The sequence below is a fragment of the Petaurus breviceps genome, unplaced genomic scaffold (genome assembly GCF_028583685.1).
Source record: "Petaurus breviceps papuanus isolate PSGF00001 unplaced genomic scaffold, PetGlider_PUasm1.0 101, whole genome shotgun sequence".
Taxonomy (NCBI): domain Eukaryota; kingdom Metazoa; phylum Chordata; class Mammalia; order Diprotodontia; family Petauridae; genus Petaurus; species Petaurus breviceps.
The window spans coordinates 763,978-826,162 of NW_027185575.1; the positions used below are offsets into that span (position 1 = coordinate 763,978).

The following is a 62,185-nucleotide window of genomic DNA, read 5'->3' on the forward strand; positions in this document are numbered from 1 at the left end:
ACCCCAAAGCCTTGAATCAAGTCTGTGTCTTCTCGAGCACAGCATCTGATACCCCAATACTAGGTCTAGCTATCTCCTCCAGGTAAAAAAAGTCCATGTGGCTTTAAGGGCATGTGAGAAATCAGCCAGACTTCCTGTCATCAGCGCAGAACGAAGAGGTTTTCTCTTTCTAATGCCCTGGTGGCCTGAGGACCTACTTATCCACGAGCTATCCACTTAAGGGAAGCCCAGACTGCTTTGATGTCTCTGGGACAGGTGCAGAGGGCAGCTATCGGCTGGCAGACCAGGGGCGCCTCTCTGTATATTAAGTATTAATGCCTGCTGCATTAGTGCTCGGCATGGTGGCGCCAGGACACTGGGGCGCTCTTCAGTCAGCATCCTGCTTAGTGGAAGTCCCCAGTCACTGACCCCCACCAGCACGATGGGATCCAGAAAGTCTGGTCCTTAGTGGGGAGGGAAAACTAACTTCCCAAGGGCCCGGCTTCCATGCAAGGGATGTTCACTGACCTGTTCCAAAAGGGAACAGGCTCAGAAATGCTTTAGAAACATTTCAATCTGATTTTCATTACAAACTCAAAATCATAACCACACCTAGGAAATGTGGCTTCCAGGGCAAATCTGGGCAGACGATTGGGAAAGGGGCCAGTCCAGGGTTACAGATGGGAGCAGGGGCAGAACATGCAGAGGCTGTGCGAGTACTCATCCCCACCCCCACCAAGCAGGATGTAAGCTCCTTGAAAACAAGGGCAGCTTCAGGTGTGTCTCTGAATTTCTGGTACCTAACGCAAGAGGAACTGGAGACCCAAAGGCCATGTAGGCCAACCTACTCTCACTTTACAGATGAGGAAACTGAGGCCCACAAAGGTGAAGCGATTTGAACACAGTCACAAAGGTATTAAGTGTTAGAGGCGAGAGCTGAACCCTCTGCATACAGTCTGAGGTTTTTCTCCTGGCCCATGCTGTTTGGTGAAATGAACTGAATTGGGGGGCGGAGCCAAGATGGCAGAGTAGAAGCAGGACCTCTGCTGCTCCAGCTTCTACCTTCCCCAATCCATGTAAAAGGGGACTCTGAACAAACTCTGGAGCTGCAGAACCCACAAAATGACACAGAAAAGCTAACCTCCCACTGAGGACAGCCCGGCAGGAATCAGCCAGTGCAGTGCTCTGGGAGCCAAGCCCAGCCCCACGCTGAGGCTTTAGCCCCAGGGCGGGCCTGACCAGCCCAGGCCAGAGGGGCTCCAGATCGGCAGCAGCTGTGGCCATTTCCAGATTTATCAACACATAGACGCGAAGGACAAAGTGAGAGGTCAGTGCAGTCTGGACTTTGGGACTCAGTAAGTGGGAGTGCTGAGAGCCTTGACTCAGTTGGCGCCATGGTGAAGCTTCAGCTCCTGGACTGCAGAGTGTAGGGGGACCAAGAGACCAGTCTGAGGGGTAATCGTTCTTGCTTTAACCTTCTTGGATCTGGATTGCAGTCTAGGGTGGAGGTAGGTCCTGCGGTGTGTGTCCAGCTTGCCAGAGCATGTGGAGACCTCAGAGAGGGCACCCATCTAATACCTCCGGCAGCTGAGAAAACCCCAGCATTTGGGACGAAAGCTCCCCTGTCTGGTGGCAGAGTTCTACTGTGGCAAAAAGCCCAGGGGTCAAGTGACTGAGGGGCGACATGACCAGGCAAAGGAAACAAAGCAGACAGAAGAGTCCAATATTAGACTCCTATTTTGGTGATAAAAAGGAGCAAAGCACGGAACAGGAGGAAGACAGTGAAGTCAGAACTCCTGCACCAAAAATTTCAAAGGAAAATACAAGCTGGTTACAGGCCATAGAGGACCTTAAGAGGCAGATAAGAGAAGTGGAGGGAAAATTGGGAAGAGAAATGAGAACGATGCAAGAAAATTACGAAATGAGAGTCAACAGCCTGACTGAGGAAAATCATACCTTAAAAAATAGACTAACTCAAATGGCAAAAGAGGCTCAAAAAGGCAATGAAGAGAATAATGCCTTAAAAAGCCAAATTTGCCAGATGGAAAAAGAATCTCAAAAGCTCAATGAGGAGAATCATTGCTTCAGAATTAGATTGGAGCAAATGGAAGCTAATGACTTTATGAGAAATCAAGATGCTGTTAAACAGATCGAAACAAATGAAAGAGTAGAAGGCAATGTGAAATATTTCATGGGAAAAACCACTAACCTGGAAAACAGATCCAGGAGACATAATTTAAAAATTATTGGACTACCTGAAAACCATGATCAAAGTAAGAACCTAGAAATCATCCTCCAGGAAGTTCTCAAAGAAAACTGCCCTGATGTTTTAGAACCAGAGGGCAAAATCGAGGTTGAAAGAATTCACCAATTACCTCCTGTAAAAGATCCCAAAAAGAAAACTCCTAGGAATATTATAGCAGGTTCCGGAATTCCCAGATTAAGGAGAGAATATTACAAGTAGCCAGGAAGAAACAATTTGAATATTGTGGAAACACAATCAGGATAACCCAGGATCTGGCAGCTTCTACACTGAGGGATCGAAGGGCTTGGAATATGATATTCTGGAGGTCTAAGGAGCTGGGATTAAAACCAAGAGTCACCTACCCAGCAAAACTGAATATCATGTTTCAGGGGAAAATATGCTCATTCAGTGGAATAGAGGACTTTCTAGCATTCTTAATGAAAAAACCAGAGTTGAATAGAAAATCTGACATTCAGATACAAGAAACAAGAGAAGCTTGAGAAGGTAAACAGGGAAAAGAAATCATAAGCCACTTATCAAAGTTGAAGTATTAACATTCCTACATGGAAAAACAATAATTGCAACTGATGAAACTTTTCTCAGTATGAAAATAGTTGAAGGGAATAGAAATATATATATATATACACACACACACACATATATATGTCTATATATGAGGGTATATGGGCATATGAATACATATATGAATGTGCGTATATATGATTACAGGTATACATAGATAGAGGGCACAGGACCAATTTAATAGGAAGGGATGATACTTAAAAGGTGAAATTAAGAGGTGAGAGAGGAATATAATGAGAGGAGATGGGGAGAGACAGAATGGGGTTAACTATCTCATATAGAAGAGGCAAGGGGAAATGGTTACAATGGAGGGGAAGAATAGGAAGGCAAAAGGAAATGAGTCAACCTTATTCCCATTGAATCTGACTTGGGGAGGGAATGACATACACACTAAATAGGGTATCAGCCTACAGGAGAGTAGGGGGGAAGGGGATAAGAAGGGGGATGATGGAAGGGAGGGGAGGATAGTGGGGAAGAAAGTTGGAAGCATCCACTTTTGAAAAGGGACGGGATCAAAGTAGAGAATAGAACAAGTGGGAGGTGGGATAGGAGGTAGGGAAATATAGTCAGTTTTTTACAATATATCTACTATGTTATTGTTTTGCATTAGCTACACATGTACAACCTATACTGAAGTGCTTATCTTCCCAGTAAGGGTAGGTGACAAGGGAGGAAGGGAATGAATCTGGAATTCAAAGTTTTAAAATCAAATGTTTAAATATATATATACACACACACACACACACACATATATACTATTATTAATATCATTTTACATGTAACTGGGTAATAAGATATACAGGCACTGGGGTATAGAGATCCACCATGCCCTACTGGAAAAGTCGAAAGGGGTATGGGAGAAGATATGGGAGAGAGCAGACTGGAGGAAGGGATATCCTCTGGGATGGCTATTTTGGGGTAGTGGGTAAGGGAAAAACGGGGAGAAAATTTGCAACTCAAAATCTGGCGGAAATGATGTAAATCAGAAATTAATAAAGCATTTGAAAAATGAAAAAAAAAAAAAAGAAATGAACTGAATTGAATGAAGCTGAGGAAGGGACCCATGCAAAAGACTGTGAGCAGCACGAGGAAAGAGCCAGACCAAGTGATTTGGCTTCTGTGGGAGCCCCAGGCTGAGTGTTGGCAAAGGGGCCCAGGGTTACATTTCTCCATTAGGTCTAGGCCAAGGACAGGCCAAAGGCTCCTGCCTCAGGCTGAGCAGAAAGTCTCAGGGCAGGTCTTGGTTTCTATGCTGGTGAAAGGGCTTCCCCCCAAGGCTGCACGGGCAGGCTGAAGGCAAAGAGAAGGAGGCCCAGGCCAGGTCCCACCCTGACTACCTCCAGAGCTGCCAACATACCACAGGGGCCTTCTTGCCTCGTGACTTCTTGAATTTTCTCATTTCTTCAACAGAATCCTCTTTTTCTTCTGTTTCTTTAAAAAAAAAAAAGTGAGGCCAAGCTTGATTCCTTACCATGCTTTTCAAAGACCTAGGCAGCCTTCCACACCCATCCCCTGCCCCCTGTCTAGCCTTGGATGTGGTACCCTCAGAGGCACAGGCTGGGAACAAATGCCCTCACCAGTGCCCACTGCGGCCTGCACTGATGCCCCACTAGTGTCTGAGGAGAGCTGTCCTCTCCTCCCTGTGCCCCTCTGTCCCAGTGGCTGGCCTACCTCTGGTGCTGCCTCTATGGCAGGGGAAGGCCCTTCGGAGTCTTCGGCAGAGAGAGTGCACCTCGGCCTGCCCCGTCAGGAACACCAGAATACCTCCTGAGAGAAAGAAGACCAGGAACTGATGATGTCAGAGTCTCAAGGCCACAAGACCTGAGCTCAGCTGGCACCAAACAAAGGTGCCAGACATCCAGCTGGATGCGGTGCTCTGGCCTTTCCAAAGCACTTTTACCCCTACAGTTTCATGGCTGGAGAGAACATTCAGGGGGCGGGGGGAAAACGACAGCTCATGTGAAAGGCCTCACCCTGAAGGGGAATTACATGGACTCTGCTAGGCCAAAGAGGACATAACCAGGAGCCAAGGAGGGAAGAGTATGACAGCAGCACTGCCCCAAAGCAGAGCAACTCCCCTTCACTAGGGCTCTTTTTTCTTTTTTGAGGCAACTGGGGTTAAGTGACTTGCCCAGGGTCACATAACTAGTAAGTGTCAAGTGTCTGAGGCTGGCTTTGACTCAGGCCCTTCTGACTCCTAGGCCAGTGCTCTATTCATTGTGCCACCTAGCCTCCCTTGAGGCCTTCCAGAAGGGGATTCTTATTCAGGTACAGACTGGTCAAGAAAACCCTTCAGGTTCTCTCCTGGCTCTGAGGTCCTGTGAAATCATCTAGTGAAGCATGCAGGGTATGCACCATCACCCCCATTTTACAGAGGAGAAAAGGGACATGCCTGTAATCCCAAGGCTACCTGGCAACAAAATCAGCCTCCCGGGCCCTCTACAGCAATAGCTGCAAAAGACACACGGCGGCTGTCCAGGCTGACCCCTCACCTGGAGGCAGCATTCGGTGGATCTTACAGACTTTTCGGAAGCACTCGCCACTGTAGTCATGGAGCGGTGTCCTCTTGTTAAAGTGGACAGTCACAGGGAACTGCCTGGAGTCCACCTAACAACAACAACAACCAGCCAGTGTCAGGGAGGCACAGACCAGTGCGGCTGCATGGCATCAGGAGCCAGTGAATCCCCCAGCACGGGAGCTCTCCAAGCACTTGGTGGGGTTCCTTGCACAGGGCAGAGCAGCCAAATTCTGAGGTCCCTGCCCTCTCCAAGGCAACAACATGGGTAGCAATGCATGCTTCTCTGGCCTTTCAGTTTATTACCAAGGAAAGGTCATAGGAACACAGATTTATGAACTGAGAGGGCCTTAAAGGTCATCAAGGTAAACTCATCATTTTATAGATGGAGAAACTGAGGCCCAGACAGGGTGGGCCTAAGCATCTTGCCCAGGATGGGCCACATTCCTAAATTCAATCCCAGTGACCAAATGCAAACAAGCCCCCATTTTTCATGGGTGGTCAGAATGGAACATTCCTAGGGGCTCCAGCCCAAGGCCCTCCCCTGCTTCCTTCCCATCCAGGCCAGGAGCTGCCCCCCCCCACCCCGACCCCTCCCAGCAGGGTCTACCAAGAATACTGGCACAACAATGAGGGAGCTTACCTTTACCACAGGGGGAGGTGCTGAGAAGAGCCGGGAGTTCTGGGTAAAGTCCTCCACTCGCAGAGTAGCTGACATGATGAAGAGTTTCAGGGGCTGCTGCTTCTGCAGAGACACAGACCCACCACCATCATGCTGGGTCTAGCACTGGGGCACTCAACTGAGAGGGAGGAGGGCCCTGGTCAGGCCTCAGGAAGCTGCTCCTCAATGCACAGCTCAGCCCACGGGCAGCTCAATAGCTGCTTTTCAGTTCACTCATTTAGAAATGACTTAACAAATCCAGATGTTCCCAAATCCTGACAGGGTCCCACCCACTGCTGCAGCTGCAGAGGAAGCAGCTAGAATACAGTGCTCTCCCTTTCTGATGACATTTATAAAGGAAGAAAGCAGCGGGTCTATAAAGGTCTTTCCTCCACTGCCCGGTGGCCCTTGCCTTCTCAGGCTTCCATGGAAAGCAGTCAACAGGGGAGCAAAAGGGAATCCTGCCAGGCCAGAGATGGGGCACTTAATTCCACAGCGACTGCTAAGCTCCATCGGTTCAGGACTAGGTATCTCTGCCCACTGCTGGCATCAGAAACTCAAACCCCAAAAAAGGACCCTGAATGTGTCGGGAGGAACCCATTGCCTGCCTTCAGCTAACCATCTTGGTCATGTAATAAAAGACCATCACCACAGAGGGCCCAATGCAGGGCTCCGCCCACAAGGGCCCCTGAGAAAGGCTGGCTGAATCCAAGGGACGCGAGACAGGAGTCAAGAGAAAGCGGGGCAACAGAGACCCAACATGGAGACAGAGACTGAAGAATACATGAGGTGTTTTCTGTGTGGAAGCCATCATCCCCAGGAAACAGGAAAACCAGGGAAAGGCTACGTGTCACCCCCTGGTGCCAAGTGCAGAGTTCAGTGATGATTTTGTGAGGGACTATGCTTCTGATTTTCTCTATTTGTACATTTTCTGTTGATAATTATTAGGTTTTTAATAAACATGGATCTTAACTGAAATACTTCCATCCTCTTGGGTGGAGGCAGGGGGTCTACTGGAAAAGAAGGCTGCAGACACTGTTGGCTGGTTTTGTTTAAGCTCTTTCTTTGTCACAAAGAAAGATTCAAATGGGGGAAGGGGGCAGGGGGAGGAGAGATACCTGAAACCAGACAATGACGGCTGTGAAAGACCAAAGGGACTGATAATTCTTTTAAAACTTTGTTCTGGGGAGGGTAGGTGGTGCAGTGAATAGAGCACCGGCCTTGAAGTCAGGAGGACCCGAGTTCAAATCTGGTCTCAGACACTTAACACTTACTAGCCGTGTGACCTTGGGCAAGTCACTTAATCCCAATTGCTCTACCCTCCCCACTCCAAAAAGCAAAAAAAAAAAAAAAAAAAATGTTCTGGAGTCGGCAGACCTGGGTTCTAATTCTGCCTCAAATATTCCTTGGGCTTCAGTTTTCTCCTCTGTAAAACAAGGTCCCTCCCAGCTTCTGGAGCTAGAAAGGTGGCCCAGCAAAATAAACACAGCAGTGCTGGACATGGAGTCAAGAAAATCTGGGTTCAAATCTTGCCTCAGACACCAGGCAAGTCACTTAAACCACTGGGCCTGTTTCCTCCATGAAAGGAGGGAGGGGGCCTTATAGCCTTCAAGGTTTCCCAGCTCCACACTGAAGATGCTAGGCCTGCGACTGAAGGTTAAGTGGCCTGTCCAGGGTCACCCAGATGCAGCATGTAAACTTCCTCAGTCTGAGGCCTCCTCTCTATTCACCATGCAATGCTGCTCATCACATGAAATACTGCATTAACAAGCCAAACCAAACCTGGCTGCTCCGAGTAAAGTGCTGGGTGAGCTCTGAAGCACCGTGTGAACGTCCGTCATCGCCACTGCGCTCCTTACTGTAGAAAGGAAGCCCTAGAAAGCCCCGGGAGAAGAGCCAGTAGGACCAGCACCTTCTCCTCCCCTGCCCTGGCGCTCACACCTTTGCCCGAAGAGACACGATTCGAGACAAGAGGCCAATCAGAATATCCGTGTAGACGCTTCTCTCGTGGGCCTCATCAATGATGATTACTTTGTACTTGGAGAGTAAGAAATCCTGGAGAGGAAAGAGAAAACAAAATACTCAGGGGAGTATGAGATCTGTGGGTGGCTGGCCCTGACAACATCTTCTTAGCTCAGTGACAGCCCATGGTGACATACTTGGCTGATCACTAACCAAGCAATCCATCTACAAGCATTCTGCCCTGGGTTCCAACAAGAGCTGTGTGACGCTGGGCAAGGAACCTCTCTGTGCCTCAGCTTCTCCTCCATAATGAGGACACTGGACATGAAGGCCTCTGCGGTCCCTTCCCACGATTCCATGAACTGCCTGTGGAACAGAAGGGATCTTCCCATTTTGTAGAGAAAAATGGAGACGCATGAGGGAAGGTGAAGCCTTGTACTGACACCATTCTAGCAGGTGGGCAGGCCTGGAGATGGGGCTCAAACCCAAGCCTCCAGGCTGGCTGCTTCACCTGAAATCCATCCCACTTTTCCACTTGGGTGAAATGCCCATGGGGCAAAGCCCAAGTGTCCTGGTCTGCTGATCTATCTCAGGAGGACCAAGAGAACAGGTGGCCTGCCTGCCCCCATGCTCCTGCACCTGAGATTAAATAACAGTACTGATTTTAAAACATGGCCATTTCTTTATCACTCAAGGTTTTGAAGAGCTTTATATCCAATGCGTCATGTGAGCTTCACAACCTAGGAAGGTCGGCCATACTGGTCTTAGTATCTCCATTTCATAGGTGAGGAAACTGGGACTCAAGAGAGAGGTCAAGTGGTTTGCTCAGCATCACACAGCTAGTGTTGTAAGGGCCGGAGGTGGAGTTTGATCCCTAGTGTTCCTGATCTCCCTGCTACGTCCTTGGTGGTCCAGGCTAAGGTTAAGAGAACACCTTCTCTCAGAAAGAAAGAATTCCCACGGGCAGCGACCAAGAGGTAGTTTCTCAGGTACAACACCCACCCCCCACCCCCAAGCAATTCCTCCTCCCCATGGGTAGCTCTCTTCTTAGAATTTCAACAATTCAATTTAACAAGCAATTATTAAATGCCTAAAGTGTGCTGAGCACTGCTTTTGGCAGATAGCACAAAGACAAAAATCCCAACATTCCCTGCCCTCTGAAAGCTTACGCTCTACTGGGAGGAGACAACATGTCCACTAGTAAAGAACTGTGAACCTCAAAGCACTGTGGAAATAGGAATGCCAGCCACACCAGGAGATGGAAGGAATGGTAAGCAGCCTACCTTCTGGATCTCTCGGAGTAAGACTCCGTCTGTCATGAACTTGATTTGGGTGTCCTCTGTCACGTTCCCTTCATATCGGATCTGGTAGGAAACCACCCTGTGCAGGAAACATCCGTACTCACTATCCAGCAGGTGCTTTGGGGCAATCACATCTCCCAAAGAACAGCCAGAGTCCAGGGGGCAGGTGCAGCCTGAGCCCCTCAGACTCTGAAGCCAGAGAGGCTCTTCAGCTCACAGCCAGCTGGATAGCCCAGGAGGGCCGCTCAGCTCCCCAAGCCTCACTCACAAATTTCCAAGAAGCCCAAGGTCACCCCCTAACAAATCCAGCTTCTTTTCTCACTTCCATGTTGCTTTCATTTTCTCTAGCTTTGGGCCATGTCTCCCCCAGTAAACTGTCCACCCTTTGAGGGCAGGTGCTGCCCAAAAGTATGACGGCAGGCTCCCTCCTGGCTGGGCATCTTCAGGAAAAGGCTGAAGCACCTGTGGACGTGTTGTGATGGGGCTTCTTATTCAAGTCTCCACCTGGATAGATGGGCTCTCAGAACCCAGCCAATTCTGAAATTCAAGGAAGTGGCTCCTGTTTGAAATCTTCCAATAAGGAAGAACCCACTGCCTTGAATGGCTAGGAAGCTTTTTTCTTGTATCAAGCCTAACACTTGGATCCCTCTGCCCTCGTTCTGGCCTCATGGCTCACACAGTCTGTCACAGAACAGCCCTCAGCACCTCGTCCCCCATCCTGCCTCCTTCCCTTCTCTTGGCCCAACACCCCCCTTGCCTTCACTCAGTCATGTGTGGCCCTTTACCATTGGGCTCCTCTTCTCCAGAGACACGACAGCTCAACAACACTTCTTCTAAACTGTGATCCCCGATCTGGATACCATCCTCGTGCCGTGGCTGGGAGGTCTGATGAGACTATCGTCTCTTTGTTCTAAGCTGTTATACCTCCGTAAGACAGCCTGACATACCAGTAGCTTTTCTAGTCACTGGGGCATCTTTACATGCTACAGGATGGACTATGGAATTCTGTGACTCCTGCCAGGAACCAGCCTAGTGCTGAGCCCAGAGAAGTGTGGGATCACTGCTCAAATGAATGTGTTGATGCCATGTGCACTTGGTTAGGTCGTGAACTATAGACAGCTTCCTAATTTTCTCATGATAGAAAAAGAATACAAAAGAACCACATTCTGACCTCCTTCCACCCACCTCCCAGCCCCCACCTCAATGGTCCTGCAGGGCAAGGAAGGATGTGAGCTTTCACTCTCACCTTTGGGAAAGGTTCATCTCCTTGGCCACCCGCTGGGACATGGCCACAGCAGCCACTCGGCGAGGCTCAGTAATCCCGATGAGGCCGTCGCTGCCCAGTGAAAGGGAAAGAATTAGCTCTAAGCTGGTGACTCCTCTTCAGCCAATACAGGAGCTACAACAAACGAGAAACCCCAGGGGGGCTCTCTGCCTCCCAATCAACCAAGAAGTAAGCACTTACGAAGTGCCAACTACGTGGCAGGCACTGGAGATAAGGGAACAAAAATGACACAGTCTCTATCCTCAAAGAGCTTACATACTCACGCAGCCCGCCCCTCCCAGACTGGCACATGACCACAGAACGGAGACCTAGTCTATCATTAGCCCAACCAAGCACGACAAAATTAAGGGACAAGTGGTTGCATTAAAGAAGGATGTATTCTAGAGTCAAAAAAGTTATACGTGGATGATCTAGGCCCTATTCTTTTTTGTTAATGTAGATAACCTAGAGAAAATTATATGAAACTCAGGGCCTAAGTGATCCACCGGAAAAAAGAACACAAAAGTATCTGCTCCGTTCAATTTGTTCCAGGGTGCAATTATTAAGTGCCTGCTGTGTGCCAAGCACGGAGCTAGGAATACAAAGACAAAAAACAAAACATCTCCTTGCCCTCTTTTCACGAAGCTCGTGTTCTGCCAGAAGACAGTATTCCATGAAGACCAGAGAGAAAACAGACCATCTAGACTCAGTGTATGGAAACCAGGGGCTCACCTGTCTCAAAACCACATACCCTTATTCCTCAACTAGATGCAGACGTCCTCAGGGAAGGATGTTACAACCCGGCACCAACCCAGAGCCCGTGAGCAAGTGAGCAGGAAGCTCTGGGTGGAAATCAATAACCAAATGCTTTCCTAAGAAGCTATTCCCAGCACCTCATGTAGGCAAGCTCTCGGTCTGAGGAGGCCAACTCAGCAGAAGCCACCATGGCTTAAGTAATGAGAAGCTAAGTTCCTTGAGGCCAGGGGCTGTTCCCCGATAGCTTTTGTAGCCCCGGAATGCCCTATGGTGCCTCCTAGATAGATACTTAAATGTTCACCGAACAGAATAGAACATGAAGGGTTTGTCTCCTGGGCAGACGACTGGGGCATGTAAATGCCAACACATCTCAAGTCGCTGTTACATGGGATCATATATTTAGAGCCTCTAATATACTATGTTTATATAATATAAATCATATATTTCTATCGAGGAACCTTAGAAGTGACTGAATTCAGCCTCCTTCATTCCCAAGATGAGGACAGTGAGGCCCAGAGGGGTTGGCTGGTGCCCAAGGTCACACAGGTAAGTAAGTGGGTGGCAGAGCCAGGATTCCAATGCAGGATCTGTGATGTGAAATTCAGCATTCTTTCCACTAGGCTGTGCTAGAACCAGCTTGAAGCAATTACACAAATTCCTCAGTGGAAACACAGAGGCTTCTTGAAATCCTTATTTTGGCACCCAGCTGAGACTCACGAAGCAGCTGACGTCCTAAACACAGGAAGGGACATGGCTTCTTTCAAGCCCCTCACAGCCTGGTTCCAGCCTGCTTTCAGAACATGTCCTGTCAAGAATGTAGTCTCCTCTCACCTCTGCCTCTCAGAAGGCTGCCTTTAAGCTCAGCTAGGGTAACACCTGCTCTGGGAAGCCTCCACCTACACCCCAGCAGTTAACACCTCAACTTTCACAAATTGATAAGAATTTACTTATCTGGTACTTATATTAGAATGTAAGCTCCCAGAGGGCAGGGTCTGTTTCCTTTCTGTCCCAGAATCCCCAGCACCTAGAATGGTGCTCTAAACTTAGCAGACATTTAATACCTGTTGTTTGGTCCCAAAGGAATATGAGAAGATGCCTGCCTCCTTCTTTGCAGAAGTGAGGGACCATGGGTATGGAGCACTGCATATAATGTCAGATTTTTTGATATATTGGACTTGTTCTGCAGAACTATTTTCCCTTCCCCTTTAAAAAACAACCACAACACAATTATAAAGGACTTTAAGACATAAGAGAGAGGGAAGGGAGGGGAGGGGAGAGAGGGAAATGTGAAAACAAAGAACAAAAAAGTGTTTGTTGTATCAGATTCTTTCATTCTGTCAAACTGGGCTACAACATTCATGAGTCATAGAGATACAAAGAAAAGTCAAAGTCCCTGTCTGCAAGGAGCTCACCTTCTGAGGGAGCGGAGCTGCAGCCACCCCTCCTTATACAGCAGCTCAATCCTAGCTAAGGCAGCTGCTGGCACCACTGTGCAGAGAACACTAGAGTCAGGAAGACCCGAGTTCAAATTCAGCCTTAGACACTTACTAATTGGGTGACCCTGGGAAAGTCACTTTGCTTCTGCCTGCCTCAGTTTGCCATCTTTAAAATAGGGATATAATAACTGCACCTCCCTCTCAGGGTTGCTGTGAGGATCAAATGGGATAATACTTGTAAAGTGCTAATCTCCCCTCTCCCCAAAGCGAGATCATTTGTGAGCCAGGGCACACATTTTGTAGAAGTTCTAACAGTGGAACCTCCAGTGATCTCTGATTTGTACACAGGAGCTGTCCTTGCACAGACATGGATCATCCTAACTCTCCTATGCCTTGGTAAAGGGTGTTCATCAGCTTGGGTGGCCAGAAGACTCCATCCCGGGGAAGCCCCCATGGAGATGAGCCTCTCTGAACTTGGCTGAGTAACCTTTAGATACAACTGGAGGGCTAGCTGGTCCTCTAAGCCTTTCCAGCTGGGTAGGACCTACCAGAACCAACCATCCACTGAACCACTCCTTGAGAACCCAGTGGCCCTCCATACCAGAATGCATGGGAAGACAGTGCCAGGTGCAGATGCTGAGGCTGCCCAGATCCAACTTTCTCTGGAGTGGGTGAAAGCAGCCACAATTCCCTTATCTCCACTCCTTAAGCCTTACCCACTAAACCATCCCTAGCAAGGACCCAGAAAGCTGGGATCTATGGGTCCCACATGAGAGCAAATCCTCTTTGTGCAAATGTGTCTATGATGAAATCAAGACTTCAATACAGAATCTAGCTCTGGCAACAGCTTCTAATGGTCATGTTGGAGCCTGAGAAGCCATGGTGGGGGATGTCCTGTGAGAGTCATTTGGCATATACCTGCTATATCCAGCTTCATACAGAAACTGCGGCACCTGAGTGGTCTTCCCGCTCCCTGTCTCCCCACATATGATGACAATGGGGTTCTCAGCAACAGCCTCCATGATCACTTGCTCTTCTGAAAGAATGGGGAGCTTGAGTCGGGCTTCCTGCCAAAGAAACAACAGCATTACGATTTAGAGACTAACGGGGCTCAGGAATCACCCATCTGGAGCTGGAAGGATTCACAGAGGTCTAGTCCCCCACCCTGTAGTTTGAAGATGAAACCAAGGCACATAAATGTCACAGGATCATGTATCTATACCAGGGAGAACTCTAGAAGTCAATGGGTCAACCCCCTCATCTGAGACAAGGAAACTAAGGCCAGAGAAGTTAAGCGACGTTGCTGGGGTCACACAGCCCTTCAGCATCTCCGGTTCTTCTGACTCCACGTTCACTTGCCTGCCCACTATGCCAAGCTGTCTCCTACTATTCTTTTGATTCCTCTAGGCTTTTCTCCTGTGCAAGGGCTAGAAAGACCTTTACTCTGATCATAATATGCCAGCATCCACCCAACAGAAGTGGGGTGACATTTGCTTCCCCTCTCTGAGGACCAATTTCCTCATATATAAAATGAGGGTGTTGGCATGGATACCTCTACCTTCCTTGACCTTAGGGATAAAGTATCAGAAGCTATAGGTCAATCAGAAACCAAGAGAGAGCTGTTCAGAAATTACAGATGTAAATGAGAAAATAAGAACTATTTTGAAAAAATGTTGCTTATTTTCTTTCTTTACTTATTTTTCAGAATATCACAATTTTTCCCCCTCAAAATAAAGCGCGACTACTACCTGCCCACTCTAGGAATTCCACAACACAGGCCTTAGTATTTATATGACTGGTCACCTCAGTGACTAGTTGGAAAAAATAACAGAATTTCAGAATTGGAATGAACCTGGTCATTTATCTAATTCAAACTCAACCCATTTCTGGGTTTGGACATAAAGGTGATTTGGTGATTTTGTCTGATTTGGACATAAAGGGTGATTTTTTTTTTTTTGCTTTTTGGAGGGCAATTGGGGTTAAGTGACTTGCCCAAAGTCACACAGCTAGTTTTGTGTTAAGTGTCTGAGGCTGGATTTGAACTCAGGTCCTCCTGACTCCAGGGCCAGTGCTCTATTCATTGTGCCACCTAGCCACCCAAGGGGGATTTCTTAAGTAAATTAGGGGAGCAGGGAAAAATTTACCTGTCAAATTTTTGGAGAAGAGTTTATGACTAGGCAAGAGACTGAGAGGATCATGTAAAGTAAAATGGACAACTCTGATTACATAAAATCAAACAGGTTTTGCACAAACAAAACCAATGCAGTCAAAATTAGAAGGAAAGTAGGAAAATGGGGGGAAATTTTTTACAGAGAATTTCTCTGATAAAGGCCTTATTTTTCAAATATATATGGAACAGAGCCAAATTTATAAACATAAGCGTCATTCCCCATTGGATAAAAGGTCAAAGGACAGGCAGTTTTCAGAAGAAAAAAATTAAAGCTATCAATAACCACATGAAAAAAAGTTCTAAATCACTACTGGTTAGAGAAATGCAAATTAAAACAACTTTGAAGTACTATCTCACGCCTATCAGATTGGCTAACATAACAGAAAAGGAAAATAAATGTCAGAGGGGAAAAAGAGGGAGACCAAAGAATTGTTGGTGGAGCTGCAAACTGGTCTAACCATTCTGGAGAACAATTTGGAACTATATTCATAAGGCTATAAATCTGTGCATACCCTTGGACCCAGAAATACCACTACTAGGTCTCTAATCCAAAGAAATCTAAGAAAAGGGAAAAGGACCTATTTGAACAAAAGTATTTATAGCAGCTATAAATGGTGGCAAAGGATTAGAAATTAAGGTAATGCCCATCAATTGGGAAATGGCTGAACAAGTTGTGGTCTATGATTGGGATGGAATACTGTGGTGCTCTAAGAAGACTTATATGAACTGACAACCACTGCGCACAGTAACAGCAGCATTGGAATGATGACCAACTGTGAAAGACTTAGCTGCTTTGTTCAAGACAATGATGTAAGATGATTCCAAAGGACATATTATGAAAAATGCTTTCCACCTTCAGAGACAGAATGGATGGAGTCTGAGTGCAGACTGAAGCATACTTTTTTCACTTTATTTTTCTTTTTGTTTAGTTTTTTTGAAACATGACTAATATGTAAATGTTTTATATGACTTCATACATATAATTGATATTATATTGCTTCCTTTCTCAATGAGTCTGAGGAGTGGGAGGGAAGGAGAGAATCTGAAACTCAAAATTTTAAAAAATGAACGTTAAAAATTTTTAACATAATTGGTAAATATTTAACAAAATAAATATTTTTTTAAAAGAAAGCTAAAAAAAAATTCAACCCATTCCTCTGTAACATACCCACCAGCAGGTATTCCCATTAAATTTTATCTCATTAGATTCTTGGGGTACATTAATTAAGAGGGGCCATCAACAACTAAAGCTCCCAGGGGAAAAGAAGAGGAGAGGTATTATGAATAAGTGCAATCGGGAGTGAGATTGGGACCAAGACCAAGAACAGGAGACAGAAAGAGAACGGGACTGGGCACAGGCCTGAGAAAGCAGGATCAGAGAAGAGAATAAGCGACATCGCTATTCTGAGAAGCCCAAAGTGGATGATGAGCCCGCTAACACTGACAAAGGTCCTGGATCTGCCAAGGAGCTGATTAAGTCCATCAATGAAGTCTGCTGGTTCTGCTGGTGGGGAAGGTGGCATATCAGTGAAGAAACAAGAAGTTAAGAAGCAGCTGGGAGATTTCTTTGGCATGTCCAACAGTGATGCAGAGTGTTGTCCGGCCACGATGGATGGCATGGCTGTGGACAGTGATGAAGAGGTGGATCACGGCAAAACGGCCCAGGGTGACCAGAAGAGACAGCAGGGCTGATGGGAGAGTATGGCGAGTCTATGGACAACAAGATTCTGCCTAGAGCTGCACTGCAGTGGGGCCTCAAGATCAGAAAACCAGACGTTTCAAAGAAAGAGATGGCAAGGCAGAGCTTGACTGATAGTGGGAAAAGATCCATGCAATGGCTGAGACAAGAAAGAAAGTGGAGGCTGATGGGGTTGAGGCCCCAAGACCAAACTATCAGCCCAGCACCCGATTCCTGGGAGATCTTATCTGAATATTCCTCATATTTCTTTCTCTCCCTTTGCACTTTCCTTAGAGAGGCTGCAGTGTTAGTGTATATGTATGTATGAAATCACATTGGTTTGATTATTAAAACCCATGTTAATAATAAAAAAAAAAATAGAAAAAAAAAGAGCCTGATTTCTAGGAGGTGATGGTCCATCTTCACTTTACATGGTCAGACCGCACTGAATTCAGTCCTGGGCTCTCCGTTTCAGAAAGAACACTGATAAGCTGGAGAGTTCCAACCAGTAATGCAAAGGGGACCTAGTTTAGGCTGCGTAAGGCTGGAAGATATTGGGGGTGTGAATATGGAGAAGAGAAGGCTCAGGGGAACACGACAGCTCTTCTTGATCATCTGAAACTGTCATTTGAGACATAAATTGGTCTTATAAGATTATCTCTAATTTTATCGTGTATCCACATCATCCATCTATCCATCTTGTCTGTACATAAGTGGTAGCATGTTCCCTCCCCCATTGGACTGGGATCTCCTTGAGAGCTTTTCTTTGTGCCCCCAGGGCTTAGCATAGTGCCTGATAAATGTTTACTGATTCCTCTTTGGCCCCAGAGGTAAGAAGCAAGAGTGATAGATGAAGGCTGCAAAAAGCAGATTTATGCCTGACATCAGGAAAACTGAATAACCCCAAAGCGGAATGGATGAGAGGTACTCTGGAGGGCTACTCGCTAGGTATGATGTAGCAGAGGTGCTTTCCAAGAGGAGAAGTGGACCAGGTCCCTCCCATAACTGAATTTCTGGGGATCTAGGAGACTGCTCTGACATTTGCTGGCTGGGTGACTGTGAATAGGTCACTTCCTCTGAGCCTACTGCCTTGGCATAAAGTAGGGAAAATAAGACACTGAGGTTCCCGCATCATGGGGTAACACTAGAGGGTCAGAACGAGATGGCCTGTGTGAGGACCTTACAGAATTTAATGTGCTCCATAAATACCACATGACATCATTATCCCTATTAGTTTTTTGTCAATATTATTTTTGTTGGCAGTTCACTACCGAGGAAAGGTCCCGTTCCTTCAGCACAAATGCTGACTACACTAGAGGAAAAGATTCAGTTCTATCAGGGAACCCTTCCACGGAATTCTTGTGGATTCTGGGGAACTGAGAAAGCAGAGGTCCCATGGGAAGAATCCAGAATTGGCCACAAAAGGTGACCCAAATGCACCTCTACTTTGTTTCCAGATAGCGGTACACGGCTCCTCTCCTTTCCCTGTGAAAGCACATTCTCTAGGAATGTACTAGCTCTGACCGCTCTGAATCCAATTCCCCCAAGTCTGGTCAAAAGTCATTTATTAAAGGTCTACACGTGGGCCCTTAATAAATGTTAGGCAGCTAGAGGCCTGGGGGAGAGTCAGCTGAACCTGGGAGTCAGAAAGACTTGAGTTTGAATCCTGCCTGGGACACTATAGCTGCTGACCACAGGCAAGGCCTCAGCCTCAGTTTCTTCATCTGTAAAAGAAGACAAGCAGCACCCACTCTGCAGAGTGGTTGTGAAGATAAGAGAGAACAAGTGAAGGGCTTTGCAAACCTTCAAGTGCCAGATAAACCAGCATCATCATCTCTGAGACAGTTTCCAAGCAGGATCACAGCACTAGGAATGACAATGACTTTCAAAGATCATCTCATCCAATGCATTCATTTCACAGAGCAGAGACCAACCTGGATCTCAGCAGAGCGGTCCACTGGGATGAAAACGGCTGGTTTTGCAGATGGTGTTCGGGAAGCAGGTGGAGGAGATGCCAGTGTGGGGGCCGGCTGGCAGCCAGAGGGAGAGCTCTCATCCTTGCCTATGGGCTCAGTGGGCCTCACAGCCACTGTCATCTCTGCCTCTGTACTAACTCCAGCTGGTGCTGGGGCTTCAGAGCCCTCATTCTCACTTCCTGTCTCGGCCTCACTGGAAGACTCAGGCTCCTCTTCCAACGGCTGCCTTCGTCTTTTTCTGTGGGCACCACTGAGGCTACTAATCTTCTCCAGACCCCCTGTTACAGTCTCTTCTGTCTTCCTGGAGGGGCAAAGTAGACAAAATCACATGGATCAACGGATGGGGACAGGTGGACTTGGAGTCAGAGAGAAGTGAATCCAAACTCTGCCTCAGAAAAGACTAGCTGTGTGGTCAACATACTGTGATTCTGTGGTGTGAAAGGCAGTGACTCACCCTGCAGCTATATGACCTGGGTGGTCCTATGGCACCAGAGCAGTCCTCCTCCATATGCCCTAGCCCAGCACACATAGACACACACACACTTTTTTTGTTGTTGTTGGTTTTTTTGCTTTTTGGAGGGGGAAGGTAGGGCAACTGGGGTTAAGTGACTTGCCCATGGTCACACGGCTAATTTTTGTGTTAAGTGTCTGAGGCTGGATTTGAACTCAGGTCCTCCTGACTCCAGGGCCAGTGCTCTATTCACTGCATCACCTAGCAGCCCCTACACACGTTTTTTAAAAAATGAAATGAGGTACAGGGCACAGGACCATATGACATTCGATTCAGAGATGGAAGGGAGACTGGAGCTCAGGCCCAACCACCTCATCTTACAGATGAGGAAACTGAGGCAGAGAGAGATTAAGTGACGTCCCTGGCAGCAGCCCAGAAGGTAGACATCTGAGGCATCACTGAACCAAGGTCTTCCTGGCTCTCCCTCCCATCAGGCCGTGATGCCTGCATGGCAAACCTCTCCAGGGAGCCGAACATCTCAACAATGGGTATACATTTATCCTCAGAAACATGATTTATGTAGAAGCTAAGAAAAGGTTATTGATATTCTTAATAATAAAATTATCCATTGTATTCATACTATTATTAATGACTGAGGTAAATTATGACTATTAATAAAAATAACTGACATTGACTATTACCTGGTTACAGGTAATTATGCTGGGTAGATTGCCAGGTTTGGAGCCAGGACATTTAGGCCTGAATCCTGCCTCAGGTGCCAAACTCTGGCCATCCAGATAACTCTGGACAAGGCAGTTGGTGGTACATTTGTAGAGAGCACTGGGCCTGGAGTCAGGAAGACCTGAGTTCAAATCCAACTTCAGCCACTTACTAACTGTGTAAATCACTTAACCTGTTTGCCTCAGTTTCCTCAACTGTGAAATGGGATAATAACACTTACCACATGGGGTTATTATGAGGATCAAATGAAATCTTTGTGAAGCACTTTGTCAGTCTTAAATCACCACAGAAATGCTACTAAGTTACCTGGCCTTTCTAATTGATAAGTATTTATAAAGCTCCTACTCTGCGGCAGGTACCAAGCCTCTATTTCCTTCTCTGTAAAAGAAAAGCCCCTACTCTCAAGGTTGTTGTATGATTCCACGTGAGGGAATGCATGCAACATGCTTTGTAAACCTTAAGGAAACAAGATGAAGATGACCCATAATGAGAAGGTAAAAAGGTGAACTCAGCAGCTTCATGGCCACTGAAGTTGGTTTTTCCCGGGGTCACACAGCTAGTAAGAGTCACTGGTGGAATTCAAATCCAAGTCTCCCCTGCGTCCAAGGCCAGCATTCTTTTCATCAGCCCTGGAGCTTTTGTTAATTACATCCATACAGCAATACAACTAGCCATCCATCCATTCCCACCCCCCACAATCCCAGATCTACATGTTCTCCCTTTGAGCCCCTGCAAACAAACTCAAGCAGGCGAGCAAGGAGAACGCCAGCGTGCCATCCCATGCTCTCTCGAAGGGCAGGGGGCCCAGGCCAGAGGGCATCTCACCGTTTGCTGCAATACATGCGCTCGCCAGTCCCCAGCTTGGAGGTGGTATACAGAAGCCGCATTTCTGCCTCAGAAGCCTGGACTTCACTCAGCTTCTGCAACAATTCTGCTCGCTGAAGGAGAAGGGGGAGAGGAATGAGAGGGTCATTCACATGGGGCTACTGTCCTCTACCCCTTCAGGTGAGTGATAAAGAAAAAGATACGGCAGAGGTGGTCAGGGAAACATTCTAACAAAGCAGGAGAATCAGACCTGGGGATGATTCTCCTTCTAGATGGGCCTGGAAGGTGGCAGGGTGGAAGGGCCCAGGCTGTCTGGGTAGATGACTTTTGGGAATTAGTAGCCCCCAGCCCAGGCAGCCAGCCACCAGCCCTGCTCCCAGAGGCAAGGGCTGGCTGTCATGTCCTATGTGCAGGACATCAAGGCAGGGTGACCACAGTCAGGGCCCTGACAAGAACGAGCCCAAGCACAAGGCCTTCTACTCTGTAGCTTGGGAAGTATTTGTTCATTCATTCACTGGAGTGTTTGCTTCACTTATTCATCCAAAGACTTAGTAATCATGTACCAAGGACAGAGAACCCCCTGCTAGGTACTGGAGATACACAGATGAACAAATACTGTTCCCCTCTGCTGCTAGTCAAGAAGATGCAGGCAGAGAGCCCACAGAAGATGAGCTTACCGATTTTCACTCAATTACACCTAAGCTTCAGTCTACAGAACACAAATTATTAAAAGAACTTAGCTGGACAGTGACTTGCCCCAGGACCACTATATGAAAGCCATCAAAACTGGCCAGAGTGAGTCTAAAACAACAGCCTCCACCACAACCACCATTTACACAGCACTTTCAAGGACTCTGAAGGGCTGAGGCTGGAAGGGGCCTTGGCGGCCCCCTTACCCCCATTCCTGGAGCCGCACAAAGCTGCCCCCACCCCTGAGGGGGGAGTCATACCTCTGTCTTTTTTTTCTTTTGCTCCAACACTTTCTGTAGGAGCTTCTTCTCCTTCTTGGTCAGGGGTTTCTTCTCCTTCTTGGCGGTAGGCGCAGCCTTCTTCTTCTTCTCCTTCCGTCCAGGCAGGACGAGAGCATTGCTCTCATCTACTCCTTTCCACAGGCTCCTGTCTGGAAAGACACTCATGCCTGAGTCCTCCCAGCCCACAGAGGCCTTAGGACCCAGCTGGCCAACATGGACTGGCACAGAATGGGAAGGGCCAGAGTCAGGTGTTGCCCCAGGAGACCAAGCGTGCAGACAGCAAAGATGTGACTATCAGGAAAGATTTCATATGAGAAGAGCCAACCGTCCAATTATACCAGGACAACCTTATTTCCTTGTTTTGAAGGGGCAACTAATTAGAGAAACCAAGGAAATGCTGGACAGAGGGTTGACCTAGATTTGGTAAAGCCTCAATGGAGTAGCTCATGCTACTTCTTGTGGAAAAGAGGAGGAAGGTGGGCTGGGAGACCCCCTACATATACTTAGGTGGACTTGGGACAGGCTGAAGGGCTGAGTTCATCTTGGGGGCCATTAATGGGAGGAGGGTTCGAGCAGTCACCACTTGAACCCCACCTCTGATGCCTCCTACCCATCTACCCTTACGCCCCTCCAGCTTCAGCCTTTATCTCTTCCAGCTCTAAGTGGAGGATTCCTAAGGCACGACATGATGGAGAGGACCCCGGGAAGGGGAAAGCAAGCAGCAGCTTTGCCCCATCCCCCTTAGGAAGCCAATGGCAAAAGGTACCAGCATCTCTAGGACAACAGCCCCTACAGACGTTACCATTTTGGGGACTTAGAGTGAGAGCTGCTGGAGGGCAGCACTTAGCATAGCACACAGTAGGTGCTTAATAAATGTTTGCTGACTGACAGTGACCTCAGAGATCATCAGTGCACCTCACTCCTCTAACGACAACAACAATAACAATCAGCACCTAACACAGTGCTTAAGGTTAGCAGGCCCTTCACAGCTCTCTCATAATTCTGGGAGGCACGTGCTATCATTATCCCCATTTTACACCTGAAGAAACTGAGGAAGGCAGAGGTTAAATAGTGTGCCCAGAGTCACACAGCTACCAAGTGTCAGAAGCCTAATCTGAACTCAGCTCTTTCAAGCCTAGGGTTCTATCCATTGCACCATCTACACATCTACACAAAAGTACCTATTTGTGTGTGTATAGTGTTCTATCACTTCAATCACATCGACTCTTCATGACCCCATTTGGGGTTTTCTTGGCAAAGACACTGGAGTAGTTTGCCATTTCTCTCTCCAGCTCATCTGGCAGATCAGGAAACTGAGGCAAACTGGGTGAAGTGACTTGCCCAGAGTCACACAGTAAGTGGCTGGGACTGGATTTGAACTCAGGTCTTCTTGACTCCAAGCCTGGTGCTCTATCCACTGAGAGGACACTGTGTGTAGATATGCACACACATAATTTATACAAGTGCACACAGATATACATATATACACATCTATCGTGTGTGCATACCTATATCTATATACACATGTGTGTGCGTGTGTATAACACACAGTGCACACCCTCATACGTGCAGGCATGCACGCCCTTTGCACACACACACATATTCATAGGCACACACATTCAGGTGCCGAAATACCGTCACCAAGACCTGAGTTCAAGCCGGGCAGGGCCCCGCCCCCCAGGTCTCCAGCTCTGGGCCACCTCCCAGGCCTCAGACCTCATCTGTGAAGTGACAGTGCTGGATCAGTGACCTCTAAGGGCGAAGCCGGGCTCTGCTCCAAGTCTGCACCTGCAGCCCCAGGAAGGGCAGCCCCGCAGTCACTGGCTCAGAGGGAGGTGACCTGCCCCGGGTCCCAGTACCACGGCTCTGCTCTCAGCCAAGCCAGAGAAGCGGAAGAGACGGTGAATTATCCACATGCCGTCTCACAGATCGGCACACTGAGGCAGGAGAGGGGAGGAGACCTGGGGGACACAGAAGCGTGACCTCCACTCTGCAGATGAGTAAACTGAGGCCCAGAACCGGGAAAGGACGAAGCTCCCTCTGAGAGAGGAAGGTACTTGGGGGAACGCGGCTCCTCGGCGCCCACTTCACAGAGGAGTACACCGAGGCTCGGAGAAGGGAAGGCCCGCTTACCGTCCAGCTCCAGCTGCACCTGGACGCCCGGCCGCTCAGGCTCAGGCCCCGCCGGCGGCGGCGGCTGCTGCCGCCCTTTGACATTGTAGCGTCGCCGCAGCTTCCCCATGGCGCGGGTTCTTAGACCCGCAGTCCCGGCGGCGGCGGCAACAACCTAGGAGACCACACACGTGCGGCGGCGCTAGTCCAGGAGCAAACGAGACTTCCGCCTCCTGATCTCGCGAGAGCTCCGGGAGGGGGCGGGAAGAGGGGCAGGGGGCGGTGCCTGAACCGATGAGGTGGAAACTGACTAGGAAGGGAGGGGAGGGAGGAGCGTGAAGTGCTGGGGGCAGGGTCGGGAGCCGGACACCAGAATGCCCCGCCAAACCTCAGATGAAGTAGCTCGTGCTACTCTTGTGGAAAAGAGGAGGGAGGTGGGCTGGGAGACCCCCCTACACTTAGGTGGACTTGGGACTGGCTGAAGGGGTGGAGGGGACTTTGATGGAGCTACCAAGCTGGGCTTCCCTTAAGCCCTCACTCTGCCGGAAGCGTGCTACCACCCCCTTTCCTCTGCCAGTTACTTCTTGCTTGCTTTGTTTATATTTCTTTGCGTGTCGTATCTCAGTCAGATTGTAAGTTCCTTGAGGGCAGGCACAATGCCTGTAACATAGTTGTTGTTTTTCTGTAATTTCAGTCTATCCAACTCTTCATGACCCCATTTGAAGTTTTCTTGTCAAAAGATACTGGAGTGGTTTGCCATTTCCTTCTCCAGCTAGCACATACCGTAGCAGACACTTAATAAATGCTGATCGATTGACTGCTTACTCTTTGACCCAGCTATATCACTACTAGGCCTTTGGTATACCCCAAAGAGATAAAAGTAGAAGTTAATGGTTGTAAACGTCTCAATCTATTTATAGTGGCTCTTTTTGTAGGGGCAGAGGACTAGAAACTAGAGAGGAGGGGAGGGCCCAACAATTGTTGTGTCTGATTAGGGTTTTCTTGGCAGAGATACTGGAGTGATTTGCCATTTCCTTGTCCAGCTCCTTTTACAGATGAGGAAACTGAAGCAAACAGGATTAAGTGATTTGCCCAGGCTCATGCAGCCACTAAATGTCTGAGGACAGATTTGAAGTCAGGAAGATGAGTCTTCCTGACTCCAGGCCCAGCACTCTACCCACTGTGCCACCTAGCTGTCTGTCAATTAGAGAAATTATGGTATATGTATGTAATGGAATATTATTTCACCTTGAAGGACACCCTAGGATTTCAGAGAAACTGAACAAGACTTGGTATAAATTGATGCAGTGAAATGAGCAGAAGCCAATTTACATAATAACAACATTGTAACAACTTTCAAAGACTTCGGAACTCTGATCAATGCAATGAAAACTGTGATTCCAGAAGATAGATGATGAAGCATGTTGTCAACCTCTAAACAGAGAGGTGATGGCTTAAAAATGTAGAATGGACATGTATTTTTGGACATGGGAATTTGTTTTGCTTCACTATATTTACTTTCATGGGTGTTGTTTTTTTTTTTAATTTTTCAGACAGGGGAGAGAGAAAGTAATGCTTGTTAACTTAAAAACAAGATAAAATAAATTTTTTTTAAACGACAGCTGGGAGTGACCTTGGAAACAATGTAGTCTCCAGCGAGGAAAATGAGTCCCAGAGAGATTGTCACTAGCTTCAAATCACACTGTTAGTGGCAAGACAGGGAATTCAGTCCATATCTGCTGACCTCTCTTCACCAAGAACAATGGTTTGCAGTTTGTCCTTGGCTTCCATCCCCAGGATCATTACAAGACTCCAGTTTCCCTAACTGTAAAATGAAACAGTTATTCTTATCATCTCTCCCTCACAAACAAAATAAAACAATGATATTTGATTCTCAAAACAACTGTGAGGGAGGGCAGGCAGGCTTTATTTCATTTTTTCAATTCTACATTTATTAAGCACATATTCAGTGTGAGAATGTTAACTTATATAAATTTCCAAGGCTTGCAAAATGTTTTGCACACATTCTCTCATTTGAGAGAGGATGGATCAATTCCCATTTCTGATTCATTCTACCTCAAACCACTGGCAAGCCACCTAACCTTGGGGTGCCTCCAGCAACTGCCTTGAAGAACTCAGATGACTTGCAGATCTGCTAGGGCCTAGGAGGATGTTTCATTCCATGAGTTTTTTAGTGTAAAACATGTAAAATCACAGGCTCCAGACCCATCCCACTTTACCAGTCCCAGATGCCTCCCACCCCCTTAAAACAAAACAAAACAAAAAAAGTGAAAGGAACTCACTGTTCTAGAAGAGGAAGAGGAAAGTGGATTGAGAGAAAGGAATAACAGGCTCAGGGCCCAGATTTCCTGATTCCTGATTCCCAATCTATCAAGCAATTCATTGAAGGAATTTAAGATTTCAGTGTGAGGCCAAACGAGCAAGGTTGTCCATTACACAGTTGGGTGGGCTTTGAATGGGCACAATTAGAGAAAAGAGACACTCAGAGGTATTTAGAACTCTGAATTTGGAGGCAGCTAGATGGTGTAATACTGGAAACGGAAACTGCAAACCACTCCAGTATCTTTGCCAACAACCCCCATGGACACTGTCCATCCGGTCATGAAGAGAGACAAAGATGAGTAACTGAACAGCAACAAGATGAATAGAGAGCTGAGACCACCAGGGACTTAGGAAGGTCTTTCTCAAATCTCCCTAGGGATTCTGCCTCTGTGGTTCCTAGCAAGTCACATGATGTTTTGAAGCCTCAGTTTCCTCTTCTGCTAAGTGAAGGGTTTGAACAAGATGGCCTGTGAGGTCCCTTTCAGCTCCCACTTCATTATTCTATGTCCAAGACAACATTTAGTATCTTTGCCCCCAGAATGCACTCCTCTTCTGAACTTCCCTATTTTGAAAGGGGTATCACTATGCTTCTAGTCATTTAGGTAAGTCATTTTTGACTCCCTCACCTCACACATCTAATCAGTTGTTAAGTCTTGTCCATATGTCTCCTCTCCACTCATACTCACCTCTCACCACCCCTCACCTAGACTATAATAAAAGTCTCCCTCCCTGGGAGAAAAATTTAGAACTCAAAATCTCATAAAAGTGAATGCTGAAAACTAAAAATTAATTAATTAAATTATTTAAAAAACTCTCCCTCCTTGATTCAAGTCTTAACCTTTTCTGATCCATCTTCCATACAATGAAATGAGCACTAACCCCCTTGGAGTGGGTCAAATCCCATTTCTGATGCTTACTCCCTTTGTGACCTTGGATAAATCACTTCACCCTGCTTGCCTCAGTTTCCTCATCTGCAAAATGAGCTGGAGAAGGAACTGGCAAGCCACTCTAGTATCTCTTCAAAGAAAACACCAAATAGGGTCAGACACAACTAAACAATAACAACCACAAATATATTGCATCATGAAATTTATGGTCCAGCCCAGGGGTAGGGAATCTTTGGCCTTGAGTGAGGCCTCTTGGCTGAATCCAAATTTTACAGAACAAATCCGAGATTTGTTCAGTGAAATTTGGATTCAATCAAAGGGCAGCACTTGAGGACCTAGAGGGCCACAGGTTCTGCCTGGTCCAGCCAATGGGCCTTCTTGCTGCTTCTGACACACAACCTCCCATCTCTTGCCTCCATTCTTTGTACAAGCCATCCCACAGACCTGAAATAGATTTCCTCCTCACCATGGCATGTTGGAGTTCCTGGTTTCCACCGATGTTCATTCAATTGCCAACCCAGGGGCCTTTCCTAATCTCCCCCAGTGTTAGTGCCCTCCTAAATTACCTTGTATTTCTATGCCTATAAATATACGTGCATCTACTTAGACTCATGCATGTAAAATGGAATGTAAGCTCCCTGAAGGCAGGGAATGTTTCCCTTTTGTCTTCAAATCTTCAGTTTTGAACAGTGCTGGCACATGTTATGCATTTAACAAATTCTTATTTGGTTTTAAAATATTCTCAGTCAAGTTCTGCCGCCTTATCCTCCCACTCCAATCCCATGAGAAACACTAGAAACACAAAACCCTTACAAACCTACATAGTCAATCAAAAACCAAATGTCCACATTGGCCATAGCCAGAAAACTGTGTTTCATCCTGTATTCGGAATCCACCTTTCTATCAGGAACTGGGCAGCATGTTAACAGATGCTTATTGACTAGTCTATTGGGGTTCTCCATTGGAGGGTGGGTCTGGGATCAGAAGGAGGTACCACCCTGTTACTGGTCCTCATTACTGCCCATCTGGAATCTTGCAAAAGCCTTCCCAACCCATCCTCCTGTGCTTCCACTCTCTTCCCTTTCTTCTCTTCTTCTTATTGCTGCCTTATTAATTTTACCCAAGGACCGGTCATGTCATTCCGCTGCTCAAGTAGATCTGCAACCCCTTTGCTGCAAGTCCATCCCGATGGATATGGAGCTCTCCACCACCCTTCCAAGCCTGATGCCATGTTACTCCTCCCCCCCCCCCCCCCCCCCCCCTGTGCTCCACAATCCAGCACTGCATTCCGTTTGTATGCTCTCCCACCTCGGTGTCTGCTAAGCTCTTCCCTCAGCCTCAAATGCCCTTTCCTTCAATCCCTCTCCACCTCTTTTGTCCTTCCGCATCTTTTACAACTCAATCCAAATGCAGCCTTTTCAGAATCGTTCCCCACACACTATCTGCAGGCTGCACATTGCAATCCTCTAATGCACTTGTATTTTTTAAAATTAATTCTTTTCAATGAACAAGCTTTTATTTTCCCTCCCAATCCTCCCCAACCCTGAGGAAAAAATACAAAAACAAAAACCGAACCCTCGGAGCAAATATGCATGGTCGAGCAAAACAATTTTTTGCATTGATCGTGTCCCAGCATGTGTTTTTTCTTCTGTAAATGGAGTACCTGACCTCTCTGTCAGGAGATGGGTAATGCATTTATACTTCACTATTCCAAGGATTAGTGGTTTCATCAGTGTGGAAACTCCTTCCATCAGCACAGATCTCAGCCCCCTGTGCCTTTCATTCCTCATCAATGCATCGATCTGGCCAGGCTGGCAAGGAGTTAGTTATTCTGCTCTTATGGAGGTTGTCTGTTGCTTGGCAGCACTGAGTGTGGTGTGTAGTACACTGGAAAGGACAGTGCATCTGAAGCCAAAGGGTCTGGGTTCAAATCCTATCTCTGGCTTTAATCTGGCCATGTTATTTCACCTTTCTGTACCTCAGTTGGACTAGAGCTACCCCTGAGGTTCCTCTATACCCTAAATCTACAATCTTATAACTTTCTAGCTTGACAGAATCAGAATTTGTGTGTTCCTGACATAGCCTTTGATTTAATTAAAAGTTCTTATTAAATTACTACCTACTACATGCAGGGAATTGTACCTGACTGGGCATACCAAGTCCAAAATAAACCAATTTCTATCTACAAAGAGTTTGTTTTAGGGCTCAGATTGGGATATGAAACAAGCAGATAAATATATGCTAAGTAAATACAGAAAAATCCAGAGGGGAGAGAGCACAAAGAATCTACATCAGGAAAGGCTCCCTGGAGAAAGTGGCACCTTAGCTGTTTTCTGAAAGTAGCTAAGAATTCTACTAGGTTGAGGAAGGGAGAGAGAGCATTCCAGACATGGGGGACAACCTGGCCAAAGGCCCAGGAATATTCTATGTAGGGAACACCTACCAGGTCATTTTGACTGGAATGGAAAGCACATAAAGGGGAAGAATATGCAATAAAACCAAGGACAAAAGGCATTGGAGGAGAATTCTAGTGGAGGATTTGACTAATCAATTATTATTGTGTGTGATTATCTATAGTTGTATATGTCTTTTTAAAAAAAAATTTGCTTTGGGGAGGCTAGGTGTCACAGTGAATAGAGCACTGGCCCTGGAGTCAGGAGGACCTGAGTTCAAATCCAGCCTCAGACACTTAACACTTACTAGCCATGTGACCTTGAGCAAATCTCTTAACCCCAATTGCCCTCCAAAAAAAAAACACAGCAAGGGTGGCTAGGTGGTGCAGTGAATAAAGTGCTGGCCCTGGAGTCAGGAGGACCTGGGTTCAAATCCAGCCTCAGATACTTAATACACACACATAAAACTAGCCCTGTGACCTTGGCTAAGTCACTTAACCTCAGTGGCCCTCCAAAAAACAAGCAAAAAAATTTTGCTTCATTAAATATTTCCCAACTACATTTAGAAAAAATTTTAATATTTATTTTGTGTGTGTGGGGGAGGAGCAGAGCCAAGATGGCAGAGTAAAAGCACAAACTGACTTGAGCTCATCCCCAGTTACCCCAAATACCTGTAAGAACTGACTCTAAGCAAATTTTACAGCTGTAGAACCCACAAAAGAACAGTGTGAAATACATCCCCAGCTGAGGACAGCCTGCAAACAATAGGAAGGGTCTATCATACTGGGTGGGGAGCAGAGTGCAGTCCCATGTGGGCCAAGCAGGCACAGACCAGAGACACAGACAAGCCGGCAGCAGACCTCAGGGGACTGAATCATTGGCAGCCATAGTGGTTTCCAGACTTTTCAATCCATAAATGCCAAAAAGAAAGTAAAAGGTCAGTGGGGAAACTCTGTTGGAACTGGGTGAGAGAAGATCGTGGTGGCTCCAGGGGTAATGGAGGTGGTGGCAGCTGCAGCTGCCTCCAGGGCTCCAGACCCACAAACAGTAGAGAGTCCAAGAAGCCAACCAGAGGGCAATTGCAGGAATCTCTTTGCTGGCACCGAGGCAGGAATGACTCAACCTTACTCTCACTGGCTTTGGCTTAAGGAGGGAATAACATACACACTCAATTGGGTATCTTACCCTACAGGAAAGTATCAGGGGAAGGAGATAAGAGGGGGGATGATAGAAGGGAGGGCAGATTGGGGGAGAGGATAGTCAGAAGCAAACACTTTTGAAAAGGGACAGGGTCAAAGGAGAAAATAGCATAAATGGGGGATGGGATAGGATGGAGGGAAATATAGTTAGTCTTTCACAACATGACTACTATGGAAATGTTTTGCATAACTACACATGTATAACCTATATTGAATTGCTTGTCTTCCCAGTGGGGGTGGGTGAGGAGGGAAGAAGGGAGAGAATCTGGAATTCAAAGTTTTAAAAACAAATGTTAAAAAATTGTTGTTGGAGTAGCTAGGTGGTCCAGTGAATAGAGCACGGGCTCTGAAGTCAGGAGGACCTGAGTTCAAATCCAGCCGCAGACACTTTTAACACATACAAAAAAAAACTAGCCATGTGACCTTGGGCAAGTCACTTAACCCCAACGCCCTCTAAAAAGAAAAAAAAAAAAGAATTAAAAAAATTGTTGTTACATACAACTGGGAAATAAGATATACAGGCAATGGGGTATAGAAATCCATCTTGCCCTACAAGAAAGTAAGGGGGAATGGGATAAGGGGAGTTATGGCGGGGGGAGGGGGACCATATGAGAGGGCAGACTGGGGGAAGGAGTAATTAGTGTGCTTGCCATCTTGGGGAAGGGGAGAGATGGGGAGAAAATTTGGAACTCAAAATCTTGTGGAAATGAATGTTGAAAACTAAAAATAAACAAATTCTGAAATGATTAAAAAAAAAACATTTATTTAAAAAAAATTTCAGAATTCCTGCGGCAGCTAGGTGGCACAGTGAATAGAACACCAGGCCTAGAGTCAGTAGGACCTGAGTTCAAATTTGACCTCAGACAATTAACATTTACTAACTAGGTGACCTTGGGCAAGTCACTTAACCCCAATTGCCCTGCCTTCCCCCCTCCAAAAAAAAAGTTCTGAATTCCAAATTCTCTTCCTCCTGCCCCTCCCCACTCCTTGAGAAGGCAAGCAATATGATATCTATCATACATGTGAAGTAATGCAAAACATATTTCCATATTAGCCTCTATGGTTGTATCTTAACTTTCTCCTCACAAGAACCATGTGGGCAGGGACTGTCTCCCATCTAAAGTTGGTACTTCTCCCATCACACTGCAAAGTAGGCACTTGATAAATGTTTGTTGAATGAATGAAACTCCTAACGAAACTTTCTGGGGATCTTACTAGGTTTGGGTTCTTTTAGTTACAGATTTCAGAACACCCCGGTTTGAATTCCAACTTACTTACTGTTTGAATTACTTACTTACGGTTTGAATTCCAACTTACTTGTCACTTACTGTCTGTAAGTGGGCAAGTCATTTCATTTCCTGGGCCTTGGTTCCTCATTTGGAAAGAGGGGCTTGGACTAGATAGACGATCCCTTCAAGCTCCACTTCAATTAAAACATGGAGTCACTGATTATTTTTGTTATTAAGCACCTACTCTCAACCAACAAACATTTTTAAGTGCCTACCATGCACCAAGAACAGGGTTAAGTGCTGGGGATACAGAGAAAGAAGAAAAGTTCCTGCCCTCACGTAGCTCAAAATAGGGGAAGAGACACCGAAGCAAATCAGTGTGAACAAATGGGAGAAATTGGAGGCGAATCTTAGACAGAAAGCACTGGTACCAAGGCCCAAAAACTATGAATGAATAGTCATGGTTTGTAGCACCTTTCCACTAAACCCTTTAACGCACAGATGGATGAATGGAGGGATGGATGCAAGGATGGATGGATGGAAGGAAGGAAGGAAGGAAGGAAGAATGGAGGAAGAAAGGAGGGAAGGAGGAAGGAAGGAGGGAGAGAAGGAGGGAGGGAGGGAGGGAGGAAGGGAGGAAGGGAGGAAGGGAGGAAGGAAGGAAGGATAGATGGAAGAATGGAGGAAGAAAGGAGGGAAGGAAGGAGGGAGAGAAGGAGGGAGGGAGGGAGGGAGGAAGGAAGGAAGGGAGGAAGGAAGGAAGGGAAGAAGGAAGGAAGGAAGGATGGATGGATGGATGGATGATGGATGGATGATGGATGGATGGATGGATGGATGGATGGATGGATGGATGCATGGATGCATGGATGGATGGATGGATACATGCGCGGGGGGCGAGGGGGCTGGGGAGCCGGGGGAGGGCTCGGGGGAGTGAGTGCGCACGGGGAGCAGGAGAGCTTCAGATCCGCTCCTGCGCCAGGAACAGGCTTGGGCTCTCTCCTCCAACTCCGCGGCCGCGTGGGCCCGAACGCGCGCGGGGGCGGGCTGGGGGCGGGGCCGGCCCGCGCGGCGTGGCGTGGAGCGGCGGCGGCCGCCGGGGGCGCTGCGCGGGGCTGCGGAAGCGGAAGGAGTGCAGTAGGAGCAGCGCGGCGGCGGAGGCGCAGGCGGGCGCCGGGGCAGACGGTGCGGGAGGTGGCTGCTGTCGGAGCGGACGCGCAGGAGGCCGCGCCGGGGCCCTCGGGGCTCGCCGAGCTGACGGGACGGACGATGGGCGCGCGCGCCGGGCCCCGTCCACAGCTCTGCGCGCTGCTGCCGCTGCTGCTGTTGCTGCTTCTGCTCGGGCCCGGCGCGCAGGCTGCGCGGGGTCGTGGAGCCGACAAGCAGAACACGTTCCGCCGGGCGGCCAGCGGCGTCTACCAGAGCGTGAGCAGCCTGTGCGGGGAGGACAACGTGCGAGCCGTGCAGAAGGTGGGGCGCCCCGCGCCCACAGTGCGCCCCCCCTTTATGCCCAGCGTGCGCCCTGGCCCGACGGCATCGCCGCCGGGGTCACCTTGCTCCGGGGCATCCTCACCCAGGGAGGGAGACTGGGGACGCGGCGGGGGTCAGCCGGGAATGCTGGGGGCCCCCAGGAGTGGGGGAGCCTCACCTCAGCCTCGGGAGGGGCAGCGTGACCCAGGGACATTTGTGACGCGCCTAGGGTCCTGTGAGGGGAGGGCTTCTCTCTCCAGCTTCCCCCTCCCTGCCCCCCATACATCTCTGGGGCCGGGGCTGAGAACGTAGGGCACTTTGGCCGGTGGGTACCTTGGGCTCCCTCTCTGGTCAGCCTGCAGTCTTACAAATCCCACCTCACCCTGGATTTTCTCCTTGGCTCTGGCTCCTTGGGGTCTGTGCAGAACTGCCTGGGCCCTGGCCTCAGGGGACCCCAAAGGAGGGTTCCCAACGGCTCCATTCGAAAGCTGCTTCACGGCGGGGGGGGGGGGGATTGGAAGGGTGCTGGCCTTAGATGAACCCTTTGGGAAACTGGGACTCAGGGTGGGATCTGGGTGGTCCTCACTCCCCTCATCTCATCCAAGAAATGAAAAAAGATTTCTCCTTAGTAGACTGACCACCTCACTGTACCTTATGTAAATACTACCTAGTTTAGGCTTCTTAGGGTTTTTTATCTTAACCACAGACTGAGCCTCAACCCACTTCCCTGGGGAAACTTAACAGCACATTATCCTCTTTAGGAAAATCCAGCAGAGCTTGGGCACAAAGTGCCCTTGGCATTCCTTCCTTACTCAACTCTCGGTTGTACCCACATTTGTCTTTCTTTATAAAAGCTAACTAATTTAGAGGCTGTGACAGGCTCCTTTCTTCTGGCCCTATTGTCTCCTCACTGAACAAGGCTAGGGAAGGTACAGGTTGTTGCCTTGACAGTGGCACCCAGTGGCCTCCAGCAGTTGGCTTTTGGGGCAGGGCAGGGGGTACTGATTAGGATCTGTCCTTGACAGTTGAGGAACTTGCTGATACTGGCAGAGTTCCCAGAAGTAATGACCTCTATTCATCTTTCTCAATTGTATTTTATCTCTTCTAACGGCTGTGCATTTCTCCCCCTCAAATGGTAGGTGCTTAGACCAAATCTAAGGACTAAAGTTGTTGACTGGTACCTTTGAATTCCAGAAGAAAAGGAACTGGAGCACTCTAGCTCTGGAAGGATTGGGGAGAGCAGCATGTGGGTCAAAGGCTTCCTTTTAGAGAGGTAGAGAGCCAGGGGACCTCCAAACCAGACCCTCAGCCTTGTTAACCTTTACTGAAAGGTTTGGTGGAGTGACTCTCAACAAATGACCTTGTTGGGAGTATGAATTTTTTTGTAGCTTTCACGTAACTGTCTTATCCTAATCTACCATTCCTAGGAAGAATTATCTGGGTATAGGATTTACTTTTTTATCTCTGAAGTCTTATACTGTCTTTGGGTTTCCAGTTTCATCTCTGAAGTGTAACAGTCTTTGGATTTCCAGCCTAAGGAACTTAAACATAGTAGCAAGGCAAAGAGAAAATGGGGAGCTTGTATCCTCCAAAATATCAGCTTTTTGCACAAAAGGATTTGTATCAAGTCTGTAGAACTAGGTGTTAATTTCTTCACCAGATAGGGAAAGGAGACTTTGAATCTTGAAGAAGGTATGGTGGTTTAACATAGACTTAGAGTATTAGGTTGGATTGTAAGCTCCTTGAAGGCCAAGACTGTCTTTTGCTTCTTTTTGCTTAGCACGGTGCCTGGTGTATAAGTAGCTCTTTGTAAGTGTTACTGATTGGTGGAATAGGAAGGCTCTTTCTTCAGAGGGCATTAAGTACACTCCCCTCTTTTCATGATGAGGAAACTGAGGTTGAGAGTATAAGCAGCTTGTCCAAGGCTAAACACCTAGTAAATAGGAGGGTTGGGATTTGAATCCAGGTCCTGCAAATCTAGAGGGAGTCGAGAATTTGTTTTTGTCTTCAACTTGTCCTGTGATTTCATTGGCACCTTTGTTGATGCTTCTTGGCACCTTCTCTGCCATTTGTAGCGGGGACCCTGAAAGGTTCAGAGACTTACCCTGTGTCTGCAACGATTTCATGGCAGAGGTGAGATTTGAACTCCTGATGCTTGTGGCTCAGGACTGCCACTTTAGGCCATAGTGTCTCTCAAGTCACAATAAATTCAGGACAAAAAAAGTCCTACTTTGTGCTGATTTGATTTTCCATGGAATAATGACCATCTCGTTTGGCAGTACATGCATTTGTTTTTCAATCTTAAAAAAAAAAAGAGTAAGGCTCGTTTAATGGGTCTTTACTAGCCTTGCTTTGGTCAGCCCCAGAAGTAGTGACTCGGTGGTTGGAAATTGATGACTGATGGACCCAAGTTCAGATAACCATACTTTAAACTGTGAGATGGAGCAAGTCATTTAACCTTCCCTTCTCTATGAGTCTCTAAGGAGAGAATGTATGTAAAGTGCTATATTTGCAAAACACCTTATAAATGTCATCCATTGAAGGGTGGGGGAGTAGGTATGTGTCTCATAGGAACATTCTGGCTTTCTGTTTGGTCCAGTCATAGAACTGGCCTTGAAAAAAAATTGCTATTGCATATTTAAAAAGATGTGTCCCTACATACATTTTTGAGAATTGGGCAGAAATGTCTCCCTTGGAAATCTGGTGAATTGACTTACCTGGTTTGAAATGGCAGCAGGCTTCTTTCTTTGGAAGATTTGAAAGTAGCCAGTGTAGATGATTGACCTTGCTGGCAAACTGTTGACCTGCCACCTTTGATGCTTATTTGCCTGTATAACCTTGGGCAAGTCCCCTAACCTGCCTGAGACTTACTTTCATCATCTATAAAAGGAGGGGGTTAGACTAGGTGGCCTCTGAACTTCTGTATACCTATATCTGGGACCCTGTGATTTCCTTGGACCTGCCTAAAGGACATTGAAGTACAGTACCAGACTGCTGTGAAATGAGAGCTTAATGTGTACTTGGGGCAGTGGATAGAGCCCTGGGCCTGGGGTCAGGAAGACCTGAGTTCAAATCTAGCCTCAGACCATATGACCCTGGACAAGTCACTTCATTGCTGTTTGCCTGTTTTCCTCATTTGTAAAATGGGGTAAGAATAACACCTACTGTACAAGGTTGTTGTGAGGCTCAGATGTGATAATAATTGTAGAGCTTTTAACACAGTGCCTGGTGAATAGTAAGTGATAGATAAATGGTAGCTGTTGGCATAGATAAGGGTAGTACAAACAAGCACAGCCCTGGGTTCCACGCATGGGGAGCTTGTGATCTAGTTAGAAAGTCCACATGTTCACATGAAACATTTAAATGGCCCTGCAAGGCGCTGCATGCCAAGTGAGACAAAGAAATGGGACACAGTGCCGGAGGGGGCCAGGTGCAGGAGAGAGAGACATGGGCCTGAGAACTCCAGGAAGGGGCCCTGAGATCTGAAAGAGGGAGTCAGAGGGGGGCAAGGAGGGCATCCCAGGCAAAGGGAAGAGCAGGACACAGACCAGGAGCCTGTGGCAGTCTGCTCAGGTTGGATGGATGCAGAGTAGAGTGTATTTGCTGCTAACTTGGCCCGGTGACCTTGAGCAAGGCATTTCCTTCTCTGAATCTGGGTTTCTTTATTTGGAAGGAGTGTTGTAAGGAGATGGTCTTGAAGTTGTGCTCTACCCCCAGAGTTCTAGGAGTCTTCAGCTGAAGAGCAGAAAAAGCCTTGGGAGAGGGAGGGGAGGGCTTTGCCTGCCTTGGGCTTGCCAAGGGCAGATCAGTAAAGATAACAGTAGGTATCTGTCCTCTCCTTTCCAGGTTCATTGGGTAGGTTTGCCTTCAGGGCTGGCAGAGGTGGGCACCTCCATCTGTGGCTCATTATCCCTTTGTGGTGAAGCCTTTTTTGGATCACAGCTCAATTTCTTTGAGTCTGTTTGCAATTTTGCAAGAGAGTTGGGGAGAGGGAGAGATGGTGCCAGCCCTCCCAGCATTAGAAGGAGCCTTAACAAGACTGTGTTGAGACAGATTGGGACCCGGCTCTCCCCCTGGAAGTGACTCAACAAGCTTGGTTACTTGAGGTTCCAGGTCTAGATTGATGATTATATCAGGCCCAGATTGTTCCCTAAATAATTTTGAAGATCTTAACGTTCACCAGAAAGTCCCAATGTTCTCAAAAAGTTTAATAAGAAAGCAACCTCTAGACAATTCAAGTCCACTGGGAAAGAAGGTGGTGGTTTTTTTTTTTCTTTTTTCCTAAATGTATTCCTCAAAAAGACAAATGACCTTAAGCTCTTTTTTTCCCTAAATTCCAGGGGTGGGGAACCTTTGGCCTCAAGTGCCCTAGAGGGCTGCACTTGAAAACCTAGAGGGCCATATCTGGCCTCAAGAAGCAGGCTCCCCACCCCTGTACAGGTAATTTCTCAATTTAAGTGCCCTGACTTTAGGGCTTGAAACAGTCCTTGGAGATCAGGAAGGCCCACCCTAATCATTTTATAGGTGAAGGAACTCAGGCCCAAAGGTTGATTTACCCAAGGTCACCCAGGTGCCAGCAGTTGGGGGACCTGGTATTTGAATGCAGGACCTTAATCTCTAAACCCTACAAGATTCCTTTTCAGTAAAAGATCCTAATTGCTTTCCTTTCTTCCCTAAGGGTATATTAGATTGCTAAATGGTATTTTGGGCCTACAAGGAAGATTTCTCTCAGCTGTCAGAATGGAGAGTAGCTGGTTTAGAATTTTTTTTACTGCATTGATTCCACAATAAAACCTGTAGGATCCTTGATGAATAGTAGTGAGATAGGGAATTTCTGGAGGTTTTTTCTTAAAATACCACCCTCATTCCACCCCTGCCTCCAAAAAGGGATTTCAGAAATCAGATTTCACAGACTATTTAGTTCAACCCAGATTTGAACAAGAATGTGTTCTGTAGCATTCCTAACTTGAGAGCCTTCCAATGACGGAAAACTGTTATTTACTGCCTTCTGAGGCAGCTGTTAGTCTGCTTTGAGATGACAGTTTCCCCCCACCCACCCCCATACTTATAAGTGCCTTGTAAACCTTAAAGTACCATGTAAATGTTATTAACTTTTTTTAAAGGCAGGTTTTCATATGTAAAATAATGAATATTGTATTTCTTGCCATAATAGTGGATAAGAGATGGGGTTGGAAGGAGGGAGAGAATTTGGAACTGAAAACAAAAAGATTTAACTTAAAAAAAAATTATAAAATGTAAGTTAGCAAAAACTAACACCCATCAGTTGAGTCTGATAGATGCAGAATCCCATCCCTGTCATCTTCTGCCTTGGCAAGGAAAGGAAGGGAGATATATTTTCATGTTTCTTGGGGCCAGGCTTATACGTTATAGGTGGAAGAATTCAGTTTGGTTTTTCTTCCCATTTATGTTGCAGTCATGGCTGTTCTGCTCATCTCACCTTGCATCTGTCCATATAAGTCTTTCTATACTTCTCTGAATTCCTCACATGTGTTTCTCAAAGCACAATGGTCTTCTCTAATTCTTAGAAAGTCTTCCCTTTCTGAGGACCCTCCCTCACTCCCCATCCTCCCCTTGATCCTCTTCAGTTTTATTGGTGAAACAAAACACATCTAGTTCCACTTCCACACAACAAACAGCCTTTCAGATATTGCGAGGACCATTTGTTTTCTCCATGCTGAGTTGGCCTTTTTTGCCAACTCTTTCTCCGGAGCTAAGGCTCTTGCTGAGGAGACCTTTTTTTCTCCTTACTCCCTGTTTGGTTGAGCTTGGTGCTCAACTTGCAAGAATTATCGCCCACTCCTGCTGAGAACGTGGTGAGCCTCTTGGATTCTGCTGGGCTAATTTTTTCCTCTCCCCCCAAATCTGTTTGTGGCTATCAGGGTGTTAGCATGTTGACCCATCCTGGACTTTTCATATGGTCTCAGTTTCCTAGTTCAGGTTCCGGGAGATAGACCTGATTTATTTGAAGACAACAAGATGGCATCCTTCAGTGACTGGATTGTTCTGAATGTGATTTCAAAGAGCCCTTGGGTTCCTTCAGAGTGGCTATGTTCTTCCTCTTTCTTCCTTCTCCATAGGAGCACAGCCCACCTGGTTTATTGGATTGATAATGATGTCAGCCCCTTGTCTTTATTTAGCATAAGGGCTCAGAACCCGGAATCCTTTCACACCTCTGTCTCATTATTACATCCTCTAGACAAACCAACTCATGGTCCACACAAGAGGCAAAGCAGGATGTTAGAAGGGAACAGATTACTTCAAAATCAAAATTGTTAAGTGACCTTAAGTTGAAATTTAGCTTTGGACAGATGACCCTTCCCTGAAGGCCACACTGGAGAATAGCCTCTTCCTCCCTCCTCTCCGGGTCCCCCTCTCTGCCTCCCATGCTGCCTGAGGCAGGGGTTTTGTTTGCTCTCCATTAGACCTTCCTCAGTCTGTCTTCCCTTCTCTTCCCCTCCTCCCCCCAACCATTTCTAAAAGTCCTTTTAATCTTGGGCAGGGAACAGAAGTTCATATATAGTCTACCCTCTGACCAGTCATGGGAGGAATTGGAGAAGTGAATTTACAGAACTCCTTATTAACTCTTTATTCCTTGGTCTTTGTAGTTTTTCTCCAGGTCAACTGAGAGATTTGTAAATGGAGTGGATGTCTTAGTGGAGACGCTGTGGAGACTCTGGACTGATCTGCTGGATGTTCTTGGGATCGATGGTGGGTAAAATGCTGGCTCTTCTAATAATTGGCCGTGTTCAAGTGGGTCAGGGAGAGTATTGCTAATACAGAGTCTGGAATAGGTCTCATTATTCTGGAGCTTTGGCTTCCTCTGACCACGGTCCTAGCTTGTCCATCACCCCTGGCTTCTAATACTTGCACCAGGTGGTAGGTGGTATTATGGTTCTCCTTCTCTAGGAGGAGAAGCAGAGATGCCAGCCGAGGGATGGGCCTGGGAAGGGGTCTCCCGATGAGTTGTCCAGTCAGCCCCTTTCCTTTTGTCATCTGTCTATATGTAACTAGTGTCTCTGTTTGCTTTGTACTCTTTTTCGGGGGAGGTGGGGGGGGTGCCTGGCTAGGGGAATCTTCAGGACCAGCAACTGGTCCTGGGCTATACTTCAGGCCCTTGTTACCTCTCACTTGGACTTCTGTAGTAATTGCTTAATTAGCCTTCCCACCTGCCCAGGCTTCCCTCCCCATCCTCAACACAACGAGCACATTGGCATTTCCCAAAGCCTGGATGTCATTCTTCTGCTCCAGAAGCCTCATGGGCTCTCCATTCCTCTGTACAAAAGACAGACTCCTCTTGGTAACCTGGTTGTAGGCTGCCTGTCCACACCAACTTCACCCTCCTCTGCCTCACACTCTCTCTAACACCTGCTCTTCCTCATGCATGACTAGAATGCTCCTGGAATCCCTCCCGACCTTCATGGCTCAGCTTAACTGAGTTATTGCAGTGCCTGCCCTCCCTGCTGTACCCCTCTAAAAATTTGCTTTTACTGACTTATCTCCATATGGGTATAAGATGTAGGCTTCTTCAGGGGAGGTTTGGTTTCCTTCCTGTCTTTGTACCTCCGGTGCTTGGTACTTAATAGAAGGGCTTAATATTTGTAGAACAGTCAGTGAATGACTCTGAGGGCTGGCGGCTTTGGAGGTCTGACAGACAGACCCAGGTTCTGATCCTGCCCCTCAGAGCCCAGGGCACTGGAACACCCTGAGGAAAGCAGTCTGGCGCATTCAGGGAGTGCTTTTGGCTTCCTCTTTTCCCCCAGGACCTTTAATATTGGCTCTTGGGAGACAACCCAGATAAAGCAATTCCCTGCAATCCCGTGTAGGTTCTGTGTTTACCATCTTCCCAGATTATGAAATCCCTTCCAGCAAGCCCTGACGAGCTGAACCTGATTACAGGAGATTGCATGGGACAGGGGAGCAGCTACGTGAACCTTAAGGGAACTGTGTCTAGTTGCTTACTGAACAGCCAGCGATAAATCAGTTACCAGACCCCAAAGAGGGCTGGCTCCCACTGATTCCTCTGGGCTTCAGTTTTCACACCTGTAAAATGGGAATAGTGTTACCCCAGCCCCCTCTGCCCCTCTCACTCAGATGTTAGAGGACAGTCAATAAATGGGAAAGGGAAAGTGATCAGCGGTACTCAAAATGCTGGGCCCAGAGACTGTGACTCTTGTTTGGATGGCTCTCTGTAGTGAGTTTTCATTGCGGGCCAGTTTCCCCTATCCTCTTGTCATCTCCTCCCTGTGGGACAGTTATTCTGTGCTCTGGAAATCCCAGTTAATGGAAGTGGTGGCTTGTGCACAGTCTTTTTTTTTTTCTTTTTGGAAGGAGGAAGGCAGGGGCAATTAGGGTTAAGTGACTTGCCCAAGGTCACACAGCTAGTAAGTATTAAGTGTCTGAGGTCAGATTTGAACTCAGGTCCTCCTGACTCCAGGGCCAGTGCTCTATTCACTGTGCCACCTAGCCACCCCACACATTGTCTTTTTAAGCTTTATTTATATTGTGACGTGTGATCCTCCCTGAAACCCTCCTACTCAGTTCTCTAGATATCATTCCCATTTTGCAGATGAGGAAACCAAGACAACCAAATATACCAAAAGGGCCGAACAATTACTAGAGTGTGTGTGTGTGTGTGTGTGTGTGTATGTGTATGTATATGTGTGTATATGTGAGTATAGTTGTTGTTCAGTTGAATTCAACCCATCTGCAGTTTTCTTGGCAAAGATACTGAAGTGGTTTGCCATTTCCTCCTCCAGCTCATTTTACAGATGAGGAAACTGAGGCAAACAGGGTGAAGTGACTTGCCCAAGGTCACACAGCTAGGAAGTGTGTGAGGACAGATTTGAACTCAGGAAGAGGAGTCTTCCTCTCTTCAGGCCCCATGCTCTTGTGCACTATGGCGCCCCCTAGCTGCCTTATATACATATACACACATACATATGCACATACACAATATTTGTGTATATTTTTTTTATATTAATATCACACTGGAATTGGCCATGTTACGAGATAGCTCATATTTCCTCACATGGTCAAAGGCAGATATCATCCTAGCAGAGTATGGGGGTATGGTATAGTGAAATAGAGTGCCGGTCCTGGAATTAAATCAGGAAGACCTAGTTTGAAGCCTTCCTCTAATACTTCCAGTCAGTCAATAAGCATTTATTAAGCACCTGCTGTATACCAGGCGCTGTGCTAAGAAAGAAAAAAGATAATTTCTGTCCTCAAGGAGCTCACAGTCAAACAAGTTATAGATAGGATAAAAAGGAAATTATCAATGGGGGGAGGCACTAGAATTAATAGGAGGGATCAAGAAAGACTTCCTGTAGAAGGTTTCTAACTATGTGCCATGGCCATGAAACTTCCTCTGGCTGACCCTGCTGAGTAATCAGTAAAATGGGCATAATAACAAGTTTGGGCTTTCCTCAGCATAGCCCAGGGTGACCTCCCACCCCAAGGAGGGGTCAGAACAGGATTGAGGCAGCAAATGAGTACCGTTAGACTCCTACTTCTGAAATTTAGTCTTCGCCCTCGTGGACCCAACAGCCTAGGAGAGGGGCGGTGATAGTTCCTGGGAAGGGTCTTCTCTGGGGCTGCATGACTGTCGGCATTGAATATTGTCCCCGCCTTGTCTGTGTCCACATTTGAAATCGGGGGCCCACCAGTGTCTTGCAGGCCACTCAGTCCCTTTTTCTCCTCTTCCTTGTTTTTCAGCCTCGAACCTGACGCATTATTTTAGCCCTGCCGCTGTGGCTAACAACCCCACCCGTGCTCTGCTCTTGGTGGGTGCCGTCCTCCTGGCCTACTGGTTCTTGTCTCTCTTCCTGGGATTTCTCTTCTATCTCTTGCACATCCTGTTTGGTCGCTTCTTCTGGGTTGTGAGGGTCACCCTGTTTGCCCTTTCCTGTGTATACATCCTGCAGAAGTATGAAGGAGAGCCTGAACAGGCGGTCCTGCCCCTCTGCTTAGTGGTCGCCATTTACTTCATGACGGGGCCTGTGGGCTTCTACTGGAGGAGTGGCGGCACCAGTGGTGGAAGCGGCGGCGCCAACCTCAGCCTGGGCAGCCACAGCCTAGAGGAGAAGATTGACCATCTCGATAGCCAGATCAGACTACTCAACATCCGCCTCTCCCGGGTGCTAGAAGGCATTGATCGAGACGGTGACAAATGAGACAAGCCAGGTTAATCACCTTTCACCAGCTCTTGGAACATCAAAAAGCACTATCTTACTAAAAGTTACAAAGCAACAAAACAGCACATTGTGAGGTTATTGGACCACATTACAACTTTAGGCTGAGAAGAATTTTAAAATAACTTATGTAGAACACTGAGATACCCTGAGAACCATTAGTTGTGTAAAAAAAAAATATTTTTTCAAACGATAAAACCCACATTAGCTATATACTAAAAAAATTTATCCATGCATAGAACACACAATTACTTTTTTTCAAGCGTTTAAAGACATATTTTGTAAGGTTTTTATAAAGGCAGATCGAGTCAAGTCTATTAAAACTTTAAAGTGAGGAGATTATGTGAATTTGGCATTTTAGAGAAGCTTAATCTCAAACATTTGTTTTCACAGCTCTAAAAAGACGCTGTGGGTTCCACATGTGAGGTGTTTACGTTTTCACAAATTATAAGCTTTAGGGGAGGGGGCCCACAGTTGGGTTATCAGGTATCAGTCAGTGTATGAACAAATAAAAAACTTGGAGTTCAGGCTAACAGACATAATTATTAGAATTGTCCCATTTGAGTCTCCTTTTTAAAAAGAAATCATTTTGGGGTGGCTAGGTGGCACAGTGACTAGAGCACCAGCCCTGGAGTCAGAGGACCTGAGTTCAAATCCGGCCTCAGACACTTAACACAAAAACTAGCCATGTGACCTTGGGCAAGTCACTTAACCCAAATTGCCCTCCAAAAAAATTTTAATTTTCTCAAGTCTCCTTTAAATGAATTCATTTTTGTGAGCAGATCTATGATTTGCTCTGTATTTTGTCATACTTGAAATGGGATTTTCCTCCAAAGGATTTTAGAAAGTAAAAATCCAAGGATTAGTCAGAGAAACGTTTTGGAACGTGGAGTCTGAAGTTTGGTAGCAAGATGGCAGTCACATTGACGCTTTCAACACACAGGTCTTGTTTTCTTTCACTTAAGGGACGCTTTGCTAGGCAGCTTTGGGTTGACTCAGACCCACATAGGGCTTCTGAAAAGAAAAACACCCCAGCAGGTAACACAACTTGCAAGTTGTTTAGGCATTCTCAGGACCACTGGGCAGCAATAAGCGCTCTTCAGGTTTTATTTTTAACCTCTTAATAGTAGAATCTCTAGGTGCTTTTTGCCTGAAGTCTGTGGTGTCCTCATTTTTGGTAATCCTTGGAGAAGTTACCACAGGGTGATAGGTTGGAATCATGAGGGTTTGAGGGTGTTTTGTTTGGTAGGGGAGTCACTGATATACTTTGGTTTTGCCATTTGGTCCACCCCAGGCTTATGACTCCTATCAGCTTGAGTGAAATCTGCCAGAATGAAAGACTAAACCTTCAGGAAGTGTGCACATAAGTTCCCCCAGCACTTGAGGCATGATGGATGTTTCCACTGGTGCCCCAAGGTACTGGTTGTACACCTACTGATTTCCTCCCTGACCACTGGGGTGCTCAGTTTCCCTATCAAACCTCTAAGTGGAAATCTGACTTGGGGGATGAGGGGTGGTGAGGGTAGATAGAAGCAGGACCCTGTCCTGTCTAGAGCAGTAGTTATGATTATTTGGAGAACCCAGAATTTAACAACCTCATGTGATCCTTATTGTGATATTTTTTTTTCTTTGCAAGCATTTGGAAAAACAACTTTTGAGAATTTTATGAAACTGCTATTTTTAAGTTGCACATAATGCCACACAAGGCTGCTTTGATTGGCTTCCTGTCAATTCAGGAAGTGTTCATTTAGATTCAGTTCAGTTGATCTTAATGGGTATTGGTGGAAACATCTTCTGGATTGAAATGATTCCAGTGGCATTACTCAAGTCCTGCTAGTTCATGTCTTTTTAGCTCCTCTGGGAGCTGGGCTCTGGGGAAAGGGAAATCATTTTCATTTTTGCTTAGGTTCCAGGACCTTCCCCAAATTACTTTTTTGGAATTATTGCTGATTCTCTAGGTACTTAACTTCTTTTTCAGTTTCCTCCCTATCCATGTGGATGTGCTGTGTCATTGACAAAATGTCTTGAGTTTTAAGTCTTTTTTTTTTTAATTGGTTGGTTTGTGTGCTTTAATTTTTTTCCTGGAGTAAAATGAGTTTCTTTGTTCTTCATTTTTCAAAAGCTGTAAAACTCATGAGAGGTATCTTGCTGGCCAAAGAACAAACCAGGGAGGGAAAAGAGGTTGATTTTTTAGTAAATTTGAAGGACACAGGGAGGATGTGTGTGTGTGTGTGTGTGTGTGTGTGTGTGTGTGTACATACATGGGAACAAGCACGTCTGTGTATGACAGAAAATGCCCTCAAAATGGAGCCCAGGGCTAGAAACTTGTAAGTCTGTAACAGGCACCATTCCTCTGAGTAGCAACAAGTATGAGATTCATGCCTGATTTTTCTATGGAAGCTTATCTGTGTATAATTTTATACTGTTTAATATACAGATAGGGAGATGCCTCTCTCTTTTTAAATGAAGAATCTTCAACTGGCGATAACATTCTTAAAGGGTTGCCGATGTTTTAAAACCGATCAGAATCCTGGATGCTAATGACAGAAACTTTCACGTTGAAGAAATTGCATACAAACCTTTGACATTTGGTCCAGGCTTGTTTTCATCTACCAGGGGGCTTTTGTAGAGAAGATCTCCAGTGGGATGAAAACTGATATACAGCCACTCCCCTCTGCCCCTCACATCCAACCTTTTCTTTTGAGCTCACCCTTTTGTATGTGGAAAAATATATTTTTGTACCATGTGTCTCATACCTTGAACAATGTTTTGTATATCTTAAATGCTGTAGGATAATAATACAGAACAATACTACTCATAATAGGTTCTAATGAATAATATGATGCTATTATAAGTAGAAACTGACCACATAAAATTAATCAGTATTAATTTCAGTAATTATGATTCAATATCATGATGGCTATTTACAAAGGGTAGTAATTTTTAACAAGATAAATGCAAACTATCTTGATAGAATCTCTAAGTTGACATGTGAATGTTTGGGAGAAATTTTTTTTCATCAGTGAAAATATTGGCTTGTCCCATTGTATGCACATGACGTCTTCATGTTATCCCCTTAATATGTTGAAATATATTTTTCCATACAAAGTTCTGTTGCTGTCTCCCCCCGCCCCCCCAAAAAAAATCTCCCACCTTATTTCTGCGTTAGGTTCCACTCCAATCCCATTGATGTGGTTGGGGAATAGTAAAACTGCCTTTTCACAACAGGATTTCCTGAATGCCAGCTTTGCCTTGCCCCCAGAACAGTCAGGGGCAAGCTTTAATTGCTTCATTTCTGCTCAGCCTGATACTCCCCTGCCCCCCAACTTTCCCCCCCTGCTTAAACAGACCTTGAGAAAAAGGATCTCTCTCTTATTGGTTCATACTTGGTGGCTTTTGAAACCGGTGGCTGATCTAACCATAAGTTCAGCTGTCATCTTACAAAGTGTTAGGGTTAAAAGTTCAAGATGTCAAAACTCCTATGCTATGGGTGTGCATCATAATACGTCACAGTTGTAGAAAAATACCCAGTTCTAGGGCAGTTTGTAAATTTTAGAGCTCAGCCTCTTCTCTATAGATAATGGAATTCTTTCTCTTTTTCCGGATGTGATACAGTGCTTTTAATTGGTATTGGGTGTCAATCAGTATGCTATATAGTATCTGGTATAAATCAACCTTGTTCCTGAATATTGCATTCTTCTGACTGTTTTGCTATTAAATAAATGCCTTGTCGATGCCCTGTCCTGTGGTATAATAGACTGGTACCAATTTAGGCTTTTTTCGATGGCTGTGTTTCCGACTGTGGTTTGCATTCCATACCAGTTCTCTATATTTGGCAGCTAATGGAGTTATTGACCATACGTCTAATGTCTATTTTTAAAAATATAAAGGTTTTACTGTAATGTCAACTTAATTAACCGCATGTGTTGAATCTCTTGAATCCAGTGTTTCATTGAATTCTTGTGATGGTAATGTCGATTAACACCCTTCCACATCCAGTGAAATCTTTGTTTGCCCTATTCTTAACTGGAAATTCTGTCTTTTAGTATGACACCACTCTGTCAGCACTGATATTAGTGATTTAATTTTGTTTCCAACACCAGATTGTGGATTTAGATAATATTTAAGTTTGTAAAAGTTGTGGGGTTTTTTGGTTTCTGTTTTTGTTTTGTTGTTTTTTTTTTCCTTCTGTAAAACAACTTGATTTGTTGCTAGTGATGTGTATAAGACTCAAGGCATGTGACCCTTGGGGAATCAGGTCTACTGCTGTCATTGTTGGGAATCCTCAATATATCAAAACTTATTTTTACAAAGGTATATATACATTCCTTTATTTATTAAATGATCACCAGATTGATGTTAATGTAGCGAAATATTTGTAGGCTGATTTCAGAACTGAAATAAGATATTGTGAAAATTAAAACTTAATAAATGTTTACTGTAATTCTGTTGTAAAGATTTCCTAAATGCCTTTGCTTGACTAGAAGTATGCAGCATTCCGGTAAGTTTGTCCGTGGGGACCTTGGGTTATTTTACATGCTGCTAACTGATTAGTTGATCAGAAGATTCTTTTGAAGTATGTCATATGTAGTATTTGTGCCCAACTGGCATTTCCAGTCCAAATTCTAACCTTTTAAGAAGGCATGGAGGGGCAGCTAGGTGGTGCAGTGAATAAAGCCCTGGCCCTGGAGTCAGGAGGACCTGAGTTCAAATTTGACCTTAGATACTTAACACTTAGTAGCTGTCTGACCTTGTACAAGTCCCTTAACCCCAATTTCCCTGCCTTCCCCCCTCCAAAAACAAACAAACAAAAAGGCATAGAAGGGTCCTTAAATGTGAGAAATGTGTATTAAATATTCTGAGACTGAATACTGCCCCAATCCTCTTTACTGCTACCAACTCCCATCTAATATCTCTCCAAGCTGAATGCCCCTTGACATTTCAGTCCCCATTCCCTTTTGGTCATCTGCTCCATTCTCCTTGTACATCACAACATAGAGTCCATGCGGCACAACTCGTGTGTGTGTGTGTGTGTGTGTGTGTGTGTGTGTGTGTGTGTGAGGTATATTTCTCTTCACCTCTTGGCTATGAAAGGATTCCTCCTTTTTAGTAACAAAGAAAGAGGGAATGTTTTTCTTTATGAGGAGTACATTAACATAACCCTGGAAATCTTGCATATTACATTCAAGTGGAGGGGGTGCTTTGGCAATGATTATTTTTGAAGCTCCCAAGCATCAGTTCTGAAAACTTTGGGTGAGGATTTGTCATGTCTTAGATGATTTATTTTACTGTATGAGATCTCCCTCCTGTACAGCATAGTGATCAAAGAAAGACAAGGGAAACAGGGTGGGTGGACATCTGCATCAATGTATTCCATCACTCCTGTAGTTGTTTTTTCATAACTGGGGGTGGGATATGAAAATTGGAAGATGAAGACAAGAGACTAGGCTTTGAGTGCCTTGAAGAGTATTTTGCCTGCTACTCCACTAAGAAGGTTTTTTGGGAATCTTGGATTATACATTTTTTTTTTTTGGAGGGAAGGCAGGGCATTTGGGGTTAAGTGACTTGCTCAAGTTCACACTGATGTCAAATTTGAACTCAGTTCTTCCTGACTCCAGGGCACCACCTAGCTGCCCCAGCATCTCAGATTTCTGTACTTCACTTGGCTTTCTGTTAAGCATTTACTCAACCACACCTGAAAACACTGAAGATGTAGTGCATGGGAGAATAGTTAACATGCCATCTGGTAGACTTTTGTAGATACTCATTGTTTTCTGTCGTCTTCATCAGGACCAAATCTTAGACTTACCACTTCTCCCCACAAATTCTGATTCTCAAGATTTTTCTTCGGAAGTCATAGGTTTGGGGGGGCTTTTTATAGTAAGCACCTATGCTAGAATTGGGGAATTTCAAGGAACATTAACAAAGTGTCTCACTGGATTGTATCACCCTTAATACTTAAGTGTGCAAATGGTAGCCATGCACGAACCTGTAGTTCGGTTTTGTTTTAGGCTGGTGGTGGAAACTCGTATTTTTAACTCTTTTCTGACAAGCACTGCTCTGGGTTTGCTGGGAAATAAATATTGAGATAAAAACATGATCCCAGCTCTCAGGGAACTTATAGTCCAGACCAGGACACCTGTAGAGATGGCACTGTTACACAAAACATTAGAAAACCATAAGACAAATGGGACTTGAAGGGGGAAAGGTCATTACTGCCAAGTGATGAGGGTGAACTAGAAGCCAGATACCAAAATGAAATTTAAAATGATGAGGATAACCTAGAAGTTAATAGATGGCCCAAAAAGGAAGGGGGAGGTGTGTGTGGGAAGGTGGTACCAGTAGAGAACATAGACCTGAAAAGAGTATTGGCTTTGGGATCGGAGGGCCTGGGTTCAACCCCTTCTCAGACACTATCTTTGTGACATTAGGGCAATAACTTGACCTACCTGAACCTCAACAATTCATGTAGAATAAGGAGGTTGGACTACATGATCTTTTCTGACCACCTTTCCATCTCTAGATCTGACCCTATAACCTTAAAAGAGGAAAGTTGTTGAAATGGTTGCCTAGACACTGAAGGGTCCATGGATGGCCAGTTCTGTTGATTCTAAATCAGAAAGGAGGAGGAACTGCAAATGAAAAGGACTGCACTGGAATATTAGTTTAAAACTTTGAAAATTCTGGAGGACTTATAAAATGGTTTGCTAAAATTCTACAGAAGGGATACAGCTATACAGGCCTGTTCAAAGTACTATTAAATGGATTTTGATTTGAGGGGATGAACTCAAGAGGTCATCATGGGTTTCTTATCAACTTTGAAGATTTTTGGCTGATGGCCTGAGAAATTTGGGTGGTGTGGTTATGATGCTTTTTTTCCTTTGAAAATATTAGGGGCAGCCAGGTGGCACAGTGAGTAAGAGTGCCGGCCCCAGCATCAGGAGACCAGGGATCGGTTCCAGCCTCAGATACTCGGCACCCACACAAAAATAACTGGCCATGTAACCTTGAGCAAGTTACTTAACCCCGATTGCTTAAAAAAAAAAAAAGAATATTATCTGATTTGGGCAGAGAGGTGGCACAGTGGGTAGAGCACTAGGCTGGAGTCAGAAAGACTTGTGTTCAAATCTAGCTTTAGACACTACCTGTGTGACCCTGAACAAGTCACTTAGCTCTGATTGCCTTAGTTTCCTCGTTTGTAAAATGAACTGGAGAAGGAAATGGCAAATCACTCCAATATCTTTGCCAAGAAAACCTCTCCAACTCATTGAGTTGGACACAAATGAAAAACAACTAAACAACAAATTATCAGGTTTGAAGATGATGTAAATCTTAGTACACTGGATAGCAGAATTGGTATCTAAAAATCTTGACAGTCTGGAAAACAAGGCTAGATCAAGATGACATATATGTTTAATAGAGGTAAGTTAAAATCTTACACAGTAGATTACAAGATGGGAGAGGCATGGTTTGAAAAAGATCTGGGGGTTTAAAAGGACCAATCAGTAGACGTTTATTAGGCACCTACCACATGTTAGGCACTGTGCTAAGTTCTGGGGACACACAAAGAGGCAAAAGACAGTTCCTATCCTCAAGGAGCTTGCAATCTAACGGGAGGAGACAACATGCAAACAATATATGCAAAGCAAACTGTACAGAATAAAGAGGAAGTAAATAAGAGAAGGAAGACCCTAGAATCAAAAGGGGTTAAGGAAGCCTTCGTGTAGGAATTTCAGTTGGGATTTAATGGAAACCAGGGAGGTCAGTAGTTGGAGCAGGGCAGGGAGAGTGTTCTAGACATGGAGGCCAGCCAGAGAAAATGACCTGGCTTTTCTTTGGAACAGCCAGGTGCCCAGTGTCAGTGGACGTAAGAGTACATGTTAAGGAGTAAGATGTAAAGGCTGGGAAGGTAGGAGGGGGCTGGGTTCTGAGGGTTTTTTGATGCCAAACAGGGCATTTTGGTTTTGACCCTGGGGGTGGGGCAGGAGCGGTGATAGGGAGCCACTGGAGTTAATTGAGTAGAAGCAGTAGCATGATTGGACCCGAGCTTTAGGAAAATTATTTTAGTGACTACATTGAATATGGACTGGAGTGGGGAGAGACCTTTGGTAGGCAGACGCAGCGCCCCTCCCCCCACCCCCAGCAGCTATTGCAGTAATCCAGGTGTGAGGGGATGAGGGCTTTCACCAGGGTCGGTGTAGTATCAGGAGAGAGAAGGGGGCATAGTTGAAAGATGATACAAAGGTGAAGTCAACCTAAGCCTTGGCAACAGCTTAGATATGGGGGGTGGTAAGAGAATGAGGAATCCAAGATAACTCCTAGGTTGGGAACCTGAGATACTGGGAGGATGGTGTTGCCCTTTAAGAAAGGTGGGAGGGCGGGGAGGCTTTAGGAGGAAAGATAGTGAGGTCTGTTTTGGACATATTGAGTTTAAGATGTCTACACATTTAGTTTGAGATGTCTGAAAGGCAGTTGGAGAAAAGAGATTGGAGGTCAGCAGAAAGATTGGGGCAAGAAAGGTAGATTTGAGAATCATCAGCATAGAGATCATAATTAAATCTTGGGAAGCTAATGAGATTAATAAGTGATAATACACAGGCAGAAGAGAAGAAAGAAGCCCAAGACAACCTTTGGAAGGCATGATCTTGATGAAGATCTAGCAAAGAAGACAGGAGCAGGAGGAGAACCAGGAGAGAGGGGTGTCCAGAAAACCTAGAGAGAAGAGAGTATCCTGGCAGAAGGAGCAATCAGCAGTGTCCAAGGCTGCAGAGAGGTCAAGGAGAATGAGGATTCAGATAAGGCTATTGGTAGCTTTGAGGTAGTTGGTATTTTAATCAATTTTTTGTTATATTTTATTAATTTGTTTGTTTCCTTTTAGTTTACAAGATTCGATTCCAGAGTTCCTTGAGTTTCACATTTTGTCCCCCTCCCTCCCTTGCCCCCCATGGCGACATACAGTCAGGTATAGGATCTGTAAATACTTTCACATTAGACATTAGTCAGGTTATAAAAGATGGGTTGTATCAGCTGGAATGAAAAATGGTAAAGAGGACATAAAACTGAACAAGAAAAGGAAAAAGATCAGGTAGTTTGCTTCCATCTGGATACAAACTCAGTTCTTTCTAGTTCTTTCTCTGAATGTAGACATCTCTCTCCATCATGAGTCTTTTGGGATTGACTTATATCACTGCGTTGCTGAGAAGAGTCCAGTCTATCAAAGTTGGTCATCACACATACGTTGTGTCTGTAATTGTGTATAAATTTCTCCTGGTTCTACTCTTCTCATTCAGCATCAGTTTTTATAAGCCTCTCCAGGTAAATATGAAGTCCATCTGCGCCTCTTTTCTTATAGCACAATAGTATTCCATAACATGCATATACCACAACTTGTTCAGCCATTCCCCAATTAATGGGCACCCCCTTAATTTCCAATTCTTTGTATTGGTAGCTTTGAAGAGAGCAGTTTGGATAGAATGGTAAAATCAGAAGCCAGATTATACAGGGTTAAGAAGAGAAAGTGGAGGGACTTACTGTAGGCACTTACTTTTTGAAAAGTTTTAACTATGATAACAGAGATTAAAAGATAAGTGAGGGTTTTCTTGGGATTGGGGAGATGGGCATATTTAAGGGGAGTCGGAAATGGGATAAGGAGAGATTAAAAATAAGAAAGTGGGCATGACAGAGGGGGCAGTCTGCTGGAAGAGATGAGATGGAAAGGGATCTCTCTTGAACAAGTAGACGGATCAACCTTAGTAAGGAATATGGCCACTTCATCATGTGAAGCTGAGGGTCAAGGAAGAGAGAGGGATGGAAAGCACCTGAGTGATAGATAAAGAGAGGAGAAGGGGGAATTCGTGGTGAGTGGCCTCCATTTTTTCTGTAAAATAGGAGGCAGGGTTCTCAGCTGAGAGAGTGTGGGGAGAAGGAGCCATGGGAGGCTTGAGGAATAGTCAGTTTGACAAGTGGGACATGCAGGATAAAAAGGGAATGTGATCTTAGGCTGTATCAGGAGGGGGCACCGATGTCAGGAATGAGGTGGTTGTCTACTGTGCTCTGATCAGATGACATCTGGGGTATTCTGTTCAATCTGGATTGCTAAAAAAAAATTTTTTAGGAAGGGTGTTGATAAGCTGAGAAACTTCTAGATGAGAGGGACCAAGATGGTAAAGAGGCTTGAGATTTGAGTAAAAGTAACCAACACACTGGCTGTGTCTGACATTCTATTATTACTTTTTACTTTGTTTCATTTTACCTTTCCCATCCGTTCATACCTTACAACCTCCCACAAACTCTACAGTAACACTCCACTGGTCTACCTGTAGTTCCTTGAACATGGTGTTCCATGTCTTGGGTATGTGACTTCCCATTGATTGTTCCCCCATTTTCTGGTGCCCCTCTTAGCATGCCTTGATTTCTTCAAAACTCAGCTCAGGAACATCAAGTTAAAAATAAGTGTTGGGGATGAAGAGGAAATAATTCTTCTGGATGTTAAGGTATATTATTAAATATTCATAAGATAAGTTTATATTGGTTAAAAGCAGAGGCTATATTACAAATTGTTTACTGTCTTAAGGAGGGGAGAGGTGAGGGAAGGGGAGAGAAAATTTGGAACTCAAAATTTTTTTTCCTTTTTTTTTTTGGAGGGGGGAGGGCAGGGCAATTGGGGTTAAGTGACTTGCCCAAGGTCACAGGGCTAGCAAGTGTTAAGTGGATTTGAACTCAGCTCCTCCTGACTCCAGGGTTGCTTCTCTATTCACTGCACCACCTAGCCGCCCCCCCCCCAAAATTTTTAAATGAATGTTAAAAATTGTTTTTCCATGTAACCAGGGGAAAATAAAGTATTTTTTAAAATTAGAAACAAAGTAAAAATAAATAAAAGGTAGAGGCTAGATCAGTGGGATATACTAGACAAGAATCAGAAGCAATGGAACTGAGTAACCCAATGTTTAATAAACTGAAAAGCAGAAATTACTTAGGAAAAGAACTCCCTATTTGATAAAAACTTCTGGGAAAACTGGAAAACAGCATGGTAGAAATTAGGCTAAGTACCAATACCTTACACCATATTCTAATATAAATTCTAAATGGATACATGACCTTAATATCAAAGTTTGTCATTTAAAAATTAGAAGAGAAACAAGTCATATACATTATGGTTAGTTGATATATTCTTAACCAAACAAGGGATAGAGACAATTACAAAAGATAAAAGATAACTTTGATTATTTGAAATTGAAAAACTTCTGCACAAACAAAATTAACATAGAATAAGAAGGGAAGTGGTATAATTAAAAAAAATTTTTGTATACACACACAAAAAAATCTATGTATGCACACACACAAATCTATGTATACATGGCCAAAAGCCATTTCCCCCTATAAGTGATCAAAGTATATGAAGTTATCAAAAGAATTTCACTCAGTTAACAGCCATATGAAGTAATGTTCAAAGTCACTAATAATAAGAGGAATCCAAATCAAAACAGCCCCAAGTTCTCAGCTCATACCATACAAATAAGCAAAGATGACAAAAGATAGGGACAATCGATGCTGGAGGGGTTGTGGGAAGATAGGCACTCTAGTACATTGTTGGTGGAGCTGAATCAGTACAACCATTTTAGAAATCAACTTGGAATTATGCAAATAAAGTGGCTAAAATGTCCATATCTTTTAACATAGAGATTACAACTTTATTAAAACTCCTATTCCTTGGGATAGTCAACATATGTGCCAAATATATATATATATATCTCAATACTAATAAATAGTTGGAAGAAAAGTAGAAGCCTAATGATTGGAAAGGGCAGCTAGGTGGCACAGTGGATAGTGCTGGACCTGGAATCAGGAAGATCCTAATTCAAATGTAACTTCAGACACTTACTGGCTATGTGACCCTGGGCAAGTCACTTAACCCAGTTTGCCTCATCTGGAAAATAGCAAACCACTCCACTATCTATTTTTTTTTTTTAAAGCAATCGGGGTTAAGCAACTTGCTCAAGGTTACACAGCCAGTTATTTCTGGGGGTGGCACTGAGCACCTGAGCCCGGACTTGATCCAGGTCATCCCAACACTGGAGCCAGTGCTCTCACTCGCTGAGCCACCTGGCCGCCCCTACCACTCCACTATCTTTGCCAAGAAAACCCCATAAAGAATCAGACACAAATGAAAATGACTGAAGAACAACAAACTGATTAGGAATAGTTAAACAAATTGTAGTACATGACGGTAATGGAATATTGCTGTGCTGTAAGAAATAATGAATATTATTAATATTCATCACATGGACATATACATAAATGAACACATATATGTCTGTGTCTACTGATATACACACACACACACACACACACACACACAACAGATACATATGGGGTGAAGTAATCACAGCCGAGAAAACAATAAATACAATGGCCACAAAAATGAAAATGGAAAAAAAAACCCAAACATAAAACAATTAAAAATGAATATTTCAAAATTACAACTAGCCTGCCTTTAAAGGTACAGGTGCCAACTTACCTATTACCCAGTTCCAGGTCACAGATCCAGACCAGATTGACAAATCCCAGTCCTTGGGGATGGCATTCTTGGGTAGAAGAGTCCTGGGCAGTATACTAAGAGAGGGGTTAGAGAGCAGAGGTGTGGCTCAGACCCCAGGGACAGAGCTGGGTCTCGATTCCAGCTTCTATCTCAGATAGAAGCCTGCAGAGAAATAATGAGGGCAGGAATCCCAGACAAAAGGCAAACCTATAGTTGCACTCTGAGCCAGCAGATCATTCCAGCTGGCTGATAATAGCCAAGACAAGCTGCAGTATATTATTGCCCAGACCCAAATGCAGATCAGGAACTTGCAGAGCTCAGACGGAGAAAATTAGGAAAAATAGAAGAAAATGTAAAGTATCTCATAGCAAAAACAACTGACCTGGAAAACAAATTGAAGAGAAAAAAAATTAATCATTGGACTGTCTGAATGCTATGACCAAACAAAAGCCTAGATATCATATTTCAATAAATCTTAAAAGAAAGTGTCCACATCTCTTAGAATCAGAGGGCAAAATGGAAACAGAATATACTGGTTATCTCCTGAAAAAAAAAAACTCTAAAATGAAAACTCCCAGGAATATTATAGACAAAATCCAGAGCTTCCAAGTAAAAGAAAAAAGTACAGCAAGCAGCCAGAAAAAATATTTTAAGTACCACAGAGCCATATTCAGAATCACACATGATATAGCAGCCATCACCATGAAGGAATGAAGAGATTGAAATGTGATATTCCAGAAGGCAAAGGACATAGATTTATAGCCAAAAGTAAGACCCAGAAAAACAGTATATAATCCTACAAGGAAAAAAATGAGAGGGAAAGAAGGATATGTTGGGGGAGGGGAGGGAAAGGAAGGTTAGAGAAAATTATTACACATAATCTGGGTTAGGAGGTAGGGGCATCTCAAAAGAGGAATCATGTGCCAAAGACAAAACAACCCCAGTGATCTCCATGGTATAGGATACCTGTAACCCAAAAGAACAGAGGTTCGCAAACTTATTTGACCTACTGCCCCCTTTAAAAATATTACTCCTGCCCCCCATCTTTAATGGCTTTTTTTTGAGATTTGTGTCATTTTAAAAACATGCAATTTTAAAAAATGACATCTTAATTTTAATAATTTATTGTAAATTTGTGATTTTTCCTCTGCATTGAAATTTCGATGATGCAATATTGCATCTTGTAAGCACATAGTATTATATTGTAAGAAAGTTATTACACACATATATTCCTGCTGATGCATGCTCGACTTCCCAACAATGCACAACATACCCACCTGTCAACACTTGCTAGTTAAGACCTGTTGGCAGACTTAATCACTGATCAGTTATAACTTGCATTTTGTGTGTTTATTTGGAAAATAGAGTAATCACTATGACTTTAAATCTGTTATACGATAGATGAAACATGTATGAACAGTTTTTCAAAATTTTCTTATCTTCTCTTTTCCTCATGCTTCCACCTCCCCCTTATTTTTATTCAGTGCTCCACAATTGCACTCAAGGATTATTCCAGCACCTCACAAGGGGTGGTATTGCCCACTCTAGGAATCTAGGCGAAAGAAGGTTAAAAACAGCAACAACCAACCCGTGAACTGATGCCTACTTTCAGCTCCCTACTGCCCACCATGCTGTTGGCAGCAAGACTATATTAGGTAGGGGCGGCCAGGTAGCACAACAAGTAAGAGCACCGGCTCCAGTGTTGAGAAGACCTGGAGATCGAATCCCGGGCTCAGACACTTAGCACCCACCCAGAAACACCTGGCCGTGTAACCTTGAGCAAGTTACTTAACCCCAATTGCTTAGGGGCGGCCAAGTGGCTCAGCGAGTAAGAGCACCGGCTCCAGTGTCGGGATGACCTGGATCAAATCCGGCCTCAGATACTCAGCACCACACCCAGAAATAACTGGCCTTGTAACCTTGAGCAAGTTACTTAACCCCGATTGCTTTAAAAAAAAAAAAGACTATATTAGGTGACTTGGGGTCTTGATCCATGGGTTTGAAACAAAACCTACTCCCACACTCCAATCTGCTCCTTTCAGTGCCATGGAAATCCAGGCTCTAGGGTGCAGAATTTGCCTGCGGTCAAGACAGCCAGTTAGCACCATGGCAGTGGCATCATTCTGTGCCACAAAAGACCTCTGTTGAAGAGTGGAAGAACAGAAAGTGGCAGGCCCATGTCTAGACTTGAAGTAGAGCTCAACCCCAAACTCTGACCTCCCCCACTCCCAGAGCTTCTGTGATCCAAACTACAGAAAATCAACTCCCTGGCACAAGCATGGCAGTGCTCTGAACTTCTTGTGCTGGGTCAGGGATGAGGCACAGAGAGTGTGGGACAGAATGAGGGGACAGGACACCAGCCTGGGAGGAAGGGCTATGCAGCACTCTGCTAAACCTCAGGGAAACCCCCCCCCTCAAGAATTCAGCTAGAAGCATCTCTGTCCCCAGCCAGTCTCTCTTGGGGCAGAGACCTAAGCTGGTAAACTGTGAATTGCCCAGTGTAGGAGGAGACTAAGATGCTTTGAGATCCAGCCCCAAGGAAAACCATCATCAGTGAGGAGAGAATGGCAGAAAATGAGCATAAGGAAAAAGAAGAGGACAAAACACATTGAACGGACCAAGGATCTCAGGCAGGAGAAAACTCACAGACCCTGAACACAAGCAGATAAATCAGCAAGGAAAACAGCAGAAAGAAATGTGGCCTCCAGATCTAGTAAACAAATTGAGGTTTCTATGAATAAATACTGCCAAACAGGAAAATGATCTGACACCTGAGGCAGTGGACCCTGTGGGATTTGAGGAGAACATGGAACCATGTGATTTAAAAGAAAATGAGAATCATGAGAATAGAACTTCTGGCTTGCATGAAAAAAGTAATGGGCAGAATAGAAAAACTTGAATCTGTGATGGTCAGTCTCACTGGAGAAATGAAAGAGAATAATTTATTGAGAATGCTAATACACAGATGTGAAGGACAATCTAGAAGAAGAGAAAGAAAAAACAACGTGAAAAAAATATGCTCACTTTGCAAACAAAACCTACTCAAGAAAGTTAGGGTGCATAGAGACATCCTGAGGATCATAAGTGAATACGACAAAACAAAAAACTTGAATACAATAATGCAGGAAATAATACAAGAGAACTCCCCAGAACTTCAGAACACAGATGATGAAATACCAGTTGAAAGCATTCATAGATCACCTCCAGAAAAATAAAAAACAAAATTGCAAATTCCAAGAAACATAGTAGTTAAATTTAACAATTCAATTCAGAAATAAGTTCTGCAAGCAATCAGGAGAAAGACCTTCAAACACAAAGGAAAGTAAATTCTAATAATACAAGATTATTCTGCAGCAGCCAGGAAACACAGGAGGGAATGTATTCTAAACAGCAATAGAATTTAGGATGCAACCCAGGATGATCTATGTTACAAATCTGAGCTTAAATATAAATTTTTGAAAACATGGATATGCAATAATAAAAAGGAATTTGAAACATTCTTTGAAAGAAAACCAGACCGGAATAGATTAATTGCTTCTCAAGTACCCCAGAGGATAGAAACGCAAGAGGGGTGAACAAATATAGCAGCCAAAGACAGTAACAGCAACAGTGATTGCAGAGAGATCAGCAAGATACATCTTTCTACATGTACCCAACAAGACAAGAGTGAAGGTGAAAGTCAAGCATAGGTAACAGTGAAGAGGCCTGGGGCATTATGGACAGAATGAGGTGATGCCCTGTCTACAGGTGAATCGATTTTTTTTTTTTGGTGGGACATTACAAAATGGGAAGTTACATGAAAGGGAGAGAAGACAGAGGGGAGAATGTGATTTGCCCAGGTCAAATTGAAGGCTAGCAATGAAGGGCAGGTGATCCCTGTAGTCTCTCAGGAAGAGAATGGGTGAGGAAGAAGAGGGAAGGATTGCAAATGAGGGGAAAAGGAAGGAGACCTTGCTTTTGTGGTAGGAGGGTGTTCCACTGATGAATACTCTTGTTCCTGAAGAGAGAGGATCTGTGAATGGAATGAGATGAATGAAAAGACCAAGAGAGATAGAGTTTCTGGGTAATTAGTAATCAATTTATTAATTAAGTTAGCTGATAATAAATTGATGGTCAGTGGTTTCCCTTGGTAACCAAAGACAAAATCATGGAGATCCCTGAATGCTTAAATACCTTTGGAAAAGGTAGTTCACCCTGACAGGTGAAAATCAATTCTGATTGGTGAACAATTAGTGGGGGGTGGGTGGGCATATTAGTGACTTTGTGGGCTGAGAGTCTTTACCTCTTCTTGCTGAGAACATGACTTGATCATGAGATTTAGTTGCTTCCAGCAATCTGGACAAAGGGATCCATCTCTACCCAAACCACTCTGGTTGGTTTTCTCCTTCATGAGCCGTTACTCTAAACTCCAATGGAGAGGTACTAGGATGTGAGATTATTTCCTAAGGGAAAGAATTCATCTAGAATAGATTCTATTTATACTCTAAAGAGAAGTAAATTCTTCTAGTTGGGTAGGATCCTACCCAAGATCCCCAAGATCCCAGAGCATGTTCCTGGAGGATTTGTGCAATCTCATCTATCAGTAATGTCCTTCAGAGACTGACTGATTGGTCTACAGTTCATGGTCCTTGAATGAGGAAACAGAAAGGGAAAACCTTAATCCTACTTTAATAATTGGTTATTGATAAAATAGAAAAATAATCACTTCTCTCAAGAGCCTGGAGACCTTGTGCCTCAGACCTTGTCTGAGAGATTTGGTACCTAAAGACCACTCCTAGAGGTAGGGCATGGACCAAGGGAGGATATTTGGGGGCAAATGGGGAAAAGAGTCACCAAGGAGAGGGTATAGATCGGTGGTGGGTTGCATAATCAGGCACATGGTGGGTAGGGTTCTACCATGGTGCCATGTCCTCTCTGCCACCTGTAGGAGATGGCATTGTTCTGGGGGTGAAGCCCAATTGAAAAGATGAACCTGAGGGACAAGCTGTACAAGACAGTAGCAGAAACTGCCCAGAGGGGAGAGTCCAGAAGAAGATGCCTTGGAATTTTTGATTCCAGTAGAACTACAGAGAATAGAGAGAGACTAGATAATTATAAGGGTGATGAATAAGAAAATGAGAATCTAGAGTAAACAGAAAGAAAGGATGGATAATGAAGAGGGAGAGTAATTCTGTCTAGAAAGGGATGCCAAAAAATAAAATTTTAAAAAGAAGTGAACAACAGTGAATAGGGCACTGGCCCTGGAGTCAGGAGGACCTGAGTTCAAATTTGATCTCAGACACTTAACACTTACTAGCCATGTAACCTTGGGCAAGTCACTTAACTCCAATTGCCCCTCCAAAAAAAAAAAAAGAAAAAAGTGAACAAGATTCATTGGGAGGAGAAGGGGCAATGAACATTTATGCTCCTATCATGTGCCATATTCACAAATATGAAAAGAGAGAGTCCCTGCCCTTAAGGAGCTTACAGCCGAAAGGGGGAAGACAACACAGAAAAGGAAGCTGAAAAGTGGGGGAGGTACAAAGTACAGTCAGGTGGATGAGGAGATGTCTGAGCTGGGCTTTCTCCTTAAAAGGAGGTTTGGAGTTCATGGCCCTTCCCTCCAATCAGACAAGCAGAATTGGGGAGAGATGAGGTAGAGAATCGAGGCTGATGAGATCAACTTGATGAACTGAGAGGGGAAAAAAAGAAGGGAAGGATTAAATAACCAGATAAAAATAGGGAAGATAAAGGAACTAAAAAGCATAACCCTGAAGAGGAAGGGAAAATGAACAGGAAGTACACATCAGGGGAAGGGAAAGAGGATTAGTAGGAACAGAGCCACTTTAAAAAAGACTAAGTTAAAGTAACTAAAGAAACTTAGTACTGTGTTTATAGCAGAAAAGGGCGAAAAAATCATAACCTGAAAAAGTCAGTATTAGAGAAAAATGGAGGAAAATATTTTTAAAAAATATTTTCAATTTCCTTTTTTATTATTGACTCGGATTTTAAACAATATTGTTGTTTGTTGAGGGTTTATTTTGTAGCCTACAATTTTACTGAAACTATACTTAAACCATACTTTTTTCTATCTTTGCTCCCTATCTCCTTTTTATTATAGCCTTCCTTCCTTCCATCCTTCTTTCTTTGATCCTTCCTTCCTTCCTTCCTTCCTTCCTTCCTTCCTTCCTTCCTTCCTTCCTTCCTTCCTTCCTTCCTTCCTTCTTTCTTTCCCTCCTCTCTTCTTTTCCTTCCTGCTTTTTTTTGCTTTCTTCCTTACCTCTCTTTCTTTCTTTCTTTCTTTCTTTCTTTCT

General features: G+C 45.1%; 2 protein-coding genes across 2 annotated transcripts in view; one reads left to right on the forward strand and one right to left on the reverse strand.

Moving 5' to 3' along the window:
* Positions 1 to 23,862, reverse strand: part of LOC138157619 (probable ATP-dependent RNA helicase DHX37) — a 42,650-nt gene extending 18,788 nt beyond the window's left edge. Inside the window, exons 1-12 of the mRNA XM_069083293.1 lie at positions 23,647 to 23,862; positions 21,493 to 21,662; positions 20,543 to 20,655; positions 18,484 to 18,826; positions 13,620 to 13,768; positions 10,492 to 10,581; positions 9,228 to 9,324; positions 7,924 to 8,037; positions 5,965 to 6,066; positions 5,299 to 5,413; positions 4,478 to 4,573; positions 4,164 to 4,237 (exon numbers count right to left, since the gene is read on the reverse strand). Coding sequence (XP_068939394.1) covers positions 4,164 to 4,237; positions 4,478 to 4,573; positions 5,299 to 5,413; positions 5,965 to 6,066; positions 7,924 to 8,037; positions 9,228 to 9,324; positions 10,492 to 10,581; positions 13,620 to 13,768; positions 18,484 to 18,826; positions 20,543 to 20,655; positions 21,493 to 21,662; positions 23,647 to 23,755 — 1,572 coding nt within the window. The 5' untranslated portion in view covers positions 23,756 to 23,862. The remainder of the gene's footprint in view (positions 1 to 4,163; positions 4,238 to 4,477; positions 4,574 to 5,298; positions 5,414 to 5,964; positions 6,067 to 7,923; positions 8,038 to 9,227; positions 9,325 to 10,491; positions 10,582 to 13,619; positions 13,769 to 18,483; positions 18,827 to 20,542; positions 20,656 to 21,492; positions 21,663 to 23,646) is intronic.
* Positions 23,863 to 32,828: 8,966 nt separating this feature from the next.
* LOC138157681 (BRI3-binding protein-like) lies at positions 32,829 to 47,798 on the forward strand. Its single transcript, XM_069083424.1, has 3 exons — positions 32,829 to 33,143; positions 39,770 to 39,872; positions 42,879 to 47,798. Exons 1-3 carry the CDS (start codon positions 32,943 to 32,945, stop codon positions 43,334 to 43,336), a joined length of 762 nt encoding a protein of 253 aa, XP_068939525.1. The 5' UTR covers positions 32,829 to 32,942; the 3' UTR covers positions 43,337 to 47,798.
* Positions 47,799 to 62,185: the final 14,387 nt, after the last annotated feature.

Coding starts and splice junctions, on each gene's coding strand:
- LOC138157681 (XM_069083424.1), top strand. CDS start 32,943: ATGGGCGCGCGCGCCGGGCCCCGTCCACAGCTCTGCGCGCTGCTGCCG. Junction 33,144..39,769: donor ACGTGCGAGCCGTGCAGAAG/GTGGGGCGCCCC, acceptor TGGTCTTTGTAG/TTTTTCTCCAGGTCAACTGA. Junction 39,873..42,878: donor GGATGTTCTTGGGATCGATG/GTGGGTAAAATG, acceptor CTTGTTTTTCAG/CCTCGAACCTGACGCATTAT.